Source organism: Ranitomeya imitator, chromosome 3 (assembly GCF_032444005.1).
Source record: "Ranitomeya imitator isolate aRanImi1 chromosome 3, aRanImi1.pri, whole genome shotgun sequence".
In the NCBI taxonomy this organism is placed as follows: domain Eukaryota; kingdom Metazoa; phylum Chordata; class Amphibia; order Anura; family Dendrobatidae; genus Ranitomeya; species Ranitomeya imitator.
This window is the reverse complement of record NC_091284.1, coordinates 564187922-564260010: the sequence shown is the minus strand read 5'-3', so window position 1 is coordinate 564260010 and position 72089 is coordinate 564187922. Positions and strand designations below refer to the sequence as shown.

Below are 72089 nucleotides of genomic sequence, written 5' to 3'. Positions count from 1 at the left end.
GCATCAGCGAGCAGAGGCGTGCTGATACATCTTACCATCTAAATTGATAGTCACGAAATAAAGGACTTTTCATTCAAGCTGCCATGGTGAGTGCTGCATACTTTTTTCTGAATCGTTCAAAAGTAATAGAAATACCTGTATGACAGAGGTATGTTTAGATATGTCAGTGGATTTTTGGAGGGAGCCAGTCATCAAATTTGCCACGTTGTCACCATTCTAATAATTCACCACTTACACTCACCACAGTTCGGAATACCTCAGAAAATTAACTTTGAACACTCAGTGCATGATTAGTCTGTTACGGGCCATCCCTAACCTAGACGCTTTTTATGAGCTTGCTAACCCAACCCTCTGCCTGTAACTGATGGATAACATATCTATCACACAAAGGCTGGGTTAAGACACAAAAGGTACCTTCACACATAACGATATTGTTAACGATATCGTTGCTATTTGTGACGTAGCAACGATATCGTTAATGAAATCGTTCTGTGTGACAGCGACCAACGATCAGGCCCCTGCTGGGAGATCGTTGGTCGCTGAATAAAGTCCAGAACTTTATTTCGTCGCTGGACTCCCTGGAGACATCGCTGGATCGGCGTGTGTGACACCGATCCAGCGATGTCTTCACTGGTAACCAGGGTAAACATCGGGTAACTAAGCGCAGGGCCGCGCTTAGTAACCCGATGTTTACCCTGGATACCATGCTAAAAGTTAAAAAAACAAACACTACATACTTACCTAACGCTGTCTGTCCTCCAGCGCTGTGCTCTGCACTCCTCCTGTACTGTCTGTGAGCCGGAAAGCAGAGCGGTGACGTCACCGCTCTGCTTTCCGGCTCACAGACAGTACAGGAGGAGAGCAGAGAAGCAGAGCGCAGCGCTGGAGGACAGACAGCGGTAGGTAAGTATCTAGTGTTTGTTTTTTTTAACTTTTAGCATGGTATCCAGGGTAAACATCGGGTTACTAAGCGCGGCCCTGCGCTTAGTTACCTGATGTTTACCCTGGTTACCGGCATCGTTGGTCGCTGGAGAGCTGTTTGTGTGACAGCTCTCCAGCGACCAAACAGCGACGCTGCAGCGATCCGGATCGTTGTCGGTATCGCTGCAGCGTCGCTTAATGTGAAGGGGCCTAAAGGCTACGTCCCCACGGTCAGTATTCAGCAGCACTCTGGACGCAGCACATTTCCACTCCGTCCAAAGCGCTGCCGGCTTTCCAAAGCAGGTGATTCCGCATGTGTACAGACATGCTGCAGTCTGGAAATATTCACCGCATGTCCGTCTCCGCAGGGAAGCCAAAGGCGTCCGTGCATGCATCGTGGACATGGGATTTCTTGAAATCCCATTCACTATGCTGTAACATCTGGATGCTGCGGGTTGGACGCTGCGGATGTACGCAGTATCCAACCCGCAGCGTTTAATGACCATGGGAACATACCCTTATAGTAAGTGTGCTATGCCAGGATGCATGAAAGTAGGGGAAGGTGTGGATAAGATGTTAGATAATATGAGGGCATTGGTTAAGCAGTGACAAATCTGCTGACCAACAGGCTATAGCTGAGCGGATCTGCAAAATTTGAATTGTCCTGTTCATGCAGATTTTCCCAGAAAAATCAATTCATAGAGATGTTATTCTCCACAAATTGATAATCTCTTATGCTCTGGTGTCTTTCTTACAATGTCACAAAATGCACCCTGACCTTGTGTGCCAAGACACAGAACCCTCATGGGCCTCATCTGAGCTCTCTCCATTCAGTGTGATAGAGGCTGCTGTCACACTAGCAGTATTTGGTCAGTATTTTACATCAGTATTTGTAAGCCAAAACCAGGAGTGGAACAATTAGGCCGGCGTCACACACAGCGTATGAAAATACGGTCCGTATATTACGGCCGTAATACGCTGAAAAGTCCCGAAAATAGTGGTCCGTAGCTCCTCCATAGGCAGGGTGTGTCACCGTTTTTTGCGCATGGCATCCTCCGTATGTAATCCGTATGGCAGCCGTAATGCGTGTTTTTATCGCAGGCTTGCAAAACCGAGATACGGCTATACAAGGGATCCATGTTTAAACAAAACAACATATATACTGTCTCTCTCTATCTATCTATATATATATATATGTCAGTAGATATATATATTATTATTATTATTATTTATTATTATAGCGCCATTTATTCCATGGCGCTTTACATGTGAGGAGGGGTATACATAATAAAACAAGTACAATAATCTTGAAAAATACAAGTCACAACTGGTACAGGAGGAGAGAGGACCCTGCCCGCGAGGGCTCACAATCTACAAGGGATGGGTGAGGATACAGTAGGTGAGGGTAGAGCTGGCCGTGCAGCGGTTTGGTCAATCGGTGGTTACTGCAGGTTGTAGGCTTGTCGGAAGAGGTGGGTCTTCAGGTTCTTTTTGAAGGTTTCGATGGTAGGCGAGAGTCTGATATGTTGTGGTAGAGCATTCCAGAGTAGGGGGGATGCACGAGAGAAATCTTGTATGCGATTGTGGGAAGAGGAGATAATAGGGGAGTAGAGAAGGAGATCTTGTGAGGATCGGAGGTTGCGTGCAGGAAAGTACCGGGAGACGAGGTCACAGATGTATGGAGGAGACAGGTTGTGGATGGCTTTATATGTCATGGTTAGGCTTTTGTACTGGAGTCTCTGGGTGATGGGGAGCCAGTGCAGGGATTGACAGAGGGGAGAGGCCGGGGAATAGCGGGGGGACAGGTGGATTAGTCGGGCAGCAGAGTTTAGAATAGATTGGAGGGGTGCAAGAGTGTTAGAGGGGAGGCCACAGAGCAGGAGGTTACAGTAGTCAAGGCGAGAGATGATGAGGGCATGGACTAGGGTTTTTGCAGATTCTTGGTTTAGGAATGTGCGGATCCGTGAAATATTTTTGAGTTGGAGGCGGCAGGAAGTGGAAAGGGTTTGGATATGTGGTTTAAAGGAGAGATCAGTGTCAAGGATTACCCCAAGACAGCGGGCTTGTGGGACTGGGGAGAGTGGGCAGCCGTTTACTGTAATGGATAGGTTCGTTGGGGAGATCGCGTGAGATGGGGGAAAGATGATGAATTCTGTTTTGTCCATGTTAAGTTTTAGAAATCTAGTGGAGAAGAAGGATGAAATAGCAGACAGACATTGAGGGATTCTGGTTAGTAGGGAGGTGATATCTGGTCCAGAGATGTAGATCTGTGTGTCGTCAGCATAGAGATGATACTGAAAGCCGTGAGATTCTATGAGCTGTCCCAGGCCAAAGGTGTAGATGGAGAAGAGCAGGGGTCCTAGAACTGAACCTTGCGGGACTCCGACAGATAGGGGGCGAGGTGAGGAGGTGGTGTGTGAGTGGGAGACGCTGAATGTACGGTCAGTTAGGTATGATGAGATCCAGGATAGGGCCAATTCTGTGATGCCAAGGGATGAGAGGGTCTGCAGCAGCAGGGAATGGTCCACTGTGTCAAAGGCAGAGGACAGGTCCAGGAGGAGGAGGACAGAGTAGTGTCGCTTGCTCTTGGCGGTTAATAGGTCATTGGTGACCTTAGTTAGGGCAGTTTCAGTGGAGTGGTGTGACCGGAAGCCTGATTGAAAGCGGTCGAAGAAGGAGCAGGAAGATAGATGGGAGGACAGTTCAATATGGACATGTTGTTCCAGTAGTTTTGAGGCAAAGGGGAGAAGTGATATAGGGCGATAGCTAGATACAGAGGATGGGTCAAGAGAGGGCTTTTTGAGGATAGGTGTGATTGTGGCATGTTTAAAGCTTGAGGGGAAAATGCCAGTTGTTAGTGATAGGTTAAAGAGATGGGTTAGGGTTGGGATGAAGACTGTGGTGAGGTTTGGGATGAAGTGGGATGGGAGTGGGTCAAGTGCACAGGTGGTGAGATGCGATCTTGAGAGTAGAGTGGAGAGTCCGTCTTCTGTAATGGTGGAGAAGTTGGTTTTGGAGGTGGAGGGCTGGGTAGTTCGGAGGAAGGGTTCTGGGGGTTGTTTACTAAAATTGTCTCTGATGTTCTCAATTTTCTGCTTGAAAAATGAGGCGAAGTCTTCAGCTGAGTGGGGAGGGAGGAGGTGCTGGGGGACGGAGGAGAGAGTTGAAGGTGTTGAATAACTGTTTGGGGTTGTGAGACAGGGAGGATATGAGAGATGAGAAGTAGGTTTGTTTTGCTGTGGCGAGCATGGTTTTGAAAGCAGTGAGGGACTGTTTGAATGCGATGAAGTGCTCGATGGAGTGGGATCTTTTCCATCTGCGCTCAGCAGCTCTGGAAGCTCGCCTCAGTTCTTTTGTCATGCTGGTGTGCCAGGGTTGTCTGTTGATTTTGCGAGCTTTGGTATGTGTGAGAGGAGCAAGAGATTCCAAAGCTGCAGCTATTGTGGTGTTATATAGAGTGGCAGCATCATCGGCATTGTGTAGGGAGCTTATGTCTGTGAGAGGGAGGAGGGATTCAGAGAGTGAGTGAAGATCAAGGTGTTTAAGATTTCTGCGAGGGTGTGAGAGTTTGTGGGGTGGGGGTTGTAGACAAGGAGTGGAAAGGGAAGAGAATGTAAGTAGGTTGTGGTCAGAAAGAGGAAGAGGTGAGTTTGAGAGGTTAGATAGGGAGCAGAGGCGGGTGAGAATGAGAATATATATATATATATATATATATATATATATATATATATATATATATATATATATATATATATATATATATATATATATATATATATATATATATATATATATATATATATATATATATATATATTTATATTACTTCATACAGCGCTACATAGCTTTAAAGCCGGTAATTCAATTACCGGCTTTTGCTTTCTCCTTCCTAAACCCGACATGATATGAGACATGGTTTACATACAGTAAACCATCTCATATCACCATTTTTTTTTGCATATTCCACACTACTAATGTTAGTAGTGTGTATATGCAAAATTTGGCCGTTCTAGCTAGTAAAATAAGGGGTTAAATGGCGGAAAAAATTGGCGTGAGCTCCCGCACAATTTTCTCCGCCAGAGTAGTAAAGCCAGTGACTGAGGGCAGATATTAATAGCCTGGAGAGGGTCCATGGTTATTGCCCCCTCCCCTGGCTAAAAACATCTGCCCCCAGCCACCCCAGAAAAGGCACATCTGGAAGATGCGCCTATTCTGGCACTTGGCCACTCTCTTCCCATTCCCGTGTAGCGGTGGGATATGGGGTAATGAAGGGTTAATGCCACCTTGCTATTGTAAGGTGACATTAAGCCAAATTAATAATGGAGAGGCGTCAATTATGACACCTAACCATTATTAATCCAATACTAGTAAAGGGTTAAAAAAAACACACATTATTAAAAATTAATTTATTGAAAAAATCACAAAGGCTGTTGTATTAATTTATTCTACTCTCAATCCACTCACTGAAGACCCTCGATCTGTATATTAAAAAAAAATAATAAACCAACAATATACATACCTTCCGAGGATCTGGCACGTCCAACGATGTAGATCCATCTGAAGGGGTTAAAATATTTTGCAGACACGAGCTCCGCTAATGCAGGATGCTCATTTCTGCAAAACCCCGGCGAATGAAGGTAAATATAGGTCAATGATCTATATTTAGCTTCATTTGCGGTGAGGCGCCCTCTGCCGGCTGTTCCTAGATCGTGGGAACTTTCCTAGAAAGCTCCCTGGCTCGAGTTCATATGAGGACAGCCAGCAGAGGGCGCCTCACCGCAAATGAAGCTAAATATAGATCATTGACCTATATTTAGCTTCATTCGCCGGGGTTTTGCAGAAATGAGCATCCTGCATTAGCGGAGCTCGTGTCTGCAAAATATTTTAACCCCTTCAGATGGATCTACATTGTTGGACGTGCCAGATCCTCGGAAGGTATGTATATTGTTGGTTTATTTTTTTTTTTTAATTTACAGATCGAGGGTCTTCAGTGAGTGGATTGAGAGTAGAATAAATTAATACAACAGCCTTTGTGATTTTTTCAATAAATTAATTTTTAATAATGTGTTTTTTTAACCCTTTACTAGTATTGGATTAATAATGGATAGGTGTCATAATTGACGCCTCTCCATTATTAATTTGGCTTAATGTCACCTTACAATAGCAAGGTGGCATTAACCCTTCATTACCCCATATCCCACCACTAAACGGGAATGGGAAGAGAGTGGCCAAGTGCCAGAATAGGCGCATCTTCCAAATGTGCCTTTTCTGGGGTGGCTGGGGGCAGATGTTTTTAGCAAGGGGGGGGCCAATAACCATGGACCCTCTCCAGGCTATTAATATCTGCCCTCAGTCACTGGCTTTACTACTCTGGTGGAGAAAATTGTGCGGGAGCCCACTCCAATTTTTTCCCGCCATTTAACCCCTTATTTTACTAGCTAGAACGGCCAAATTTTGCACATACACACTACTAACATTAGTAGTGTGGAATATGCAAAAAAATGGTGATATGAGATGGTTTACTGTATGTAACCATGTCTCATATCATGTCGGGTTTAGGAAGGAGAAAGCAAAAGCCGGTAATTGAATTACCGGCTTTTCTCTCTAAAAGCGCTGCGTATTCCTCGCAAGTCACACTGCTGGTCCGTGTGTAATCCGTATTTTTGGGGCTTCCATAGACTTTCATTGATGTTTTATTTGCGCAATACGGTGACAAACGCAGCATGCTGCGATTTTCTACGGCCGTAGAAAGCCGTATAATACGGATCAGTTTAATACGGCAGATCGGAGCAGGGGCATAGAGAATAATTGTGCCGTATTTTTTGCGAGTTTTACAGATGTAGTTTCTGCGCTCTTACGTCCGTAAAACTCGCAAGTGTGACGCCGGCCTTAGAGGAAAAGTATAATAGAAACATATGCACCACTTCTGCATTTATCACCCACTCCTGGTTTTGGCTTACAGATACTGATGTAAAATACTGACCAAATACTGCTAGTGTGACGGCAGCCAGACTCGGAGATTCTAGCACTCACGAGTAGTGTTGAGCATTCCGATACCGCAAGTATCGGGTATCGGAAATCCGATACCGAGATCCGATATTTTTGTGGTATCGGGTATCGGTATCGGAGGTGTAAAATAAAAGAATTAAAATAAAAAATATTGTTATATTCACCTCTCCGGCGGCCCCTGGAACATCACCGCGAGTCACCGGCGTCCGGCAGGCTTCTTTGTTCAAAATGAGCGCCTTTAGGACCTGCGGAATGACGTCGCGGATTCTGATTGGTCGCGTGCCGCCCATGTGACCGCCACGCGACCAATCGTGGGAACTTTCCTAGGAAGCTCACTGGCTCGAGATCATAAGAGGGCGCCCTCTGCTGGTTGTCCTCTTATGAACTCAAGCCTGGGAGCTTTCTAGGAAAGTTCCCACGATCTAGGAACTGCCAGCAGAGGGCGCCTCACCGCAAATGAAGCTAAATATAGGTCATTGACCTACTTTACCTTCATTCGCTGGGTTTTTTGCAGGCAGGAGAAGCGTTGCATTAGCAGAACTCCTGTCTGCAAAATATTTTAACCCCTTCAGATGGATTTACATCGTTGGACCTTACAGATCCTCGGAAGGTATGTATATTCTTGGTTTATTATTTTTTTTTTATTTACAGATCGAGGGTCTTCAGTGAGTGGATTGAGAGTAGAATAAATTAATACAACAACCTTTGTGTTTTTTTTCATTAAATTAATTTTTAATGTGTGTTTTTTTTTTTAACCCTTTACTAGTATTGGATTAATAATGGATAGGTGTCAGAATTGACGCCTCTCCATTATTAATTTGGCTTAATGTCACCTTACAATAGCAAGGTGACATTAACCCTTCATTACCCCATATCCCACCGCTACACGGGAATGGGAAGAGAGTGGCCAAGTGCCAGAATAGGCGCATCTTCCAGATGTGCCTTTTCTGGGGTGTCTGGGGGCAGGTGTTTTTAGCCAGGGGGGGGGGGCAATAACCGTGGACCCTCTCCAGGCTTTTAATATCTGCCCTCAGTCACTGGCTTTACCACTCTGGCGGAGAAAATTGTACGGGAGCCCACGCCAATTTTTTCCGCCATTTAACCCTTTAATTTAGTAGATAGAGCGGGCAAATTTTGCATATACACACTACTAACATTAGTAGTGTGGAATATGCAAAAAAAATGGTGATATGAGATGGTTTACTGTATGTAAACCAGGTCTCATATCATGTCGGGTTTAAGAAGGAGAAAACAAAAGCCGGTAATTGAATTACCGGCTTTCTGCTATATCGCACTGGATGAAATATTAATATACGGTATATACATATATGTGTCTACTGATAGAGACAGTATATATATATATATATATAATTTTTTTTTTTTTTAACACATGGATCCCTTGTATATCCGAATGTCGGTTTTGCAAGCCTGCGATAAAAACACGCAGTACGGATGACATACGGATTACATACGGAGGATGCCATGCGCAAAAAATGCTGAAACACCCTGCCTACGGAGGAGCTACGGACCACTATTTTCGGGACTTTTCAGCGTATTACGGCCGTAATATACGGACCGTATATTCATACGCTGAGTGTGAAGCCGGCCTAATAGTGGGTTTTCCAGCTTGAGGTGAGAGTTAAATTGCCATACCAGGTGCATTTTGTAGATGGGTTTTTCTGAATGTCCTTTATTTCATGAACATTAGACCTGTGAAATATTTTCATGAATATGGCATTTTTTTAAAGATATTATTTTTTAATAACTAGAGGTGGGCTTCCGTGCATGTATCCAAGTCTGGTTGTTTTAAATAGTCTAATAAAACAAGAACTTTAAAATATCCATCAGATTTAACTTTTTTGCCCAAGTGGCAATGTTCAAGCAGTAATGCTGGATCAGATCTGAATTTTCTGTTTCATTTTTATTGGACTATTATTGAGCATCAGAGTTCATTTCAGGCCACAGGCAGGGAAGGTTTTAGTCAAATTGTGGCCCTTGGCAAAATTCAAAGTGGAGTCCAAGATTCTGAAATATTGCACTAACACAGCATTACAGTCAATTAAGTGCATTTAAGTGAGTTTTGAGCTAGTAGCAACATATTTAAGCGCCAAGAAGTCAGCCAAATAATAGACAACATTTCTGTCCAAGGAGGGGACCATGCATTCCAGAATAGGGATGAGGAGGCCATGCACATCAGGATACGGATGAAGAGGCCATGCATACCAGTATAGGGATAAGGGGGCCATGCATACCAGGATGGGGATGAGTAAACCAAGCAATCCAGGATAGGGATAAGAAGGCCATGCATACCAGGATAGGGATAAGAAGGCCATGCATACCAGGATGGGGATGAGGAGGTCATGCATACCAGGATGGGAATGAGGAGGCCATGCATACCAGGATAGGGATAAGAAGGCCATGAATACCAGGATGGGGATGAGGAGACCACGCAATCCAGGATAGGAATGAGGAGGCCATGCATACCAGGATAGGGATGAGGAGGCCATGCATACCAGGATAGGGATGAGGAGGCCATGCATACCAGGATAGGGATGAGGAGGCCATCCATACCAGGATGGGGATGAGGAGGCCATCCATACCAGGATACAGATGAGGGGGCCATGCATACCAGGATAGGGATATGAAGGCCATGCATACCAGGATGGGGATGAGGAGACCAAGCAATCCAGGATAGGAATGAGGAGGCCATGCATACCAGGATGGGGATGAAGAGGCCATGCATACCAGGATGGGGATGAGGAGGCCATGCACACCAGGATGGGGATAAGGGGGGCATGCATACCAGGATGGGGATAAAAAGGCCATGCATACCAGGATGGGGATAAGAAGGCCATGCATAACAGGATGGGGATGAGGAGACCAAGCAATCCAGGATAGTAATGAGGAGGCCATGCACACCAGGATGGGGATGAGGAGGCCATGCATACCAAGATAGGGATAAGGGGGCCATGCATACCAAGATAGGGATAAGAAGGCCATGCATACCAGGATGGGGATGAGGAGACCAAGCAATCCAGGATAGGAATGAGGAGGCCATGCATACCAGGATGGGGATGAGGAGGCCATGCATACCAGTATGTGAATGAGGGGGCCATGCATACCAGTATGGGGATGAGGGGGCCATGCATACCAGGATAGGGATAAGGGGGCGATGCATACCAGTATGGGGTTTGAGGGGACCCATGCATACCAGGATCGGGATGAGGAAACCATGCAAACCAGGATAGTGATCAGGGGGCCATGCATACCAGTATAGGGATGAGGAGGCCATACATACCAGGATGGGGATGGGTGCCATGCAAACCAGGATAGGGATGAGGGGGCCATGCATACCAGAATTGGGGACACATATACCAGGATGGGGAATATTAGTAAAGAATTGACCACACTTTTTGTTTCCCTTTTTTTTCCTATTTTCCACCTCTAAAACCTACATAACTACAATATGAGGAGCTGGATGGGGACATGACTATAATAGGGGCAACTGGATATGGGGACATGACTACAATATGGAGACCTGGACATGACTAGAATATGAGGACTTGGATGTGGGGACATGGATATGGGGACCTAGATAAGTGGACATGACCAGTGGCGTAACTTGAAACTCATGGGCCCTGATGGGAAAGCTCCAACGGGGCTCCAAATATTTTAAATCTTTAATAGCAAGTCTTTTTCTATAGGCCAAATGGACTTAAGGCCCCTAGGCTCCAGGGCCCGGGTATGATTGCAACCCCTGCACCTGTTGTAGTGTCACCCCTGGACATGACTACAACATGGGGACCTGGATATGAGTACATGACTACAATATGAGGACATGGATATCGGGAAATGACTACAATATGGGGACCTGCAGGGGACATAACTACAATATGGGATCTGTGGTCGCTCACACTAGTATGCTAAAAATACACCTAAAATGATGGGACAGAGCCGACACAAAAACCAGTACAAACTGATTCCATCTGTCTCATAAGTGGATGGTTCCATTGGGGGTGTTTTGTCTGAATTGTGATTTGGGGGAATTAAAATGGAAACCCCGATGTAAGTGCTCAGTGGAGCACGCAGGATAAATATGAGCCGAGCCTTAATGTGATTTTTGGGAGGCAAAATTAGCAAATAGACAGCAGTACAACAAAAGTTCTATTTTTATTTTTGCGTGGTTCACCATGCAATATAAGTAAGAAGGCGGATTTGTTTTTCGGGTCAGTGCGATTACAGCGATACCAGATTTATACAGGTTTTTTTTTAGGTTTTGCTGCTATCACATAGTAAAAATGTTTTTTATAAAAACTTTTTTTTCTGCACCGTATTCTGAGAGCTGGAACGTAATTTTTGGCGGAAAGAGCTGTATGAGGGCTTGTTTTTCTGCAGGACGAGTTGCAGATTTTTTTTAGTACCATTTTGGGTCATGAACAAAACCCAGCGATTAACTTAGTTCTTAAGCTTTGTGCCATTCACTGTGCAGTAAGGGTATGTGCCCACGCTGCAGATTTTTCCGCAGCGGATTTGGAAAATCTGCAGTGCAAAACCACTGCGGCTTTCACTGCGGATTTTATTGCGGTTTCTTCTGCGGATTCCACTGCAGATTTTCAACTGCAGTTTCCTATTGGTGCGGTTGTAAAACTGCTGCGGAATCCGCACAAAGAATGGACATGCTGCAGAAAATAATTTGCAGCGTTTTCCGCGCGGATTTTTCCGCAGCATGTGCACAGCGTTTTTTTTTCCCATAGGTTTACATGGTACTGTAAACTTAGAGAAATCCGCTGCGGATCCGCAGCGTGTGCACATACCCTAAAAGTAATAAGACCACTTTGTCGTGTCGGTTCAATTACCACGATACCAGATCTATATAGGTTTTTTTCTGTGCTATTTTTACATTAAAAAACAATATTTTACAAAGATAAATTTGTTTTTGCAACTCCATATTCCGAAAGCTGTAAGGCTACGTTCACATTAGCGTTCCGCTAATGTGCGTCGCTGTTGCGTCGGCGACGCAGCGGCGACACGCCCCTATGTTTAACATAGGGGACGCGTGCGTTTTTTTTGGTAGCGTTTTTCGACACGTGCATCGTTTCCGACGCTAGCGTCGGACGCAGGAAAATGCAACAAGTTGCATTTTTCGTGCGTCCGATTTTCGTCAAAAAACAACGCACGCGTCGCAAAACGCAGCGTTTTTGCGCGCGTTTTTTGAGCGTCGTGCGTTGCGTCGCCGACGCACCGGCGCGCAACGCTAATGTGAACGTAGCCTAACTTATTTTTTTGCTGAATGAGCCACATTAGGGCTTGTTTTTTTGCAGGATGGTTTGACATTTATTTATACCCATTTTATCTACACATGACTGATCGCTTTTTATTCACTTTTTTGTGAGTCAGTAGAAAGAACAAGCAACTTTTTTAATTTTTCATTTATGATGTTCGCCATGTGGAATAAACAACAAACATTCTGACCAACAATGCAGTTATTAAACTGTGCTTAATCAAAGAAGTGTTGTTCCTTTTTTGATTAAAAAGCTATAACTTTATTAACACAAACATAATACATACAATTAAAATAGTGCCCTTGAACCACAAAAGTCACAATGGTGGCAGGTAAGCGCTAGCAACACGCATAAAAGAAAAGTTGCAAAACATTTGATTGTTAGTATTTATCAACTGCTACCAAAAAAAAAAATCATAGAGCATGCTAAGAAAATACCTCAATTATACCCAGTTAGCTATCCTTGATTTCATGCAAAACACTTTAATATTTATATTTATTGATTACTGAGTGAGCAACGAAGTCATAGCAACAGCAGTGAAACATCAGAGGGAGACCAGCTAGAAGCAGGCTGCCTCATTCTGAAGCGCATATCTGGTAGCCAGAACACGAGGGAGTAAAGAGCTCTATGCCGTCACTTCAGAGAATGGCAGGGCAGTTGATTCCACATTGGCTGTCCGACCCATCATACACAGGAGGCTCGGTGGCAACTTGTGGGGGCCAGGGCGTCTCAAGGGTCCCTATAAAAAGCCTCAGGCCACCGGTCATACGTGGTTCAGAGGCACTATTTTAATTGTGTGTATTATGTTTGTGTTAATAAAGTTATAGCTTTTTAGTCAAAAAAGGAACACCACTTCTTTGATTCAGCACAGTTTAATAACTGCATTGTGGGTCAGTATGTTTATATATTTAGTAGAATGTTATCCATCCCAAGTATGAGGTAATGGGTCTGGGTTATATGTTTAAAACTGGCATGTTATTTATTTAAGTATGTATAGAGCGGGTTGTTCCGGAAGCAGCAATACCAATTGTGTACTTTTTTGTTTTATCACAAATGCTGCGTATTGTGCGGCAAAATGAATTTTAGTGATTTGCGTGTGCATGTTGTGTTTTCGTATTTTATTTTTTTTTTTTTTTTTACATATTTTCTGTAACTTTTTACTTTCTTACTTCATTCCACTGTGGGTCATGTATCATTTTCAGTTTGATCACTGGTTGACTCGTGTAATGTGCATGAGACTGTCAGTGTCTTACTGACAGCCTGCGAGACCCAGCTTATGCAGGTATTTCTCACAAAATCAGAATATCATGAAAAAGTTAATTTCAGTTCTTCAATACAAAAAGTGAAACTCAGATTATATACAGGTTGGGCCATTTGGATCCAAAATGGCCGCCATGGTCACCACTCATCTTGAAAAATTTTCCCCCTCCCATATACTACAGTAATGTGCCACAAATGAAGTTGATATCACCAACCATTCCCATTTTGTTTAGAAGTATCCATATACATGGCCCACCCTGTAGAGTCATTACAAACAGAGTGATCTATTTTTAGTGTTTATTTCTGCTATTGATGATTAGGGCTTACAGCCAATGAAAACCCAAAAGTTATTATCACAGTAAATTAGTATGATTAACAAAAAACACCTGCAAATGCTTCCTAAGCATTTAAAAAGGTACTTTAGTCTGTTTCAGTAGTCTCCACAAAACAGCTGGGGCCACAGCTGACACCTGTAGGAATGGCAGCTGCAGGGCGCTACTATTCCTCAGCACCGTAAAAAAAAAAAAAAAAATCGGTGTGGAGGAATGAGGCCCGTTAACGACTGCCGTTAAAAGGTGTACCATCGGTCCTTAAGGGGTTAAGCACCTGACAATCTTGCCTAGCTTTAAGACATAGTTGCTGAAAGATCATCCCCCATTGCCTTTTCTAGGCCCCACTCTCAGCTGCCAGGCCTATTTGAGATCAGATAGAAAAATTACTGAGGCTTTTTCCAAAATTACTAGTAGACTTAATTATGAAGGATTTTTGGTTTCTTCTTAAAAGGGTTGTCTGGAATCTCCTGTGCAGGCACCGGGAATGGTTGGCCATTTGATAGCAAGTATACAATTTGCTTACTTCCCATCGCATTCTGACTAGACTTGTCCTGTCTTACTCAATACACTTGCATTGAGCAAGGCCCCACATGCCTAGTCGGCACTTCATTGCGTGTATGTAAATCACATACATGTGGTCACACAATAGTCCCTGGATAATCCTAACAGCATGCAGCGCATGCACTGTAAGGGGTCACAAGTCTGCAGTCACATCAAGTGACTGCAGACTTGTACCCTAAGGCCGGAATCATACATACGCGAGGTACGGCTGAGTCTCGCAGGTGAAAACCCAACTCTTGCGCCGACACTCTGGAGCAGAGCGTGCAGCAATACATGGAGCTGCACACTCCGCTCCCAAGTGCCGGCGCCAGAGCTGGGTTTTCACCTGCGAGACCCGGCCGTATCTCGCGTATGTGTGATCCTGGCCTAAGGCCAGACATCCCCTTTAAGATAAACAGAGAATTAGTTCATCATGCATTGCTTATATTCTTTAGTTTAAGGTTTAGTGTTCCTGCATGAGTGTCCAACCACATGAGAAAATATTAGAAAGAAGACGCAAATCACAATAATGTCCATAGGAAAAAATATTTTATTTTTTTAAGAACAAATTCAGTTTGAAACAGACGTGGAATGTGAAATTGTAGAGTTTTGTTGTCTGGTAGGGAAGGGACTGAAGGGCTAAATACAATGTGAAACTAAAGCAAAAGTTGTAAACCTAGGGAAGGCTATCTCGTTTCTTAAAAAAAGGAAACAAATATTTATAAACTCAGGCATAATACTGTGTTACTTACAAAATTGGACAAAAATTATTTTAAATAAATATTCATGGTACACAATTACGGCACATATATGCAGCAATTTGGCAACCTTTTTTTACCTTTTCTTCCTCATTACAGTGCAAAGGGAAATGACACTGCCTTTAAACAAGCGGTAGCTAAATACATAGCAAAAATTCAATTTTATACAAAACATTTTGCTTAGACTTTGTAAAAAAATCCAACATTGCTCTATGTACACAATCTAGTTAAGAAAATCCATTTTCTGTCTTTTTTTTTCCCATGTGTAATTTTCTATATTAATATTTTAAAAAGGTGAATAAGGCTACGGACACACCCCAAATCCAGATACAGTTCTTCATGTATTTACAGCATCTTCACTTTGACATAATGGTGCAAATTCCTAAGTCAGGTGACTAAGGATCATATGATCTCACAAGCAAGGCATTTACAGAAACTGAAAAAAAAAATTTCCAAACCTGAACCGACTTCTAAACAAAAGGGAACAGATTGAAGATTGTCATTCGGCGTCAGACACAAAACAGACGATAAAAGTAAAATGGTTTGACACTGTATGCAGGTTGTTGCAGTTGTGATTTCGACTTTCACAGCTTAAATTAAAAAGACGGACGTGGTCAATTTGTTAAAAAAATAAAGCGTCCTTTCTATAGCACATAGGATGACCTAAAAAAAAAAAAAAATTAAAAAAAGAAACGGCACCACAGACGGAGTAGTTCCTGTCAACGTAGTGAACCTACATAGTGACAATTCTGTGCATCACACTGAATTGCTAGAAAGGAAGATTTGTGGCATATGCCAACAAGGACTTGCCATCTTGCATTTGTTTAAATGACCACACAACTATTCCTTTGTGCCAATGTAATTTTCAGGTCCAAGAATTAAAAAAGAAAAAAAAAAAAAAAAGGATCAATCAGTCCTTTGACAGTTCTCCGTTGCAGGTGCTCCTTAGAGACTCGAGAACCTTAAAACGTTGTTACTAATTTTTTTTCTTTCCAATTCAGAGAGCAAAGTGTTACCATAGAAACAGGACTGTGTTGATGATATCTGTTTTGCATAGCACATAAATGTAGGAGAAAGAAGGAGGAAAAAAAAAAAACACAGAAAGGGAAGATGGTGACAGGGGAGAAAGGTAGAAGAAAGGAATAACTAGGTATTGCGCTCTGTAACCTGCTGAAGTCTAGAAACGTTGTTGCATTAAGGCAAAAAGGAAATTCTAATGTCGAGAATGGCTGACATAACATCTTCTCATCTTTGTTACACGTATGATGCAGTAACACTGATTTCCTGCTTTTTTGGGCTTGAACTTCCTAGTCTGCTCTTGTGTGAGACGCCTTGAGAGGGCTTTGTTATTTTCCTCTTTTTTCTCACTATTGTTATTTTTGGACTACAGTTGTTTTCCTCCCGCCACAGAAGCGGCTTCCGACTCTGTTCAGTAACGCCAACAGTTAAGCCTAAACTGGATTTCACATCTTCTGGTGGGGCAGGCTGTGCAATATTAAATTATATATTAGTAAAATATTTTTTTTTTTTTACTATATATCCCCTGTGTGCTATACACCTATTAAATAAGTCTTTTTAATTCTTTCCTGTTCTTCATACTAATAATTTATTTTATACCTAAGAACTGTAAAATGTTTGCCACATGTGCTTTTCTTTGAAATAAGAGCACCAGCGAAATGCCATGTCAGCTAAGATTCCTATGCCGCACTCCTCCGCGAAAGCATGACCACAAAGCAAAAAAAGTGTCCAATCGTTCTGTAAGAGCCAGGTAATGTGGCTTTCTCAAAAATATACCAATGAGAAAAAAGAAAAAATAATTAAAGTGGACATGTGGAATATTTGCTCTGCTATGACCTCGATGGTCAGATTTGGCTTTCGGCTATTGAAAGCTTTTCCTAGCTGAGGAATATTATGGTCAGTATAGCACCTGAGTCTGCTTCTAAATTCAGTCACAACAGACTAGGAGTTTCTTATAACATCCTCTTATTGCCTATATCTCCAACAGTCTAGCCTCATAGTCACTTACTATTGGCCTTCTCTACCTGCTTTTGCATTCGTCGTGAAGGTTTTCTGCATTCGTCATACTGCTACTACAGATAGAACTCCTTCAGCTGCAATCTTACTCCACTGCAATTCACTTGCCTCCTTAAAACAAAGATATCAAAGTGCTTTGCTGCCTCTAGGTTCCTGTTCCATGCCTTATTTCAGAGGCAGCAGCCATAGGGTTCAGCAGTTTATCCTATGGACTCCTGGGCTTGCCGACAGTCTGACTTCTTTTGCTGGAAGGCTCTGTATTAGCAAATACAATTTCCATAATATATTACCCATTCGAGTGTGACTGCGGTAGAAATGGATGGAGCACAAGTCTACAAAGGTTAATGTTCCATTAGTGATATAGGAGGTGGAGTGAAGGAAGTTTGGTGTGAAGGTTAAGAATCAACCTAGACAGAGAATATGAAACAGTGATGGACTAAAAGCAGAAAATGCGATTTTTTTTGTGTTTCCTCGTAAGTCTTACACACATGTCGCTGATAAATCCAATATGCACTGAGAAAGCTAGTCGATGTGGAATCAGAAGATTGCATTTCAAGATAAATATTCTAAAGCATCCTTAAAATGCCTAAAATTTAAAAAAAATCTGTGATTCTGTCTATATTAACCTGGTTTTGTATGCGCTTGGATGCCTGGTGCTCATGGCTTAAAAAGAGGGTGAACATGACCAGGGTATAGCTTTCAGAATGGGTATTTTGTCATAGTCTTCCAGCTCATAGAAAGCACTTTTCACAGGAACCATCAGATCCCATGCTGTGCAGCTCAAAGAGGCATTCTCTGAAGAAAGGTTTTCACTTGTGCCTGGTCCCCAATGCAAGTCCATTTTTATGCATAAGGAATCACCAAAAAAACCCCATCAGGAAGCAATGGACCTTGCTTATCCTTAATATTGTCATAAGGTACCACCACTATCCTCAGACCTTGTAGTAAATATTTGCTGGACTCTGTGGTGGCATTTCCTGCACAATGTAAACAGGATGTCCATAATCTCCGCTGACCTTTTCATAATGGGGACAGAAAACACTGTCTGCAGTCCTTAGAGGGATGATAATGTCACTTGGCTCTGAACCATTATTATTGCCACTGCGCTTTGGTGTGGCTAATGTACTAAGGGACAAAGTTGTTGTATGTTGAGGTGAATGCTTTCTGTGTCGTCTTCTGTATTTCAACAAAAGCACCACTAAAGTGATTATGATGACGATGAAGATGATGCACCCTGAAGCAATCCCTGCAAATAAGGCCACCTCGGATCCTATGATACTCGTATGTCCAGAGTTTTTGCCGTCTGTGCTAGAACCTAGGGAGAAAGAAAGCCAAACATTAAGATCCTTGAATAAATGAGTTCCTGTAGTATTTGGCTGCCATGATCATTATGAATTCTCTGCAGAATTCCTACAGTGAACTGGCTCTCATCTAAACTCTGACATTCAATTCCCATTATAGGTAGCAAAATGCAAACGTGATCAATATTAAACAAGACTTTGTGTCTCATAATCTTACTTCTATGCTGATGTTCAACCACATTGTTTCTTTTATGGACATCCATCAACCAAGACAGCCAGACTGGATGCTGTGCGTCTCTTCTAGCAATTGCTGGACGTCCTGTTACTATATTACACTACAGAAATCCCCAGAGGAGTTGCCCTAATAGTAGGAAACATTATCTTATTGTTCTTCGCTGATTAACCCATTTAGTGCCTGAGGGAGCTAAAGCTAAGTCCCTGTATCCTGATGCAAGTGACAGCATTCGCTCTAACCAAGGTCTCAAGGCAGAAGAAGCCATCTACCCTCCTGAAAACCAAAAGTTAATTTGTGCAGCACAGTAGAAATATTAATGATTCTGCTTATGTAATACACAATTAACTAAACAAATGACTACACATCTGGCAGGCAATAAAAAGTGTCACATTGAACAGTCTGATATTCTGTGCTCTCAGCACATTAGGAATTAATTAGAATAAGCACATAGAACATAATGAGCACAATAGGGGATATTATGGATGCGCACATGGTGCGCGACTCCTCCCACTTTTCACATCAGCGGGTCATGCCACACCATACCGTTACAATGGTTAGTTATAACACTTCCGTACATATGGCATCATTGAAGTCATCCTGTACTTATAATTTATATTCAAATAAAATGTAGCCATAAAATCCCTTTATTATTGCACTTAATCATTAGACAGCAACTGGGACATATTGGAAACCTTTAGGCTAATGCAGATCAAAATATAGAAGTTTATTTTTCACATGTATTAACATGAACTACTTTCTGGATCTGCTTGATCTCTAAATATAGAAATAGAGATATTCTGGGAGAGTACGATATTCCTGTCTGTACTGTCAATGTTAAAAGCTCCCAATCTCTAAAGTGATCTCTTGCTGGGATAATAGTATATAACACTAGAATACAGAAGGGTGTAACAATAAAAAAAAATTCCGTGTATTCTGACAGACATGCATGCAGAAGAATGACAATAGAAAGCTAGGTAGATAGACATGGTTAGAACAAGAGCATTTTTACATGCGGACTGAGACTTACTTGCAGGGCTGTTGACAAATGGACTAGTGGTTGAGCTTTTTCCATTTGAGCCAGCCTGTTCATCTGGACGTTTAGATGGATTTGAATTCGGATTGGAACCTGGAGAGTCAGGATCTAAAGAGATAAAAAAAAGATATATAGTTTTACTACAGAAGTATACAGAAAAACAAAGTATTTGGGCAAGAACACAAAGGAACAAGGACAAAAATTTCCCTTTAAGAAATCATGCAACGCAAGTTATTTTAGACTCAGATTGTAAGGCCATCTGCAGGAACTATAGGGATTCTCACAGTTGGCAAGCAAAGCTCAGCAAATGACATTTCAATTTAACAGAGTGAGTTGATTGACTACTAAACCAAGGTCTAATTGGAAATATTATTCATTCTTGACACTTAATCGGTTATCTATATGTGAAGTCGCAAAGACGCGTATATAGATTATGTGATAAATAATAAATCTGCTGAAACAATATTTAACGGAAGCAAAGGCATAATCATTATTAATATTCATTTATTTGGGTACACGCCTAAGGATTGGATAAAACACAACAATGTCTGAGATCTATATCTACAGGAAGGAGAAGCGGTCAGGGCACTCTACACAACACCGTTATGCCTAGAAAGAAATACATTCTCAGCTGTATACCTTTATCCGAAAATGTATATTTTTTTGGTAATTATAATTTTCAGGTCGACGGCCAACTGCCTAAAGATAGCCATTCATGAGACAGCAATCTCTCCCAACTGCCCCTAACATGTACACTGGGCTTGGTAGGGTGTTTTCAATGAGAAGAAAGCTGCTGGCACACACCTCTGGCGGCAGCTTATTGCCTATATGGACAAAACGGAAATCATTTCAGTTTAACCCCTTAGTGACCGAGCCAAATTTTTGAAATCTGACCAGTGTCATTTTATGTGGTAATAACTCTGCAACGCTTCAACAAATCCCAGTGATTTTGAGATTGTTTTTTCGTGACACATACTTTATGATAATGGTAAATTTAGTTCAACATTTTTTGTGTTTATTTATAAAAAATATAAAAAATTTGAGAAAAATGTTAAAAAATTAGCAATTTTCTAAATTTGAATGATTATCCCTTTAATCCAGATAGTCATACAACAGCAAACCATTAATAAATAACATTTCCCACATGTCGGCTTTACATCAGCACCATTTGTAAAATGTTATTTTATTTTGTTAGCATTTTAGGAGGTTTAAAAATGTAGCAGCAATTTCATTTTTTCAAAGAAATTTACCACATTTATTTTTTTAGGGACTTATCCATGTTTGAAGTGACTTTAGGGGTCCCATATATTGGGAAACCCCCAAACGTGATACCATTTTAAAAACAGCACTCCTAAACATATTGAAAACTGCTGTCAGGTAGTTTATTAACCCTTCTGGTGCTTTACAGGAATTAATGCAAAGTGACATGACAGAAATGAAAATGTGTATTTTTACCACCTAAATGTTGCTAACTTCTAAACAGATTACTATAGCCGTCAGACTTTAAGGCCGCTATTTGGTCATGAATTGCCATCGCAAACATCAGGACAACAAAATCATGATCTGAGGGCACCAATTGGGATAAAGAAGAAGCCCCCACACTCTGTTAACCATTTATAATGATGTAGTCACTATTCACAGCAGCATCTAAGGGGTTAAACAGATTTAGGAGGTGCAAATACTGATCGTGGCTGATACAGCAAGTTGTCAGCTATAGCGTACAACCAACAGATGCTGGATTGTCATCTGTACGGGGAGGCTATTCTCTTATATCTCAGGTCAGTTAAAAGACGTATTGGCGGTCATTAAGGGGTTAAATTGCTTGTGCTTTCTCTCCCCAAAACTACCTGGGGTATGGTTTAGGGCCCCTACACACATTAAAGCCGGACAAACCTGCTGGATTTCGTATAACCGGCCAACCTTCTAATGTGTATGGGAATACACATTAGAAGTTGGCTGTTTATACGAAATCCAGCAGGTTTGTCTGGCCTTAATGTGTATAGGGGCCCTAAAGAAGAATATACAACATTTATATAAAAAAAATTTGCAAGCAGGTTTTTAAACAGAAAAGTATCCCACTTAGACCAAAATAAGATGAAAGAAAAAGTTACATCAACTGCAAGTTAAAAATCATAAAAAGAATACCAAAGTGAAGTTTCTCACCTTGCCCAACTTTCATAAGGATCTTCATGGCTTTAGTTACACATACACCTCCTTGCTGGTTATTCACACCTTCTAAAGAACCATTCGATGTAGCTGCAGAGAAACAGGTAATAAAATGGTTAAAACAAATTCTGTATTGTATACATTGCACAGATGCATGGTCTGTTAGTTGTCTACAGTCCACTGCAAACTAATGACCATTTGATCCCAGAGTCACAAAACACTGTAAATTCTAATCTGGGGGAATTGAAGGCTTCCACCTGGAATCGCTGATTTAAAGTGTTTTCCCACATTTGTGCCATTTATTATATTGTGTAAATAAGATCAGGAAATTGCATGGATGGTGTAATGTATCAGGTAATTGTTGCCATTAAGAATAGTTAGCTGGCTCCTGTCAAACCAATCACAGAACATTTCATCATATGATCTTGCATTCAAAACAACATATAGGATTTTGATTAACACAATCGGTCTGATTCGTATGGCCACAAGGGCCTATGTTAGACATCAAAGGGCTTCTGGCAAACTTAAAAATGTTCTCAAGTTTCCTTTTTTTTTTAAGGGTAAAGCTGGTCACAGAAGTGCTTATTTATTTATTTTTTTTGCTATTGGCCATCAGCTCAGGATACCCCATAAACAGGTTTGGCTTTGTTTTTTCAATAAAGAGGACAAGTTTACCTGCATGGCTGGACATAATCAAATGGGTTGGCTACTAGGACAACTCACTAAATACTATATTCAACCTTGTATAATAAAACATCTTATACACCCTTCCCATGCCCACGCCGGGTCTCCCCAAGTTCGCATGATATGGTTATGCCTCGGGAGCCGTACAGCTAATCAGCTACACTCATTTCTTTCAGATGAACCTTTGACATGTCGGCGTTGCAGCACATTAGCGTCTGCTGATGTGCTGCGGGCTAAAGAGGCATAACGCAATGTGGGTCTTGGAACAACTTGGCGCCAACATCTCTGAAACGCAGCTGGAACGGCAGACGAGTATAAGAGGCTTTTATTTTACAAGGGGAATACAGTATTTAAGAAGGGGTTGTCTGATTAGTGGACAACCCCCTTAAGCATAATCCTTGCTTTCCTGAAAACTAGCCATACACGAGTCCGGCAGGGCCAGCTGATCATCCAATGGTAATGGGGGTGCCCCCCAAAGACATGTTTGGAAAGATCAGCGGCTCCCAGTATAAATTTACTAGATCTAGTCTTGCATAACCCAATCATCACTACTAGCCTATATCTCCTAGTGGCATGCCTGGTTTGTGAATAGAACTGTAATTTGTATTTTTCACACAGACAATACTTTGGCTCTAGGAAGACGCTTACTTCACATCCACTAATTGTCCAGATATTTCATTGTATGAGTACAGCATGCGTGTACCACCCATCCATCTATTGTTGACATGACGCTACCTCTCACAATGCCTATAAATGTCTCTTTACCTTGTCTATATCTGCACTTGCATGTACTACACAGTCCACATTGGCTTTGCTTTTTTCCATTAACACAGTCATTCCAATGTCTCCCTCTAAAACCCTCTCAAACTTATTATTCCAAGCCCTCCTTTAAGGAAAGAAAAAAAAGCGATAGTAATCTAATCTATGAGTACATCTGACAGCGTGACACTAGAACACAAGGCTCACAAAATAATGGAGACATCGGTTTTTTTTTTTAGCGGAAACAAAAATCAATAGCAAGCAGCAGCCCTAGACATAAATCAAATGTGTCTTTGATAAAAGTGTTTTTTTACAACCTATTTGCCGATGTACTGGCAAACAAGATAGAGGAGAAATAGGTGCACAGAAAGTAAAAGCCGTGCTGGAGCTATGCTGAAGCATTTTTTTTTTTAATTGTAAGAAAAGCTGCAGGGTGCCCTGTTCTTTGTCAGCGACAAAATGTATTTACCATTGAAAAAAAAAAAAAAAAAAAAAAAAAAAAAAAAAAAAAAAAAAAAGAGTCTTGCATCTTGTGTAAAGCGGTCAATCGTGGATTATATTGGAAGATGGTGACTGGCTTGCTAGTGTGCGGCACAGGAGGAGTTAATGCAACACAACATTTTATAACAAAATGGAACCCACCTATAGCATAGTTGATTATAGAAGCGTCAGGATCCAATTCCACCTAGGAGCCTCACGTAATAGAATGCCAACATAAATCTGACTCAAGGAAGCATTTCTCTATATCAAAAGAATTCGGCTTCAGAACTAGAAACCGCAGCTCCCGCTAAGCCGTTTTGTCATACTAGTGCATGTTACTTTAGTATTACCATTATTATTTAATTTTTAATGCAGCATTTCATAAGGGCCTTTATGTCGAGTAATTTTGCATGTCACAGTCTTTCTTGCAAGATCTTTTGGAGGTTCCGAAAATAGCTCTGGGCACTGCAAAGCTCATCCTTAAAATGAAGCGTTATCTGGTCGCATAGCAAAAGGCCAAAGCCACATTACACCCTTAATTAAAACTGACTACTTGTAACAACCTCTGTAGGGAAATTCAGAACAACAGCAGTTTGGATGAATTCCTTTGCTTCCTTTTCAAGGCACAATAAAGGCTTTTTTATTAAGCAAACACATGAAATGACTGGAAGGCCTTTCTGATATTGAAGGGGTATTCTCTGTGGCCATTTTGTATTCTAAGCAGATGACAATGACATTTAAAGCAAACGCTTTAAATCGAATAGTCAAATCACCATAGAAACCACCAAAGAGAGCAGCTATCAGGTGACCATATTTACATTTCAGACATTCTAATGTTAATAAAAGGTATCAAGAGTCACGCCGGAACATTCCAACAGGATTAGCTTTGCCTGCGGCGCTACAAAAACATTGCATTTTATTTGTGAATTATTCAGTAAAAATGTTACTTTTTCTAGCTTATTTTATTTCCTAAATCTGTCTGAAGAGGGAATGCAGGTTCATATCCCCGAGGTCTAAATGAAGTTCTAATTCAGATTAGCTTTGAAAGTGTTTGCTCACCCATTATAGGCATTATAAGATCACATCAGTTATCTTGTACCAGTCCTTGGTTACATATGGCTGCATTGTAGCAGATCTTTTATTTCCCTTACTATGGGAGCTTTTGCAATTTAATGGCACGGGTTATATACCACGTTAGACTAGACCAGTGGAATCGCTACACAACTAACTCTGTATTATATACAACTCTATACCTTAAGGCTAGGGTCACATTGCGTTAGCGCAATCCGCTAGCGCTAAACGGATTGCACTAACGCAATGTTTTCTATGGGGCTGCGGTCGGGGTCGCGGTAACGTCCCCGCTCTCGCAGATCCCCGATCTGCGAGAGCGGGGAACGGACCGCGGGCGCGCCTCGGACACTGCAAGCAGCGTCCGCGGCACGCCAGGAATCACCGGCGCGTCGCTAGCGCGTGCCGAACATGGAAGCACGTTCCCATTAGCGTGAATGGGCGCGTTAACGGCCGCGTTGCACGGCGTTAATTTCGCCGTGCAACGCTGTCCGTTTAACGCGGTCCCATAACGCAATGGGAACCCAGCCTAATGGAGTAGACCTACATACCGTATGTGTGGTTTGGGGTCAATTTGATTCACTGTGTATGCTTTATTAAGCTTTTGTCTATGTCTTACGTTATTGCAAAAAGGTGTTTTTTTTTTTTGCATATCTGCTTGTTTGTGTTATATAGGTAATCCTGCTGGTGTGAGGTATTCACAGACTGGTGCATTATATATCATGGTCACAACTATACTCCTTAGGTTGTGTTGCTTTACCCTATATTCCAATAGTGCTGTTCATGCAGACATCTTACACTGTACTATATATTATTATTAGCTATTACAGTGCGTTTGGGGAGGGATCGCATCTAGGAGGAGGGTTCTATTATGGGCCATTTGTTCATGTTTCTAGGTCCTATGTGTGACCAATTTTAAATGCTTTTAATTGTGTGCTCCATGTGGTTGTTTCCAATGTCCATGAGTGTTATTCTAATAAAATTTGTAATTTTCATACTTAATCCATTGCCTTGGGTGATCCCCTTTATGGTCTATTTCTTGTGTTTTTTCATGGCTGCATTGTAGCTCACAGCGGGACTCATATCTATTGGTTGTCATAGAAAATAGTCTACAAATGATACATCCATAAGCAGTAGGATAGATGAAGAGGTATTCCCATCTCGCTAGGGTATGCCATCAATTCATGAGCAGTCAAGAACCAACCACTGGGATTCCATGTGGATCTTACCATGGTATGCCATCACTTCATGGCTTATGAAGATCAAACCACTGAGATCCTAGAAGATCCTGCCAGGATATGCTATCACATCATGGTTAGTGGAAATTCATTCCCTTCAAGGATGTTGGAGATACAACCACTGATATTCCAGCAGATCTAGAAAATAATGGTGCTGCATGATGTCTGCAGAGCTTTCAGTCCTAGGACTGGTAGAGATTCCAGTGTATCTCACCAGGATATGCCCTCACATGGTTGGTAGAGATCCAACCACAGGGAACCCAGGGGATCTCATCAGGATATGTCCTCACATCATGGTTGGTGGGGCTCACCAGGATGTTGCATGACTTCATAGTTGTTGGAAGAGCCAAACACTGGGATCTCGGCAGATCTAAATAATAACAGTGCTACAAGATCACTGAAGAGCCTTCAGTCCGAGGATCGCTGGAGATCCCAGAAGTTGAATAGGCATCAAACTATAATGTAACGTCATACGCTAGTGACGGGATACCTTTTTAATTATATCACTTTATGAAAATATTAAAAAGGATGCAACACCAACCAACACAACCAAGTAGATGAGATTCAGCTGCTAACCTTCTACCTCCTAGCGTCAGGTTTGTGAATTTTAAGAAATATTTGTTTGAATTGTTTAGAAACCGTTTTGCATGATCTTATAGTGAACATTTATTGGATTTTGTTACAATTTAGATGTTTGAAAAGTGTACACATTTTTTCAGAAACCACATTTAAAGCTGAAATGAATTAGTCATTTGCATTGATGCAGCAGCCTTCACTTAGAAATGTCAGACTTAAATGGATCTTGAAAATACCCATATTAATTCTTCAATGACGGATATATCACAGTGCACGCTCAATAGCTTTTACCTCATTCAAAGAAAGAAAAGAAAAAAAAAAAAAATGAAGAAAGCTCTAATAACTCAACACATTATGAACAGATTTGCCCAATTTGTGCTATGGTTTTAGTGGATTGGGTTTTTGTCTCCATAATAAAATCACAACATTAATTTCCTGCCATTTAAAAGGGAATTAATAATCCCGACCTCTTGTTTTTACAAATGCAATAGCCAAAAAAAACTTAAAGAGTGGAGGCAAAATGTAATGTGCAATTTCTAGTGCCCGAGGCTGAAAGCTGTTCCTACTTTAAGAGCATTTGCTCCAATTATTTTATCATTTGCTCTTGGATTTTGTTGTCCTAGGAACAAAGTGCTACTGAATTTTTAATTTATGATGCATGGTGTGAATGTTAACATAAGAAATGTAAGATCTCCTTCTTAATTAAGATAATGATGCCTAATGTTCTCATTAAGTTTATTTTTAAGGGCCATATGAAGGTGTGAATATAGCATAGATGTGTGATATGTCTTTTCCCAGTTGAGAACTATTGTATGTATAGTTTAGTCTCTGTTTCTGGACAGTAATGTTCTATAGAAAGTCTAAATAAATTATCTGATTGCACTTAAGACGTTGAACTTGCTGGCAATTACTTAGTGTGTTGCTCAGCCAGTCACAGACTGGTTACCAGTTCTACAACAGGTGCATTGCTCCTGATAACATATGGCACAGCTTGGCTACTTGGCATATATACCCCCCACTGACAATGAGAAGGTGAGTGCTTCACTGTTTTCTGTACATTTGGCACATCAGCTTTGATGCCAATACCATTTGTCCCCAGCATGACATGGTAAGCAACAGATTGAACTAGAATAAGACACCAGTTATTTGTTGGTTCAATGTGGAGTCAGAGTCGTGGAGTTGGAGTCAGTGTCCATTTTGGTGGAGTCAGTAAAAAAAATGGACAGACAGCCTCCTAAAATATATAATAAATTGGGTACATTAGTTTAATGCAGAATGTGATGTACATTTTTTTCCTAAGAATTTGGGAAAGTTATAAAATGTCCTATAATTGTCTGTTCTTGATCAAAGGATCTCGGCTTCGGAGATGAATCTGTGCTGCACTTTATGTGCATGCTCAGCGGTGAGGCAGTGCTGTGGAGTCAGAGTCGGAAGTCAGGGAAATTGAGGAATCGCAGGTTTGGCTTATCGACTCCACAGCCCTGCCTATATGTCTTGGGCAGGAGTGGTAAGGTTTGTCTATACATTACTGCAATATGAGTAGAAATATATGTAACTTTGTTGAAGGATTGCAAGTACCGTTAGTAGACTTCCATATTTCCTCTGTTTGGTTTCCCCTAGGCTCAAAAAAAATTATATGGCATCTCTAAATTTGAGGCACCAGAATACTTCACTTATGAAAATTGTTAGCTGGCTATATTTTATTTGTAAGCTTTGGCTTGAAAAAAAAGGCTTTTACTTGGTGAAACGTTGCCACATCTTGTTGCTATGTATTTTTAAAGGATGGAACACAAGCTAAGTTTTTCCATGAAAGTGATGTAGTCTGGTGCTGCAGATTTCTTGAGATACAATATGTTAAGGCTACGTTCACATTAGCGTTTTGCGTGTTTGCGTCGGGCGACGCAGCGGCGACGCATGCGCCATGCGCCCCTATATTTAACATGGGGGACGCATGGACATGCGTTGTGCGACGCATGCGGGGTTTTTTTGCCGCAAGCGGCGGGCGTAGAAAACGCAACAAGTTGCATTTTTCTTGCGTCCAAATTTCGGCAAAAAACGACGCATGCGTCGCAAAACGCAGCGTTTTTGCATGCGTTTTGGTGCGTTTTTATTTGCGTTGTGTCGCCAACGCAGCGGCGCACAACGCAAATGTGAACGTAGCCTTAGTTATTTTCTTGGAAACAGTCTACAACTTCTTAAGAAAATGTGACACCAAACGGAATCATGACTCCAAGCAAATACTCAAAGCTTATTCAACCAATATGCCTCTGGAATACTAAAGCTGTCTATAGAGATTCTCAGAATAGGTTTGTCCACACATCAGTATCTGACCCACAAAACAAAGCATCTGTTCGGTTGATCAATGTCTTTGGTTTGATTAAAGGGGATATCCTTCATGCCATTAGGCATATCATTGCTAGGTGGATGAACAATGGCATTGAAAACAATGGATGCCAACCTGCTACATTGTTAGCTCTGCTGTTTGGAACACATGGCTCATGTCTGTTCGACTATTTACTGTATCTATATATCCGTTTCCTTTAGTGTTAGAAATGCTAACTCAAATTGAAAAGCTATTGAATCAGCAGCTAAAACAGAAGCAGCAGGCACAATCTGTTTCTGGCTAGGATTTTTATACAGTCCCCATGGAAGGGAAGTAATATTACATTTTAATATGTCTTCATTTGATCGTTATTACCCTGCCTCCCAGGAGACTAAGCTGCTGCATAGATCTTGGCTGATTTTGGCCTATCAAGACAGTAACACTGCACTAATCACATAGAGCTCTGAGCTGGCTGCCTTTTTACTTCTACATACATTCTCACTGACGTGGGTTGAAGAAAATGCAGCAATAACAGCCAAACCCCATCCCCGGCAGCAGACTATTGTATCAGATAGCTGAAGACAGAGTATCTGTTTTCTAATTACGTCTAGAGTGTAGTTTTTCCTTCATTCTGCGCGCGCTATGTGGTAATTTAATCATAGTGTGCGATGAATAACCTGAGAGTTTTTAAAGCCTAGTTAAACGAATATTCATTTCTCTAGTCATATCCATTTGAGTTTTGCAAGAGAAGGAGGTAAGTAATAAACATCCCTCGTCTCGGTAAAGAAAAAAAAAAATCTATTCTACGCAGTAAAAAAAAAAAAAAAAAAAAAACTGAAAAAAAGGGGAGAGAAAGCCTTTAGAATTGCACATTATTAGGAAGCAATCCTTATTGCGAGCTGTACCTGATCTAATGTCCGCTTCACAGGATTATCAAGCTCATAGCTCTTATCAGAAAATACTTTGGCGGCAGGACCACGCTCTGCCTCCTCTCGATTGTCTGCTTGCCTTACAGTGCATTCTGCTGGACTGTCTTTGCAGCCTGTCTATTACTCTATACCATGTGACCAGCTGACATCAGGAGTTAATGCAGTGTCACGGTGTCATCAATTTGATAATCCACTAGTAATCCTTGTCTCTATATTTATATCTTTTTATATCTACAGCAGCAACCAGAAGCCTTCGTTCCCCGGGAGTCAGACTTTGCACAGGGTCTACAGTGTTTTAAAGGCAAGATCCGAAAATATTAAAAAGAAGCAGAGCACATGATCCCTCGCTGGGAAGGAATTATTCTAAGGTGCCTTAGCCAAGGCTGACAAACAAGTCATAGTGGTCAAAGTAATGTTAGAAAGCAGAAATGTAAAAGCACAGTAAGATCACAGAGAACTTGGTGCCAGGGTAAGTTACTGTATACTATAACTAAACAGACAAGTAGGGGCTCGGAAAGTGCAGCAATAGCGCATTCATTGGGATTCCCAGAATAGAGAACATCATGATTACTTCACCATTTAGTTAATTTTCATTTTTAACAATTGATCTATAAATGTGTACGTGAAAAAAATGGTACCGCTGTTATTTTGCATCAGTATGTCATTCGAGTGTCCATCAGCGTACTGTCTGTGTCAGTGGTGTAATCATTTAATCAGTGTACGGTTTTTGTGTCAGTTTTTATCATTAGTGTGCCAGTGTACAGTCAGGGTGTGCTTTTTTTACCATCAGTGTAATGTCTGTATTTCATTTTTACCATCAGTGTTTTTCACAAACAAATAAAATTAGAAAGCTTCTGTTATCCTTTTCAATGTTTAATATAGACTGATGCCAAACATGTGTTACACGTACTTTTCACGGACCCATAGACTTGTACAGGACTTTTTCATCTGTGTTACCGTGAAAACGTGGACATTCCTCCATGTGTTTTGCATACACACACGGTCCGTGTAAACACAGACAAGAGAATAGCACCATAGATTATAATGGATACTTGTGGTATCCAAGAAAAAAAACAGATGCAACATGTAAGTTGGAAGTGCAAAACACAGATGTCTAAATGGGGCCTTACGTAAATATGAGCAAACTGACTTGCACTGTCCTAGTCTGGCATTCTAGTCCTAGTCACTAGGATAGATATAGATTATATATATATATATATATATATATATATATATATATATATATATATATATATATATATATATATATATATATATTCACACTGCTCAAAAACCTGCTCAAAAAAAATAAGGGGAACACTTAGATGGCAGACTATAACTCCAAATAAATCAAACTTCTGTGAAATCAAACTGTCCACTTAAGGTACCGTCACACATAGCGACGCTGCAGCGATACCGACAACGATCCGGATCGCTGCAGCGTCGCTGTTTGCTCGCTGGAGAGCTGTCACACAGACAGCTCTCCAGCGACCAACGATCCCGAGGTCCCCGGTAACCAGGGTAAACATCGGGTAACTAAGCGCAGGGCCGCGCTTAGTAACCCGATGTTTACCCTGGTTACCATCCTAAAAAGTAAAAAAAAAAACAAACACTACATACTTACCTACCGCTGTCTGTCCTCGGCGCTCTGCTTTTCTGGTCTGGCTGTGAGCGCCGGGCAGCCAGAAAGCAGAGCGGTGACGTCACCTCTCTGCTTTCCGGCTGACCGACGCTCACAGCCAGTACAGGAGGAGTGCAGAGCACAGCGCTGGAGGACAGACGGCTGTAGGTAAGTATGTAGTGTTTGTTTTTTTACTTTTAGGATGGTAACCAGGGTAAACATCGGGTTACTAAGCGCGGCCCTGCGCTTAGTTACCCGATGTTTACCCTGGTTACCAGCAAAGACATCGCTGAATCGGTGTCACACACGCCGATTCAGCGATGTCTACGGGGAGTCCAGCGACGAAATAAAGTTCTGGACTTTCTTCCCCGACCAGCGATCTCCCAGCAGGGGCCTGATCGCTGCTGCCTGTCACACTGGACGATATCGCTAGCGAGGACGCTGCAACGTCACGGATCGCTAGCGATATCGTCTAGTGTGACAGTACCTTTAGGAAGCAGCACTATATGACAATCAATTTCACATGCTGCTGTGCAAATGGAATAGACAACAGATGGAAATTGGCAATTAACAAGTAACTCAATAAAGGAGTGGTTCTACAGGTGGGGACCACAGACCACATCTCAGTACCAATGCTTCGTGGCTGATGTTTTGGTCCCTTGAATGTTGGTTGTGCTTTCACACTTGTGGTAGCACCTAAAAGTGATAGGAAGGAAAGCATGCCATTGGTCACTAAAATATCCGGTACCATATCCTGGCAGGTGGTGCCCCGACAAAATTACATACCCCACTTGTCTCTCCTATCTTAACCCCACAGTGTCGGACACTGTTTTATCAGAGACTGACTCCTTACCACAAATGGGGTATATAATTTTGTCGGGGCACCACCTGCCAGGATATGGTACCAGATATTTTAGTGACCAATGGCATGCTTTCCTTCCTATGATTTTTAGGTTGTTAACCCTATGTGACCCACAAAACCTATAAGCTCTTAAGTGAGGGTAGGTTTCTATTTTCTTTTCCTGATTTGTGTTTTTACACGTTTAACAGTCACGATGGCTAGACTCACCACACTGTTGAACATTCCACCCTGGTTACATCTAATTCCCTCACTAGGATTTGTATATAATTGTCTGTACATTACGGCCATACCTAATGCAATTCTTTGCTATTCTCATGTTCCGTATCGAGCTAATTTATGCTGTTATTCAATTACCGGAATACTGTTTGACCTAATATTAAGTATCCTTTTTGTATATACCGTACTTTATTTTACTTGGTTTATTTTCTTTTGTTTAGTACATTGATGAAGGTCTAATTTGACCAAAATGTCTACTGTATGTACTATACTTTATTACATTTTCACTGCATCTCACGACGTGTGTGCCAAGTTTATCCTTAACCCCTCTGTGACCTTAGACGTACTATCCCGTCGAGGTGCCCTGGGCTTATCTGACCCTGGACGGGATAGTACGTCATAGCCGATCGGCCGCGCTCACGGGGGGAGCGCGGCCGAGTGTCAGCTGCTTATCGCAGCTGACATCCGGCACTATGTGCCAGGAGCGGTCACGGACCGCCCCCGGCACATTAACCCCTGGCACACCGCGATCAAAGATGATCGCGATGTGCCGGCGGTGCAGGGAAGCACCGCGCAGGGAGGGGGCTCCCTGCGGGCTTCCCTGAGACCCCCGGAGCAACGCGATGTGATCGCGTTGCTGCGAGGGTCTCACCTCCCTCCCTGCTCCCTCCAGCCCCGGATCCAAGATGGCCGCGGATCCGGGTCCTGCAGGGAGGGAGGTGGCTTCACAGAGCCTGCTCAGAGCAGGCACTGTGAAGCCTGCAGCGCTGCATGTCAGATCAGTGATCTGACAGAGTGCTGTGCAAACTGTCAGATCACTGATCTGTGATGTCCCCCCCTGGGACAAAGTAAAAAAGTTAAAAAAAAAATTTCCAAATGTGTAAAAAAAAAATAAAAAAAAATATTCCAAAATAATGAAAAAAAAAAAAAAATATTATTCCCACAAATACATTTCTTCATCTAAATAAAAAAAACAAACAATAAAAGTACACATATTTAGTATCGCCGCGTCCGTAACGACCCGACCTATAAAACTGTACCACTAGTTAACACCTTCAGTAAACACCGTAAGAAAAAAAAAAAAAAACGAGGCAAAAAACAACGCTTTATTATCATACCGCCGAACAAAAAGTGGAATAACACGCGATCAAAAGGACAGATATAAATAACCATGGTACCGCTGAAAGCGTCATTGTCCCGCAAAAAAAGAGCCGCCATACAGCATCATCAGCAAAAAAATAAAAAAGTTATAGTCCTGAGAATAAAGCGATGCAAAATTAATTATTTTTTCTGTAAAATAGTTTTTATCGTATAAAAGCGCCAAACCATAAAAAAATGATATAAATGAGGTATCGCTGTAATCGTACTGACCCGAAGAATAAAACTGATTTATCAATTTTACCAAACGCGGAACGGTATAAACGCCTCCCCCAATAGAAATTCATGAATAGCTGGCTTTTCGTCATTCTTCCTCACAAAAATCGGAATAAAAAGCGATCAAAAAATGTCACGTGCCCAAAAATGTTTTCAATAAAAACGTCAACTTGTCCCGCAAAAAACAAGACCTCACATGACTCTGGACCAAAATATGGAAAAATTATAGCTCTCAAAATGTGGTATTGCAAAAAATATTTTTTGCAATAAAAAGGGTCTTTCAGTGTGTGACGGCTGCCAATCATAAAAATCCGCTAAAAAACTCGCTATAAAAGTAAATCAAACCCCCCTTCATCACCCCCTTAGTTAGGGAAAAATAAAAAAAAAATGTATTTATTTCCATTTTCCCATTAGGGCTAGGGTTAGGGCTAGGGTTAGGGCTAGGGTTGGGGCTACAGTTAGGGTTGGGGCTAAAGTTAGGGTTAGGGTTTAGATTACATTTACAGTTGGGAATAGGGTTGGGATTAGGGTTAGGGGTGTGTCAGGGTTAGAGGTGTGGTTAGGGTTACCGTTGGAATTAGGGTTAGGGGTGTGTTTAGATTAGGGTTTCAGTTATAATTGGGGGGTTTCCACTGTTTCGGCACATTAGGGGCTCTCCAAATACGACATGGCGTCCGATCTCAATTCCAGCCAATTCTGCGTTGAAAAAGTAAAACAGTGCTCCTTCCCTTCCGAGCTCTCCTGTGTGCCCAAACAGGGGTTTACCCCAACATATGGGGTATCAGCGTACTCAGGACAAATTGGACAACAACTTTTGTGGACCAATTTCTCCTGTTACCCTTGGGAAAATACAAAACTGGGGGCTAAAAAATAATTTTTGTGGGAAAACAAAAAGATTTTTTATTTGCATGGCTCTGCGTTATAAACTGTAGTGAAATACTTGGGGGTTCAAAGCTCTCACAACACATCAAGATGAGTTCCTTAGGGGGTCTACTTTCCAAAATGGTGTCACTTGTGGGGGGTTTCTACTGTTTAGGTACATTAGGGGCTCTGCAAACGCAATGTGACGCCTGCAGACCATTCCATCTAAGTCTGCATTCCAAATGGCGCTCCTTCCCTTCCGAACCCTCCCATGCGCCCAAACGGTGGTTCCCCCCCACATATGGGGTATCAGCGTACTCAGGACAAATTGGACAACAACTTTTGGGGTCCAATTTCTCCTGTTACCCTAGGGAAAATACAAAACTGGGGGCTAAAAAATAATTTTTGTGGGAAAAAAAAATGTTGTTTTATTTTTATGGCTCTGCATTATAAACTTCTGTCAAGCCCTTGGTGGGTCAAAGTGCTCACCACACATCCAGATAAGTTCCTTAGGGGGTCTACTTTCCAAAATGGTGTCACTTGTGGGGGGTTTCAATGTTTAGGCACATCAGTGGCTCTCCAAACGCAACATGGCGTCCCATCTCAATTCCTGTCAATTTTGCATTGAAAAGTCAAATAGCGCTCCTTCCCTTCCGAGCTCTCCCATGCGCCCAAACAGTGGTTTACTGCCACATATGGGGTATCAGCGTACTCAGGACAAATTGGACAACAACTTTTTGGGTCCATTTTCTCCTGTTACCCTTGGTAAAATAAAACAAATTGGAGCTGAAGTAAATTTTTTGTGAAAAAAAGTTAAATATTCATTTTTATTTAAACATTCCAAAAATTCCTATTAAACACCTGAAGGGTTAATAAACTTCTTGAATGTGGTTTTGAGCACCTTGAGGGGTGCAGTTTTTAGAATGGTGTCACACTTGGGCATTTTCTATCATATAGACCCCTCAAAATGACTTCAAATGAGACGTGGTCCCTAAAAAAAAAATGGTGTTGTAAAAATGAGAAATTGCTGGTCAACTTTTAACCCTTATAACTCCCTAACAAAAAAAAAAATTGGTTCCAAAATTATGCTGATGTAAAGGAGACATGTGGGAAATGTTACTTATTAAGTATTGTGTGACATATCTCTGTGATTTAATTGCATAAAAATTCAAAGTTTGAAAATTGCGAAATTTTCTAAATTTTCGCCAAATTTCCGTTTTTTTCACAAATAAACGCAGGTACTATCAAAGAAATTTTACCACTATCATGAAGTACAATATGTCACGAGAAAACAATGTCAGAATCACCAGGATCCGTTGAAGCGTTTCGGAGTTATAACCTCATAAAGGGACAGTGGTCAGAATTGTAAAAATTGGCCTGGTCATTGACGTGCAAACCACCCTTGGGGGTAAAGGGGTTAATAGCGTAGTGTCCAGAGGCTGGAGGCACTACCAGGAGACAGGCCAGTACACCAGGAGATGTGGATGAGGCCGAAGGAGGGCAACAACCCAGCAGTAGGACCGCTACCTCAGCCTTGGTGCAAGGAGGAACAGGAGGAGCACTGCCAGAGCCCTGAAAAATGACCTCCAGTAGGCCACAAATGTGCATGTGTCTGCACAAACAGTTAGAAACCGACTCCATGAGGATGATCTGAGTGCCCAACGTCCATAGATGGGGGTTGTGCTCACAGCCCAACACTGCAGGATGCTTGGCATTGGCCACAGAACACCAGGATTGGCAAATTCACCACTGGCGCCCTGTGCTCTTCACAGATGAAAGCAGATTCACACTGAGCACATGTGACAGATGTGACAGTCTGGAGATGCCGTGGAGAGCGATCTGCTGTCTGCAACATCCTTCAGCATAATTGGTTTGGCAGTGAGTTAGTAATGGTGTGGGGTGGCATTTCTTTGGAGGGCTGTACAGCCCTCCATGTGCTTGCCAGAGGTAGCGTGACTGCAATTAGGTACCGAGATGAGATCCTCAGACCCCTTGTAAGACCATATGCTTGTGCGGTTGGCCCTGGGTTCCTCCTAATGCAGGACAAAGTCAGACCTCATGTGGCTGGAGTGTGTCAGCAGTTTCTGCAAGATGAAGGCATTGAAGCTATGGACTGGCCCGCCCGTTCCCCAGACCTGAATCCGACTGAACACATCTGGGACATCATGTCTCCCACCATCCACCAATGTCACGTTGCACCACAGACTGTCCAGGAGTTGGTGGATGCTTTAGTCCAGGTTTGGTAGAAGGTCCCTCAGGAGACCATCCGCCGCCTCATCTGGAGCATGCACAGGCATTGTAGGGAGGTCATACATGCACGTGGAGGTCAGACACTACTGAGCATCATTTCCTTGTCTTGAGGCATTTCCACTGAAGTTGGATCAGCCTGTAACTTCATTTTCCACTTTGATTTTGAGCATCATTCCAAATCCAGACCTCTGTGGGATTACTTGTGATTTACATTGATAATTTGTAGGTTTTATTGTTCTCAACACATTCCACTATGTAATGAATAAAGATTTACAACTGGAAAATATCTAGGATGTGGGATTTTAGTGTTCCCTTTTTTTTTTTTGATCAGTATAGACACCCACTTGTTCAGTAGACTGTCATCACTCCCAATTCCCCCAAACACCTTTATTTCTATAAGGCCCGAGTCGCACTAGTGATGAATACGGATGAGTGCTATGCGATAAAACATCACATAGCACTCGGACCAGTATTCATCTATGGGGCAGCTAACAGCTTTTTTACTCAGCCATTTTCAATGTGCGAGTGAAATCACAGCATGCTGCGATTCGGCCGAGTCTCGGCTCACTCACACCCATATAAACCTATGGGTGCGAGAAAGACAATGCACATCACTCGGATATTATCCGGGTGATGGGCAATATACGTTGAACCCAGCAATGGAGGAGATTGAGAAATTCATTTTTCCAACTCCTCCGCAGCTGTGCTCTGATCCTCTGTACGAGATGCTCGGAGCACAGACACATGACACTCGGCTCCCGCTCGCAGCAGAGCAGGAGCCGAGGGTCATTAGCATATTGCATCCAATGCTCTCGCATCGGATGCCATACGCTAGTCTGACCCCAGCCTAAGAAGAGGAGAACACACATATTCCTCAATTATCCACTCAAGCATGCCAGATACTTCTTTTCCTGGAAATCTGGAGCAATGAGGGCCAAGTACACATTAAAATAATGTCGGCTCATTCAGTCCACATTGGCTAACTATCAACTAATGCGAATGACAAATTGAGTAGCAGAGGAAAAAATAAATAAATAAATCAACGGCTCATATTTTAGGGAAATGGCAAAATAGAAAACCCTCTGCATTATTGTGATTCTTTAAAAAGAGAAATAATAAATATATACCGAACATTACACATAAGGAGGCCACTGTTCTGTACAGTGATTTAATTGTAATTATGTATGGGCTTTAGGAGCCATGATGAGGAAGGCCGACATTTATTTTGCATTAGTACCAAATGCCATCAGTTTATATCTATAGGTCATAACCCAACAAGCAAGAACACATTGTAGTATGTGAGCTTTTCTTGAGAGAAATGTCCCTTTCAACGCAAAGTGCACTGAAATCCCGTTCAATTAGGCAAATAAATGTAATAGTACAGAATCATGAAAGGAAAGCCTACGCTGGTAATCATATGGAGGGAATGTATTACTGCAGTAACGCAGATAAACATTAGCCAAGTCATAATGCACCTGCATATAGAATATATACATGGAGTACTAGAAGAAATTATATGATCTGCAGCAGACTAATGATTTCCACAATCAGCTCATCTACGCTTTACCATGGGATAACAAAACATTCACTTTAAAGATACTGCCCTGCATTCCTCACTGCTTCAAAGCTTGCGCAAAGTTTGATTTGGTGATCTGCATTGTATACAAAGTTTGGCTGAGTTCACACAGCCATATTAAAAGTTGTGCCGATCACAACCGCAAATTAAAGCTCCATGTGTTTGTCCACACTGCGGACGTGTACCAGAGCGGCCTTCTATTGTATGCATGGTTCTGGTCCATGAAAGACCAAAGTAGTGCATAACAGTTTTTTTATGCAGACCATGGAAAAATTGGCCATATGCACTAGCACACTAGCTATAATAGGTCCACGTGTGGTTCGTGGTGCACACTGACCACTTATGCAGTCACCTGAACGAGCCCTTTTAACAAGCACTCTAGTACTGTACTACATTTTGAAACATAATGGAAACCATAATATTTTATATGTAACCTGTAAAATGGTATGGAAAAGTGATAAAGCTTTTAAGAAAAGTTAAGGAACTGGAACAAATATTTATCACCAATCCACAGTAGGCGATAATTGTATAATCGTTAGGGGTCACACTGTAGGGATTTCCACTGATCACAAAAAAATGGAGTTCATGTGTACCTCGCCTGAATGGAGAGGCGGTCAATTCGACGACTATAGGACTGGCAGACATTGACAAGTGTAGAGTTTGGTTTTGTCCCACAGACAATAAATGGAACAATTCTGTGCATGCAAGTACATGGTACTCTTGTGATCTGTAGGTCCCGAGAACAGACAGATTGTAGTACAATCCACATGCTTGACCATTGGGGCAAACATGCTTCAGGACTTCCTGGCAGGCTTCTTTGATTTTTTTTTTCCCCCTCAAGCTTTAATCAATCCATTGGAATCACAGGCAAGAAAGTAGAAGTTAATTTTTAATACTCTAAATGATACTGATACAAATACTCATCTTTGATACTGACTTTATGAGTAGTAAAATCTAGCTTCTCAATTTTAACATGGATAAAAGAACATCTTCAACCCCTTCACCCCCAAGCGATTTTCTGTTTTGTTTTTTCCTTCCCATCTTCCAAGGGCAATAACTTTTTTATTTTTCCATGTATATTGCCGTATGAGGGCTTGTGTTTTGTGGGATGAGATGTGTTTATTAACCATGTTCAATACATGGTAAAACTAACCTGGTAATAAGATTCACCATGTCAGTATGAGTAAGCAGATGCCATACATGTATATATATATATTTTTTTACTTAAGTGGTAGAAAAAAAAATCAGAAATTTGCACACAAAAAAACCCAAACATTTTTGTTGCCATATTCTGAGACCTCACATATGTGTTTTTTTGCACTTTTTTCGGGGTGCAGTTGGGCCACATCTGTCTTGTAAACTGTGGTGTCTTCATATGGGATGCATTTGGATAGCACTGGGCAGCCCGCCTGAGCTAATAGAAGGGTGGCACTACTAGGCTGTTAATGGAGATGCACAGCATCCAGGTTATGTGAACAGCGCCACATACAAGTCTTTTATGTGCAGTAATATGCCAGGCAGCTGCCCCCTCCATTAGTTTGGTAGGTTGTGAGTGGTTGCCTCATCGGTATTTCTATTTTTGTTTGGAGGCCTAGGCAGTAAACATCTCTGCCTTTTTGCTGTTTTCCATATTCTGAGACCCACAAAATTCTTCATTTTTTGGAATCTGGGGTTGGGTAAGGGTTTATTTTTTTTCCCCCTGAGCTGATGTTTTGTTTTTCATTGATACCATTTTGGGGTACAATGTTTTGATCGCCTCTTAACCCCTTCCTGACCTCGGACGGGATAGTACGTCCGAGGTCAGAAGCCTCGCTTTGATGCGGGCTCCGGCGGTGAGCCCGCATCAAAGCTGAGACCTGTCAGCTGTTTTGAACAGCTGACATGTGCCCGCAATAGCGGCGGGTGAAATCGCGATTCACCCGCCGCTTTTAACTAGTTAAATGCTGCTATCAAATGCCGACAGCGGCATTTAACTATCGGTCGGAAATGCGCGCATCGCCGACCCCGTCACATGATCGGAGGTCAGCAATGCTTCTGCATTGTAACCATAGAGGTCCTTGAGACCTCTATGGCTACTGATCCCCAATAGCTGTGAGCGCCACCCTGTGGTCGGGGCTCATAGCACACCTGCATTTCTGCTGCATAGCAGTGATCTGATGATCGCTGCTATGTAGCAGAGCCGATCGAGTTGTGCCAGCTTCTAGCCTCCCATGGAGGCTATTGAAGCATGGCAAAAGTTAAAAAAAAAAAAAAAATGTAAAACAAAAAAGTGGAAAAAAAAATATATAAATAGTTTAAATCCCCTTACGCCCCATTCAAAATAAAAAATAAATCAAACCTACACATTTGGTATTGCCGCGTTCAGAATCACCCGATATAAAAGCATTAACCTGATCGCTAAACGGCGTAGCGAAAAAATAGAAATGCCAGAATTACGTTTTTTGGTCGCCGCGACATTGCATTAAAGCGCAATAACGGGCGATCAAAAGAATGTATCTGCACAAAAGTGGTATCAATAAAAACATCAGCTTGGAACGCAAAAAATAAGCCCTCAACCAACCCCAGACCATGAAAAATGGAGACGCTACGGGTATCGGAAAATGGCGCAATTTTTTTTTTTTAGCAAAGTTTGGAATTTTTTTCACTGCTTAGATAAAAAGTAACCTAGTCATGTTCGGTATCTATGAACTCGTAATGAAGAGAATCATAATATCAGGTCAGTTTTACGATTTAGTGAACCTAGCAAAAAAGCCAAACAAAACAAGTGTGGGATTGCACTTTTTTGCAATTTCACCACACTTGAAAACGGGAAACAAATTCCTAGTACACGACATGCTAAAACCAATAATGTTGTTCAAAAGTACAACTCGCCCTGCAAAAAATAAGCCCTCACATGGCCATATTGACAGAAAAATGAAAAAGTTATGGCTCTGGGAAGGAGGGGAGCAAAAAATGAACACGGAAAAACGGAAAATCCCAAGGTCATGAAGGGGTTAAATCATTTTATTGCAATGTTGCGGCTGTTTAATTTTTTTCACTTTATGAAGTTTACCGATAAGATTGATTTATTTTATATTTTGATAGATCTGAGACTTCTGAAAGTAGACATACCAAATATGTGTGTTTTTACATTATTTTATTTTTAATGGGCAAAAGGGGGGTGATCTGAACTCATGGTTTTTTTCAGATTTTTATTATTTAAAACTTGTTTTCAATGTTTACTGTGTTCAACCCCTTAGCGACCGCCGATACGCCTTTTAACGGCGGCCGCTAAGGGTACTTAAACCACAGCGCCGTTAATTAACGGCGCTGTGGAAAAAGTCCATAGCGCCCCCCAGAGGCCGATTTTCTCCGGGGTCTCGGCTGCCGAGGGTAGCCGAGACCCCAGAGAACATGATTCGGGGGTTTTTTAACCCACCCCGCATTTGCGATCGCCGGTAATTAACCGTTTACCGGCGATCGCAAAAAAAAAAAAAAAAAAAGCGATCTCTTTAATTTCTCTGTCCTCCGATGTGATCGCACATCGGAGGACAGAGAAAAGGGGTCCCAGGTGGCCCCCCAATACTCACCTAGCTCCCCCGATGCTCCTCGTGTCTCCCGGTGGGCGCCGCCATCTTCAAAATGGCGGGCGCATGTGCAGTGCGCCCGCCGGCCGGCACCGGGAGAATCTTTGGGGTCTCGGCTGCCGGGGGGTAGCCGAGACCCCAAAGAGCACGATCGGGGTCTGTATTACCGACCCCTGTTTTGCGATCGCCGGTAGTTAACTGTTTACCGGCGACCGCAAAAAAAAAAATAAAAGTAAAGTGTAATTCTCTGTCCTCTGATGTGATCGCACATCAGAGGACAGAGAAATAGGGATTCGGGGACCCTAGCATACTCACCTAGGTCCCTGGATCCTCTTGCTGCTCCTCCTGGCCGCCGGCAGCAGAACATGGCGGACGCATGCCCAGTGCGCCCGCCATCTGTCTCCATCTGCCGGCCGGCAGGAGAACAGCAGTTGGGGCTAAAATTAGGGGTAGGGTTAGGGGTAGGGTTAGGGGTAGGGTTGGGGCTAAATTTAGGGTTAGGGTTGGGGCTAAACTTAGGGTTAGGCTTCTTTCACACTTACGTCGGTACGGGGCCGTCGCAATGCGTCGGCCCAACATACCGACGCACGTTGTGAAAATTGTGCACAACGTGGGCAGCAGCTGTAGTTTTTCAACACATCCGCTGCCCAATCTATGTCCTGGGGAGGAGGGGGCGGAGTTACGGCCACGCATGCGCGGTCAGAAATGGCGGATGCGACGTACAAAAAACGTTTCTTTGAACGTTTTTTTGTGCCGACGCTCCGCCAAAACACAACTGATCCAGTGCACGACGGACGCGACGTGTGGCCATCCGTCACGATCCGTCGGCAATACAAGTCTATGGGCAAAAAACGCATCCTGCGGGCACATTTGCAGGATCCGTTTCTTGTCCAAAACGACGGATTGCGACGGAATGCCAAACGACGCAAGTGTGAAAGTAGCCTTAGGGTTAGGGCTAAAGTTAGGGCTAGGGTTGGGGCTAAAGTTAGGGTTAGAGCTGGGATTAGGGTTAGGGTTTGGATTAGGGTTGGTATTAGGGTTAGGGTTGGCATTAGGGTTACGCTTGGGATTAGGGTTAGGTTTGGGATTAGGGTTAAGGTTAGGGTTGTGATTAGGGGTGTATTGGGATTAGGGTTAGGTTTGAGGTTCGGGTTGAGATTAGGATTAGGGGTGTGTTGGATTTAGGGTTTTGATTAGGGTTATGGTTAGGGTTGACATTAGGGTTGTTTTGGGGTAAGGGTTGTGATTATGGTTAGGGTTAGTGATTAGGATTATGGATGAGGTTGGGATTAGGGTTAGGGGTGTGTTGGGGTTAGGGTTGGAGCTAGAATTGGGGGGTTTCCACTGTTTAGGTACATCAGGGGGTCTCCAAACACGACAGCCAATTTTGCGCTCAAAAAGTCAAATGGTGCTCCCTCCCTTCTGAGCTCTGCCGTGCGCCCAAACAGTGGGTTACCCCCACATATGGGGCATCAGCGTACTCGGGATAAATTGGACAACAACTTCTGGGGTCCAATTTCTCTTGTTACCCTTGTGAAAATAAAAACTTGGGGGCTACAATATCTTTTTTGTGAAAAAAAAAATATTTTTTATTTTCACGACTCTGCATTCTAAACTTCTGTGAAGCACTTGGGCATTCAAAGTTCTCACCACACATCTAGATAAGTTCCTTGGGGGGTCTAGTTTCCAAAATGGGGTCACTTGTGGGGGGTTACTACAGTTTAGGTACATCAGGGGCTCTGCAATCGCAACATAATGCCCACAGACCATTCTATCAAAGTCTGCATTCCAAAAAGGCGCTCCTTCCCTTCCGAGCTCTGCCGTGCGCCCAAACAGTGGTTTACCCCCACATATGGGGTACCAGCATACTCAGGACAAATTGGACAACAACTTTTGGGGTCCAATTTCTCTTGTTACCCTTGTGAAAATAAAAATTTGGTGGCTAAAATATCTTTTTTGTGGAAAAAAAAATATTTTTTATTTTCACGGCTCTGCATTATAAACTTCTGTGAAGCACTTGGGCATTCAAGGTTCTCACCACACAGCTAGATAAGTTCCATGGGGGGTCTAGTTTCCAAAATGGGGTCACTTGTGGGGGATTTCTACTGTTTAGGCACATCAGGGGCTCTCCAAACGCAACATGGCGTCCGATCTCAATTCCAGCCAATTCTACATTGAAAAAGTAAAATGGCACTCTTTCTCTTCCAAGCTCTGCGGTGCGCCCAAACAGTGGTTTACCCCCACATATTGGGTATCGACGTACTCAGGAGAAATTGCACAACAACTTTAGTGATCTAATTTCTCCTGTTACCCTTGTGAAAATAAAAATTTGTGGGCAAAAAGATCATTTTTGTGTAAACAAAAGCGATTTTTTATTTTCACGGCTCTACGTTATAAACTTCTGTGAAGCACTTGGGGGTTCCAAGTGCTCACCACACATCTAGATAAGTTCCTTAAGGGGTCTAGTTTCCAAAATGGTGTCACTTGTGGGGAGTTTCCACTGTTTAGGTACATCAGGGGCTCTCTAAATGTGACATGGTGTCCGATCTCAATTCCAGCCAATTCTGCATTGAAAAAGTCAAACGGCGCTCCTTCACTTCTAAGTTCTGCGGTGCGCCCTAACAGTGGTTTACCCCCACATATGGGGTATTGGCGTATTCAGGAGAAATTGCATAACAAAATTTATGGTTACATTTCTGTTTTTACACTTGTGAAAATAAAAAAAATGGTTCTGAATTAAGATGTTTGCAAAAAAAAGTTAAATGTTCATTTTTTCCTTCCACATTGTTTCAGTTCCTGTGAAGCACGTAAAGGGTTAATAAACTTCTTGAATGTGGTTTTGAGAACCTTGAGGGGTGTAGTTTTTAGAATGGTGTCACACTTCATTATTTTCTATCATATAGACCCCTCAAAATGACTTCAAATGTGATGTGGTCCCTAAAAAAAAAAAAATGGTGTTGTAAAAATGAGAAATTGCTGGTCAACTTTTAACCCTTATAACTCCCTAACAAAAAAAAATTTTGTTTCCAAAATTGTGCTGATGTAAAGTAGACATGTGGGAAATGTTATTTATTAACTATTTTTCATGACATATCTCTCTGATTTAAGGGCATAAAAATACAAAGTTTGAAAATTGCAAAATTTTAAAAATTTTCGCCATATTTCCGTTTTTTTCATAAATAATCGCAAGTAATATCGAAGAAATGTTACCACTAACATGAAGTACAATATGTCACGAAAAAACAATCTCAGAATCAGCGGGATACGTTGAAGCGTTCCAGAGTTATAACCTCATAAAGTGACAGTGGTCAGAATTGCAAAAATTGGCCTGGTCATTAAGTACCAAATTGGCTCTGTCACTAAGGGGTTAATAGTCCCCTTGAGAGACTTGACGCTGCGATCGTCTGATCGCCTGTGCTATACATAGCAGTGTTTCACACAGGCTGGTGTTGACAAGAGGATTGTGACAACAGACCCCTCCGCTGTCTTGACAACCCATTGGCACCACGCCGATGGGCGGGATCAATGATGTGCTTCCTGTCTGCGCGAGCTTGCATGGGTTTCCTCTGGGTACACTGGCTTCCTCCCCCATTCTAAAAACATACTGATAGTGAATTTGGATTTTAAGCCCCCATAGGGACAGTGACAATATCTAATGCGCTGTGAATGTAAGAATAATACACAAGTGCTGTCCTTACAGAATGTTTGTGGAAAGGACAATGAATAGTTGAAGTATATGAATAGGCCTTACTCCAGGAGATATTGGGTGACTATAGGCTTGATCTAAAACATTTTCACAAGAATAATAAATGGTTTCAGAAAATTGTTGCTCCACCTATGTCCACTATAAAGATTTCTACGGGCTGTGTTATAATTCTGTCTCATGTCCTGGCCTTTCAATTGCTACTAGAAACACTTTAAAACCTGAGTGTCTTGAATTAATGAGCGCAGATTTCACAGGCCACAGCTGTCTTTGTGAAGCACAGTTCATTGCCATCCTTGCCGATAGCAAAGAAAAAGAGAGTGACAAGGACACAAGTACCTTCTCAGGCCAGAGCCCAGTATGCCTGCATTTTCTCAAGAAGATCAAATAGTTCTGGCAGTAATAAATGGTCTCTTCTTTTGTACCCTCCTGGCAGATGAGGGGGGCGTTTTCTTTATGTATACAGTAATGAGATTGGAAACTTGGGAGAGGAGGGTCCTATTGCCACAGATCTGTCCTTATTTATTCTTCTATCATATTTATCATTTTAATCTCTTTAATAAGTCTGAATTGTGCAGTATATTTAATTTAAGTGAGCAAAGCAATGGCAGGAAAACGTACATTTTGAAAGTAGGCCTTAGATCGTAGCCAAATTAGAGCGAAAATATTTTTTTATTTCCCAATTACAAGCTAATTGTCTCTCCCCGACTTCAAACTGATTGACTCCGAAGGGCATTTTCAGTGATACAGGATGAACTGCATTAGAATTTATATTTACTTTATGTCTTTGGCCTTTCTAATGTGAGACTAGAGGGCTGGCATTAAAATGATGGTATGAGAGATAAAAAAGAGCAATTAACAGTTATTTGCAAAAGCAGGAACATCCGGGGGGGCTGTAGACAATAAGAGATGTGAGGGACAATATGGTAAAAAGCATGGAGGACTACAGTGCAGGAGATTTAACCCATCTCATGCCTCACTTAACACTTCCATTCCTGTAATTATACCACATATACTGTGCAGTAAAATAAAACCACACTATTAGATGTCAGTTTGAGCGGATCAGCTGAATTCCCTGGCCAACAAAGGGTCATGGTACAGGGAAGACACACACGCTTGCTCTACTGGCACTAATTGCATGCAATGATATTAATGACCCAGTAATTGCGTTACAAGTGGCACTGAAGTGGAAAACATCATTTTGAGGCAGAGTTCATCTCTTGGTGGGGAGATTTTACCACTGACTGAGTTAATGCCAACTGACAGTTTCGAATATAACACTCTAGATGAGAAAACACTGCACTCTCGTCGTAGAAAGGCTCGGATGGATGTGACGCCATTTCCAGCCTAGTGGTAACCCAATAAACGGCATGGTTAGACTTTGCCCTCGCGCTGAACCTTATTCCTTAGTGGAGATCTGCTCTGTACAATAGACAATCTGGTGCAATTTTCTACATGCTTGGGTTAATAAATGTCCCTCGTGCTTTTACATCAAAGAACTGGAAAATGTGGATTACAGGAAAGACAGACGATGGTTCCATCTCTAGGAAAAGATTTTCAAAGAAAATGTGGCTCCTACTGAACCGGAGACTAAATATGGTAGACAAAACAAGCAACAAAATGGCTGCCCCTTCTGCTGTAAAGTGACATGCTGCAAAACTGTAAGCCTAGTATAAAGAGGCTTTTTTATTGTTTAGTGTTTCTTGTTTCCCATTCACATCACCAACATTACAAATGTTCATAGTGAATTTCAACTTGAGCTATCAATGGCTGCAAATTATATGTCATTTTTCTAAGGAACTCTAAAAAGAATGGGTGCAATTGTGTGATGCATAAGAGCTGCTTTCTCACTCAGGAGCGATCATTTTCACTCGGGAGCAGCAGCGGTAGCTTCCATTCTGTGCCTGCACTTAAGACATTGTTTTGGAGATCTGTAGAGGCAAATGGAAACTATGAGAACTGGCCAATACACTACAATGCAGTCTAGGGGAGATTACGAGACACTCACAACGCTCATAATGGCATTGCAGGAAAACTTTCCTTGCCTACAATCAGCTAGGTTAAGTGTGTTCATAATTCTCAGCTATATTTTATTCTCGCACAACACCTTTAAGTGACTGAAGCTGAATGTTGCAGGCTAGGAGACAATAACTAGGTTTAGAAATCCCAAAATAACAAAGTGGTGATATTAGTTAATGGGCTTATCAAGTACCCATTTTAAAATAAAAGCTCTGCATCCTTATCTGCCAGACTGATGCCATTCCTCTGATGGCAGGCCTTTGTCGACTGGCGGTCATGTGGTAATCTGGCGATTATGGTTATGCCATGTGACTGCTGGAGGAACAGTGCAGTTTCAGGCGGCAGATATGCAATGTTTTTATTTTATGATCGTGCCAATATAGGGATGTCAAGTATGGAAAAAACATTTAAGGTCACCAAACACTGGCCAAGTTTCTACTGTGTATGGGGTGTCCCATGTATGACTACAGATGTAAGCAGAAAGATTGCTTCAGGTGTTTGCCCAATCCTGATGCAAGCAAAGTGAGAGAAACATGAAGCGTCATGTACACATTGAGCATTTTGGACTTGCAGATTTGGTGCAGAAAATAAACTACAGCATGTCAATTCTCTGGGCATTTTTTGCCAGCATTTTTCACAATTGACCTCACTCAAAATCATTAAAAAAGTAGGCAAAAACACATCATAACATGCATTTTCACAGCTGTGTTTTTCCTGCCAAGGGATGCAAAAATTATGCAGGAATTTCTGCATCCATTTACTCAATGTGTGCACATAGCCTTAGGGTACCGTCACACTATACGATTTACCAACGATCACGACCAGCGATACGACCTGGCCGTGATCGTTGGTAAGTCGTCGTGTGGTCGCTGGAGAGCTGTCACACAGACAGCTCTCCAGCGACCAACGATGCCGAGGTCCCCGGGTAACCAGGGTAAACATCGGGTTACTAAGCGCAGGGCCACACTTAGTAACCCGAAGTTTACCCTGGTTACCAGCGTAAAAAACAAACAAACAGTACATACTTACATTCCGGTGTCTGTCCCTTGCCATCTGCTTCCCGCACTCACTGACTGCCGGCCGTAAAGTGAAAGCACCGGTGACGTCACCGCTGTGCTCTGCTTTCACTTCACGGCCGGCAGTCAGTGAGTGCGGGAAGCAGACGGCAAGGGACAGACACCGGAATGTAAGTATGTACAGTTTGTTTGTTTTTTACGCTGGTAACCAGGGTAAACTTCGGGTTACTAAGCGCGGTCCTGCGCTTACTAACCCGATGTTTACCCTGGTTACAAGCGAACGCATCGCTAGATCGGTGTCACACACACACACCGATCTAGCGATGACAGCGGGAGATCCAGCGACGAAAGAGTGTTCCAAACGATCTGCTACGACGTACGATTCTCAGCAGGATCCCTGATCGCTGCTGCGTGTCAGACACAGCGATATCGTAACGATATCACTGGAACGTCACGAATCGTACCGTCATAGCGATCAAAATGGCACTGTGTGACGGTACCCTTAGATATCAACCTGCCTAATCACTCCACCATAGGTGTCTGGCAGTGCCTTATTCCCCTCTTCTTCTTGACCGGATTGTACAGAGGTCAGAATAGCTGCTGGCCAAACAAGTTCCAAGTCAAGAAATACAGAAGGTGTATAGAGCGTGTTTAACTGATGGGAGCAAAAGGTAATTATTAAATAATTATGCCATGTTTGTATAGGTGGGATATAAGGACCCTTGGGAACTTCCCAACTACCAGATCCAGTTGCATTGCCTGATTTATCATTCTCCAGCTGCTTTTTAGTACTATAAAGGTAGCGACTTACCATTCTAAACGGTACAGACAAACCTGCCACAGAAACGGGGCCTATTTTTAATAGAGGCAAACATGGGCTTTTATAAAAACTAATCAGGAAATTTTTTAAGAAAGAAAAAAACGAATTTACACTGACTGCATTTTACTTCATCATCTCATGAAACTGGTTAAAGAATGAGATAGCTTGCATTGAAGCAAGAGGCCAATTAATTAATGTTAGTTGGAATTGGAAGAGAAAAAAAAAAAAAAAAAAAAAAAAGAATGAGGACAAAACATTTAGGGAACCCTACATATTTGAGTTTGTGCATGTCAGAATAAATGATCGTCTGACTGTAAGCTGAACTAATGAGGTCCGCATGCAAGCTGGAGGTTTTCAGGCGAATGTTTCCCGAGGCACTTCTTTACCAACTTCACAGGTCATAAAAGATGTTAGGAAGCCGAAAAATGATTATATTTCATGATAGTCTGGGCAGTACTTTCTAAAAGGTTAGTAACTGGGCTTTGAGGGCTGAGGCAATGAAAGTGTTTCTTGCTTTACCGGCTTTGATCAGCTCTCGGCCTCCAAACCCATTTAATGCAGCTAAAAAGCAGGAGACATTATGTATATTTCATAGCATTAGATGCTATTCATTTCTCCGCTACTTCAAGCTCCTGGAGGAAATTCTGATACCCCGCTCTTACAGAACAGATCCAGTAGCTTTTATTCCCTCTGCTTGCCGTGGGACCTAAATGATAATCTATTTTCAATATGAAACCACTCTTGATTTCTAGAAAGGGGATTATGCTGATATATTCTTAGCCCGTCTCTGATCAAGTTACCAGCAGACAGTAAAAGATTTGTTACATGCTACACTTTTTTTTAACAAAAATTAAAACTGGGTATGACAAATAAATACACTGCAGCAAACCATACGTACATATGATGTAGTAGTCCCTGTTCCTCTGGAATTCCAGTCCCCAGAGATTTGGGCTGAACTCTTGAAATTTGATTGTAAATTTCACATCCTGGTCTGGTTTAGCACAGTTCAGCAAAGGCGTTCTGTCTTTTATAGTGCAGCTTTCCGCCTGCTCCTTATCCACTAGGTAGACTTTGTAATACTCGTATTGGGCAGTAGATTTAGAGTCCACTTTGGGGCAAATAATGTCCAGTTTATCTCCAATTTGCGGATACAATACCAGCCCTTGGCCTGGGAGGAATCTATTGAAAAAAATAAAACAGAATTAGTGACAAAAATATATCAACAACATTTTTTTGCTATAATATATATTTACTCAAGTTGAAGCACCAATGAGATATGTAAGCTAGGCAACAAGCCGTAAATAATTAAATGTAAAATTCCTCCAATCTTGAGAACAGAAAAGTTTAATAAGTAAATCGCAAAGTTTCATTTAAAAACTATCAATTCAATAAGATGTAACAAGCATTGATGCTCAGCTTGTGCTGATCCCTAGACAGAAAACCACCTCTGATTTGCATCAAAACAAATATATTCTGTCGACCACTGAGGAACTAGGAACTAGACTGATTTTCCACTGTATGAGAAAGCAGGGATACCGGCCACCTCAGTACAGCAGTTCAGGTCAGTAGTACAACCATGCCACCAGTCTGAACGGTCAATCAAGAGCACACATCCCTCTGGCAAGAAGCTGGGGAATGGCGTGCTCCTAACTAGAGATGGGCGAACTCGAACAGAGATGTTTGGCGTTCGTACGGGGCAGTGACTGTTCAGACCTGAACACCGATCACGGACTTTCTACTGAAGTTCGGTGGAAAGAGACGGACAGACGAGAGACAGATTTTTTTCCATTCTTTTTTAAATGGGTTCAGGTTCTGGTGGAAGTTTGGGAACTGTTCTGGTGCCCGAAGCAAACTTTCCAAAAAGTTTGGATCAGGTACCAGAATCTGAACTTCCACCGATCCGCCCATCCTTACTCCTAGCAAAATTTCACAATTAGTCCATGTTCAGTATTTGGACAGAATTTTACATCAGTACTTGAAAAAAAAAAAAAAAAAAAAAAAACGGGAAAAGTAGAAACAGATCATCACTTCTGCATTTTTCACCCTCCTTGTCTTGACCTACCAATACTGATATAAAATACTGACCAAATACTGAACATGTGAACATGGCCTTAGGGTTGGGCAGAGTTATTAATTTATAGTTCACTAGATGGCAGCCCGATTCTAAAGAATCGGGAGTCTAGAATCCATATATACTTGAAATTCGGCAGGAGCTTGAAGAGCAACGTCACTGGGCCCGCCTCCACGCAGTAGAAACTTGCTGTGAGGTAAAAATTCAAAAGTCACACCAAAATGGCGGGCGGAGTGTGTCACAGTACGGCACGTTTCTGATTGGTCGCTCGCAGCAGGCGGCAACCAATCAGACACTGGACACTGTTGACGTCACTTATCTCCGGACATTAGCTCCGGACGGAAGTTGGCACAAATTGCAGGAAGTAGTATTCTAGGCAATTATATAGTTCACTAGATGGCAGCCCGATTCTAAAGAATCGGGAGTCTAGAATCCATATATACTTTATTTATTCAAATGTAAGAATAATACAATTAATAAATAATAGTAAGAAAGAACAAAAAATGGCTGCACTCACCAGCTCTTGACAATTCTTGTTAGCTCTGTGTCATTAGTATCCTTACTATTAGAGCTCATGTTGGCTAAGCTAAACAGCTTTAAGCGTGGTGGTGGCAAACAACAGGTTAATAAGAGGCAGTGTCAGGTAGTAGGAAAATAGCCAGTTAATAGGCAATAGTTCTTTGCAGGAATGCAGATATTAATAAATAGGCAGTTTATATTGCAGAGAAACTGCTGGGCAATAATGGACAATGTCCTTATGTGGCAAATAATAGAGCAATATACCCAATGTGGCAAAGAAGAGGTTAATAAACGGCAGTCTCTCAGTATAACAGTCAGTGAATAATAGGCAGTATATGGAGAAAACACCAAACAAAAGTTCAAAATTGGTGTGAAAATGTCACTGAACCACTTCACAACTAAATATATATAGTTTTGGTAAATGGTATTATCATTTTTTTGACGAAATTCGGCAGGAGCTTGAAGAGCAACGTCACTGGGCCCGCCTCCACGCAGTAGAAACTTGCTGTGAGGTAAAAATTCAAAAATCACACCAAAATGGCGGGCGGAGTGTGTCACAGTACGGCACGTTTCTGATTGGTCGCTCGCAGCAGGCGGCAACCAATCAGACACTGGACACTGTTGACGTCACTTATCTCCGGACATTAGCTCCGGACATTAGCTCCGGACAGGAAGTTGGCACAAATTGCAGGAAGTAGTATTCTAGGCAATTATATATTAGATAAGTCCCAATGCAAAATCTTTGATGGGGTTCTTCATTTCTAGCACTGGAGCACAGCGACCTTTTATAAGCTCTTAAGTTCCAGGACCTAGCTGCCACTAATAGTTATGCCCCTTTAAATGAATTACTGGGAGATTACATTTTTTAAGGCATTATAAAAATGTTGCTTTTTTAAAATAGCAACCTATTACTCATCGAGACATTAGTCAAGCAAACGCATCTAATATACAATTATATTTGTGTATAAAAAGTCATGCTATAAGCATTTCTCACCTTCACAGGCCTATTTTTACCCTGGCTGAGAATGACTCAGTATTCATGTGTCTACTTCCATGCTATATAATCATGTCCTTAACGCATGGACTGCCATTATCAGCAAAACTGTACACGACAGCAGTCTAAGAAAATCCTGACACTATATCTCCACAGCCACCAAGGAATGCCTTTATGTCTAGTCAATGTGACCTGATCAGTCTGAAGTTGTTCTAATGTCATAAGCCTAATGCAACTAATAGCAGTGCAGGAGACAAAAATCCAAAATGGAAACAATCTCAACAGATTGGATTCTTGCTTTTTCCTTCACAATGTTGTGAAATATCGTCGATGCACAGTATGCTGGCCGAAGCCATTCAAATGAAGAGTGAGCAAATACTTGGACACAGTATGCCACAGAACAGCATCCACGCTTGTAGCTTAGCCTCTTCATGTATTGCTTGCGGCAGAAAGCCTGTGGGAAATTGAAACAAGAGCTTTCTAATCAACATCCTTTGCGGAGCAGAAACATTAAACACCACACTTAGAAATCCCCACTCGTTTGTAAGCAGCTAAGCCCGCAGGCTCATTAAAATATGAAACACTGAGAACAAAGATTTTAGCCAGGAATCCCTCCATAGTGAAGCTCGAGAAGGCCACCAGGTAAGTTTTATTCATTGCTAAATCAATTCTCCTGTCAGCTGACAGACACCATGTTTGGCCTAGCAACCAAGTGTCAGGCTCCAGCGTATTTGATCTTCTAACGTTATAGTTATGGCTTTTGTTGGTTAACATTATGGGTAATCAAAGCAGAGAAAGAGCATTGCTTATTTCCCTGCAGCTATTATGTGCAATCACACAGCAGCTAGCAGAACGCTTATCTTAGTGTTAGGAGTAATATGATGCTGCAGCCCCGTCACTCAGGGGGATACGGAATATCACGCCACGTTTTTAGATTATAAAATCTTTAAAGGGGCCTCTGAATTTAAGGTTCAACCCTTATGCAAACTGTTCAAGTGCATGTAAATGTTAATAGAAATATTTACAAATCAGGGATCATGGGGACAGACATTTTTCACTGTTACTATACCAAAAAATAGCTTAAAACTAGGTGCAATATCACCTGAACCATGGAGACAAAAGATCTGAAGTACCCCGTTCTGGCGTCCATGGCAGCCAGACCAAGGCACTGTTCACTTGTGCACCAGCAATACTCTGCTCAGTGCCGACCTCCGTGACATCATGATCTCATGTGAGGCCTACTCAAGGCCTCAAGTAATATGATGAGGTGTGTTGTGCTACAGGCAGAGATAGTAGGAGTAGAAGTGAGCACAGCCACGGTCCAAATAACATAGAGGGTTTACTGGATGTTGGATCAGGGTAGTTCGAACCTTTTACTTGCTCATTTCTAGTCTTGGGTAATAAAAAAAATGTAATATGTCGGATCCCAAATGATTATACCATTTATTGCGAATTGTAATAAACTTCTGTAGTAAGTCGTTGAGTGGTAATTAAAAAGGAAAAATCACTTGCAGTACAGTCTGGGAGACTTACCTATTAAACAAAAAAAAAAATCAAGTGAGTCTATGAAAATCTATTATAGAAAAATGAAAAATGCAGAGAATAGGCAATGTATGAAATGTAAAGCGTACACTGTACTTGTACAGCACTTGTACAAGTGCTGTGCAAGTATTCAGAAATAATGTAATAGACAGGCAAAGGTGAAATTGATGTTTGTGCTTGAAAACCAGTTATTAAAAAGAAGGAAGAAAGGAAGAAAACAATTGTAAAGTCTACCGGACGAATGCACTATCTGGGACTGAACAAGGTCTGCATGCGCTGTAATTAGCTGCTTTTGCTCGTTACTCTTGATAAATGATGCTTTCTGGTCTGGATAAGGGCCAGCTCTTGACCCATGACATAGCTACACACCAGTACTTCAGATGGGCATCCCTCTCTCTGAAGAGGCTGGCAATCATGTTCCCACACTATAGGCATGGACCTTTTGTTCTATTCAGCGTGCACAAATGTATGAGGATAATATTTTTTTCCTGAACGGTAACGAAAAGGACTCTGGAGGTACTCATTCATAAAAAGGTAGCGAACATAACAAAGTTAGTTCACATGAGAGCTTTTCTGCAGTCGGCTGTTGAACATTATTCTAGGACAATAGATCCGAAGCCACAAGGGCCTTGTAGCATGCAGCAATCACATGTGACCATTAGTGCCATCTAGTAATATTAGGGCTCATGCTCACTTGCGCGAGACTCTGATGAGTCTCGCACGACAATACCGGACACTGCACCTTGCACAGAGGAGCGGAGTGTGCGGCTGCATGTATTCCTATGTGGCCGCACGCTCCAATCTGAGTGCCGGCAGCAGCGCCGGGTATTGCCATGCGAGACTCAGTCTCGCGCAAGTGAGTATGAGCCCTTAGACTCTTTGCTAGCGCCTAGTGGGTGTGTAACAATTCAATAACCTAATCTTTGTTTCCACTGCTGTGTTGTGGATTGGGCAGCCATAAACTGATAAGTGGCATCACAAACTCGTGCCCGCCCATTACAAAAAGTATTTCCTCAGTGTGTTCAGTCAAATGGAGGGAATAAAGGTTTCCATACACATTGGAGATAAAGTCGGTCATTATTTCAGCGGGTTAACTATGTTACTAGTATAGAGACCTATCAAGTCTCCACTACCTGTGCATGTATGGAGAAAAAAAATAAATAAAATAAGGATCGAGCATGCTCATCTCAAATCCTTTTCTAAAGAGATAACTCTTACATCTCTGTCAATGGAAATACATGCCGACCATGTCAAACGAAGCCAAGGTCAGATATTGGGCAACATGAGGACAGATCTGGTAGTGGCTTATCTCCTGGAGAACAAATGAATTGGCTGTCGGGATGTTGTCTGGGGGAATCGAGAGGACCTCATACATAAGACTTTTGGACTTTCGCTTCATGTGACATATCTCTAATGTGTATGGGGGCCTTTATTATTTGAATAGGATGCACATACACAGAATTAATTACATGTGCTTTGCCTACAATAAGCTTTATGGACCAAGCTAGTTATTCAATGCTTTTTTAACAGACATTTTCACCAGGGCTGTAAATAAGTTCTTTACAGACTCTAACCACAAGGACTACACAGTGTTACTTTATATCTAGCTGGGGAATAAAGTGTTTCTAATGTAAATTCTTGGATATACGTTATGATAACAGTATGTGATTTAGGATGAAAACTGTAGGCACTTGTAAGAAATCTTTTACTACGGAGCTGAAAGTGTTAGAAATGGAACCAGTTGAGCGAGTATTTGCTAGGCGTGTTTCAGCATATTTCTGTATGGCAGCACAATCGAACGCTTTCTTATTTAGTAAATAGTAATTTATACTGACATAGCTAGAGGGGGCAGTTCTTACCCTCCGTGACCTCATGTTCTACTTAACAAAGAACCTGTGTGGCTGGGTATAGTTTTACTCAATTCTTAATCAATTTCCCACCTCTGTCTCACAATTGCTATTGATGTAACAATAATATTATATTTCACAGTCCACATCTGCACAATTTACTCTTAGCATTGGATTCCTTTTAATAGTCTATTCCATTCATCAGGCTCTGTAATGTATCCGCTAGTGTTTACACTTATAGTATTCCATTGGATTGTTAGTATGCATACATTACTAAACCATAGAAATAGTAGGATATATGACGTTGTTTTCAGTGCTCTGACACTGCTAGGCCGAGACCTTTGTTCAGATGTAAAATGTACACAAATGGTCTTATCCATTAGAAAGTAATAATTCTCAGAATTCAGTAAGAACGTGCACGCCTCTTAATGAATCAAATGGGTCTTAAAGGGAACCTGTCACCCCCCCAGGCTTTTGTAACTAAAAGAGCCAACTTGTGCAGCACTAATGCTGCATTCTGACAAGGTGGCTCTTTTAGTTATGATGCCTGTACACGCTGAAATAAACGTTTATAAAATGTGCCCCCTCATACCCTGAAATCGCCAGGGAGGCGGGACTTTCCTTCCTAATTAGACGCAGCACAGCCGTCACTACGGGCCTGTGCGCGCCAGGCGCTGCCTCCTCTTGCAGTATTGTCGTCCCCGGTGCCTGCGCATTAAGTTTTTTTCAGGCATGCGCAGTTGAACTGCCCTTTGTACTTACAGCGTAAGCGCCGGGGACAAAAATGCAGCAAGAGGCGGCGCCCACAGGCCAGGAGTGACGGCTGTGCTGCGCCTGCATCTGCGTCTGCTACACAAGGTGGCTCTTTTAGTTACAAACGCCTGAGGGGGTGACAGGTTCCCTTTAACAGTGGTGGGTGAAATAGCATGCCTTCCATAAATCTTACTCCAGTGAGGGACTGGAGTAAGGTACACCACGGCTCGTCATGAATTGGAGGAGCTGTAGGATCACACCCACTCCACGCATTTTGGTGGAGCTGGATTATTATTATTATTATTTATATAGCCCATTAATTCCATGGTGCTGTACATGAGAAGGGGTTACATCAAAACACAAATATCACTCACAGTAAACAAAACTAACAATGGCAGACTGGTACAGAGGGGAGAGGACTCTGTCCTTGCGGGCTTACATTCTACAGGATGGTGGGGAAGGAGACAGTATCAATGCCCAAATATTTGTCAGGACCATTAATTATCATAAAGTTGGATGACAACCACTTAGAAGCCTGAACTGGTAATTGCATTGGTTGTCACATAGTTTAAGCTATTTTTTTCTGAGAAAACTTGCAGCTTAAAAGACAACAATTTAGGTCTCATATTATATGTTTTTTTTTCCGCTAAAAAGCAGCTTTTTGTGGCCTGAACCAATTATTAGGATCAAGAAATGATACTGTGATCGGTCCCTATTAGCAGCTAGGTTGCATCCAAAGCCTAGGCATAAAGTGCCTACTTGAAGATAACACAGGATGTCTATAACCGCAAACACATCTTCAGTGAAGAAAAGGACTTCAGCCACTGCTGCCACTTACAGAACATACTGGAAGACTTCCTGGATTTCTACTGGCACCTGTTAAACAACTGGCTCTACATGAGAGCCATAAATTAGCTGATAAGACAGGGCAGAACATTTGGCTGCAATAAGCTGCATAATCATGTATCCCCAACATAGGAAAGTTTATAGCCTATCATTTCAATCTGCAGGTAATTCACACCTGTACAGTCAGATTCCCAGAAGCAAGTCTCCAAACCACAGACTGCAATGGAGGGTGGGGTCTGTCGTGCTATGTGCAGGCGAGGCGTTAGATAAATAATGACAGAAGCTTGGAGAATAATTCATGCCAAATGCAAATTCTGAATGATGTCATTTATTTTTCAAAACTGTTTTTTTGAAAAAGCAAATAACAGATCTGGATTATGCCAGTAAATAAAGGAATATATATCTACCATTTTCTGAGGGTGACATTATATGGCAGTTAGACGTGCACACAAGATTTTCAATTAGCAAGTTGAATGCCGATGAGTACACGTTAATTACCCCCTAGATCTTTTAACCCCTCTATATCAATGTGATACAAGATTTTCCTTTTTTCCTTGGACTTTCACAAATTTCATATTGATTTGATCTCACTTAAAAAAATTAAAATAAAAAAAAATTGTAATGACTACAAGAACACCACTTGTTCATTTACATACCGTGCAACCAGACCCGAGAGAACTGGAAGCATTACTTGCCCAAGGACGCATTGGATATAATCAAGCAGCACTGTCCCTGTAGCTCAGAATATTTATAATATAAAGTACTCTTATATAGCAACTTTACTAAAAAGGTCTTCATTAAATATTCTAGATGTATAAATCGGCTATGACATTCATGTACCATGCTTTAGCTTCATATGTTGTCCTGAATGCCTTGTACACACTGGCATTCGGCCTGAAAGAAGAAATGGAATAAAAAAATAAAAAAAAAACCACACGTTTTTCCCAGTCCTCTACTTTTTCCACATACAACAGCTTGCAGCCAAATGTTGAATTATGCCTGGTCTTTCCAGTGCATAGCGGTTGTTGGTTGGGCTCCAGGCTTTTCTAATTGCCTTCAGGACTGAAGGTGGTAATATTGGCTCCCAATGTAAGTTTCTAGTAGGGGGGTCTTGAAATTCAACTTGACTATGTTCACCAGTTACCAATAATCTCCAAGAAGGAATACCCTTTATACCTTTATCGTTTACTGGGTAAGGCTTCACAAAAGGGCACAGACATTATATATATATATATATATATATACACACACACTAGATTGTGGCCCGATTCTAACGCATCGGGTATTCTAGAATATGCATGTCCCCGTAGTATATGGACAATGATGATTCCAGAATTCGCGGCAGACTGTGCCCGTCGCTGATTGGTCGAGGCAACCTTTATGACATCATCGTCGCCATGGCAACCATTATGACATCTACGTCGATACTGTGCCCCTCCCTGAATCAGAAACGTGGGATTTCTACGTCCTTTATGACATCGTCACTGTGCCCATCGCTATATATATTAGGCAAAAGCAATTAAAATCAGATGAAAATCATATTTTGCATAAAGCTTAACAAAACCTGTCAAATACACAGGCAAACTGCGATACGAATTCCAGAAAGTGGAGGAAGAGGGCTGCCATATTGGCTACATTTCTAGCCTTGGATCCTGGAAAATGTCCAACATACCCTACAATTAAGAGGCATTTTATTGTGGACGGAAGCTTAAAAAGAAAAATCTATCAATTCTCTTCCTAGTTGAGTTGCACGCTTTATCCTAAACTAGGCTGACGCCTGACATCACTGCCCGGGCTATCTGTAGTGGGACCTCTCAGTGAGACATCATTTCTACCGCTATTACATATTCAATCACCAGATTTGTAAGCTTCTACGTTGGCTGCAATGCCGTGTGCCAAGAATGGGCTCTTTTTTCCATTCTTACTTAGTGTCACTTTCAATATAATATATTCTTGCAATATGCAGGTTCACAGTGCTCCTCTATTCCCTTGAATTTTCCAATTCTGCTCTGCTGCTAGATTTGTTTGACTACCCGTCTCCTCCATAATATCCCCTCCAGACTGTGATGTGAGTTGTCTGGCTTGGTACTCTGCTCCTGACATTTAGGACAAAATATATCTACGGTAGTTTGAGATTTCTCAAAATTAAAAGGCAGAATTTTTTTTTTTTTTTTTTTTTCACCAAGTGAACACAGACTGAAATATACGACTCAGTAGCCTGGGAACTCTGTTAAAAGCTTGGGTAGAAAGAACTTTTAATATTTATACCATGCTCTAAATCATCGACTTTGTAATTAACAGCCATATCCTGCAATGAAACACTGGGTGTTGGCTGGTCACAGGGAAAGAGAAAAATGCCTTGCCCATTGAAACTGTATTTGTTTGGAAAGGAAATCTGATGACTAGCATATATAATAATGCTAATATTATCTAAAGATTACTCGGCTTTCAGTTTGCACAGTATTTTCCAAATGAATGATAAGGAACAAGAAGAATGTGGTTGGGATGGCAATTAACTGAGTCAGTGCGTGAGTCATGCCATCCTATCTGGTAATGCTGGGCACTGTATGCTGAATAGCAGATGTCACCACAATGTTGAGAAAAATGCCAGCAAGACTAAAACTAGGATTCACACGGGCCGGTTGCTCTGCAGTTTGTTATGCCCTCATTAGGCGTGCACCCATGAAAATGCATGATTTGTACCAGTCTCATTATGCGTATCAATCTCTAATTTGCCGCACAGGCTGATTGCCATTACACATTATGTTCTCACATTGTTGGATTTTATTTAATGCTTAGACTTTTGCTATACAAGCTGCCAAACGCTGTGGATTGTCAGGATGTAGAAATGAATGCAGAGAAGTAAATAGCATTGGAAGTGCCGGCCTCCTCTATTCCGCAGGGAAGACATAAATAGGAATACCAGGTACCTAATGGCTGAAATACAATTCACCCTGCTTGGCCAGTGTCACGTTAAGGCATTTATGGGTGGCACGTAACATTTATGATATGGCACATGCCAGATGTGAAAAGCATACTGTTCAGTAGTTGGAAGGAAATGAGACACAGACAGGCCCTGCTTTACATCAGCACTATAGCCTTTCCTTTATACAAATAAGCAGTAGGCCAGAGCCATTCACTTTTCTTCTTTTGTCATCTGAATGCCATAAATATGCACCAGTTTCCAGCTGGAAAAGGCAGTAAGTCTGCTGGACACAGACAAAATGTTACAGTCTCTTACACCATATATATTCAACTTAATGGCCCCTCATTGAACACCATCAGGCAGCAAAAAGTCTGTAACTCCTCTTTAAATTAACTGCTTAATTCAAAATTTGTCACAGTGAACATTACAGGAAATTATTACCGATCAACTTTAGCTTATTCACTGGTGGGGATGCTCAGTATTGGGAGATTCACCCTAAGGATTATCGTCTGTACCCGCCATGGGAGAAATTCCCTGTAGAACTTTACAAGATGTAAAGGGCATAGTCACTAAAGAACCCTTTAAAAAATTGTGGAGAACCTTTATTCATTCCATATTATGCATGGATATTTTCCTAAATTCTGAAAAAGAAATCCCCAATTCACAGATTGAGAAGCTGACCATTAGAAAAATAGATGGATAGATAAGCTGAGCTTATAAAAGGAGCAAAGTTTGTCACCATTAGCTAAACAGGTTTTCCCCAAACCTATCGACTTCCTCAGTGAGTTATCGCAATGCACATAACAGTGTCTTTGTGACAAGTTCACGTTTGCTGCATCTGTAAATTCTTCATAAATGTATCGCTTCCCTGGCTTCATGTTTCCTATTAACGTTTTATCTCACAACTATTTTTTACCTTTATCTGTCAAACAGCCGACACCATGTAAACTTAAGGTATATGCTCTTAAATTTCCTGCAACAAAGAAAGATGTAAAATCCTGGAAACTTCTCTAAACCGCTCTGCCAAGAAACATGATTTAATGAAATCATCTGAGACGCACTTAATCAAAAAAGTGTGTTTAGGATTATTTGTGCAGACAGAACAGTTACTGTTAGCTTCTGTGTTTTCTCCCAGCCTTGACTATTCTTCCATCATAAAGAACAGCCATTTGGGCTATAAAACACACATTGCCCCCTCTCTCGCACCTGTACTACCACATCTCAGCATGGAGTTTAGTGTCACTCCTCAGTGGATCTTGTGTCTGTAGTGACAAAATGCAGGGGAAAACAAAAGTGAAAGAGTCTTTTCTTTCTTGCTTTTAAAGGGCTGTTTTCAGCTGGAGAGCAGAAGTCAGGAAATCATCTTTCCTTTTACTGCTTTACTGCATAACAAAGAGCAAAGGCTTTAAACAAAGACGAGCCTGATGCATTTAATGTGACATTCTGCACTGCTCTTAAACAACCAGGTCCCCCCCCCCCCCACCTTCACCCCTCCTTATTTCAGCAGCCAAAAATCCTACTAGAGCAGGAGATGATGTGTTCCAGGAATAGGAGCACAGATTAATAAATATGTATCAGAAATGTAACATGACATGTGTGTATAAATACCTCCTCTAAATACGTTACATTTACTGAAAACCCATAGCTCCTGCTACTAAAATGCACCTATAAATAAGATAGGCTACGCTCACATGTCCAGTAATCAGTTAACAAAAAAGTTGTGAAGACAACTTTTGTCAAGCTAAATACAAAATTATTTCAACTGGACCCAGTTTATTAACATTTAAGTCTATGGAAAACAGATCCGTTAGTTAGCCATCCGTTTTGTTCCATTTTAAACCGGTCCACTAAGCGAAAACCGGATCCTGTTCAAATGAAAGAAAAACTGATCGCTAATTAATGGATTCATTATCCACAGCCTTGAATGTTAAAAAAACAGATCCAGCTGAAATCAGTATATTTTTAGATTGCTGCTGGATCTGGTCTAACTAATAATTACTGGACATGTGAACATGGCCTGGTCAAGATCAGCCTAAGGCTAAGTCAATTTTACCAACTATGCAACCATACGTTTGCCCTGAGGAAATTGTAAAAGCTATAATAGTCAATAGTCATGTAGTACAGAAAAAAAAAATCCAATAGTTAAGTACTAGGAGTTGCATTACTACATTAGTCCCAACTAGTTGTCACCTAACCACAAATAAGTAGGACCCATCTTAGTCAACGTTTCATTCATGCTTCCAAGTTGTGTGCACGCTAGAAATAATACCCAATGGCCCCATGCAAGGCATTCAGTCTAACAACCCTTTCAGATACGCGTCAGCTCTTACATCTAGTTAATCTACGTGTTGCCATGGTTGCACCCTTTATTTGCCTTTACGTTTTGTAAGAATATATGAAATACAGGAAAAATGGTGGTTCTACTGTCGTTCAATCAGATAACTGCTGTTCGTTCCTCCGTGCCTTTCTTCCACACTTCAATCAAAAGGGATCAGTTTCTTTAGAGGTTGTTCTGGATTTAACTCACTTCTGTATAGATCTAGCCCAAGTCCTTGTAATCCCCTTATTAACTATGACCACGGATTGATTTGCTTAAAAATAAAAGCAAATTGTTTCGGCTTTGTTTTTAAATCAAAGTTACAAAATGGATTAGGAGAGAGAAAAATCAGCAGATTTCACACAGCCAGGATGGTACTGAATTTCCAATGAGAATTAAACTAGTTAAACAGGAAAGCTGTGTGAATGGTTTACATTTTTCTTTATGAGACAGGACCTGCAATGCTCACGTCTTTTGTCTTCTTGGCCTTTGAGGAAACAATGAATCTGCAGGAGCTCTTCCAAGCTATTCTAATACTAACCATTTGCCTTCATATACCATACGGATAAAAATAATTTGTAGAGAAGAAAACTGGACAGAAGCTTTGGCTCTCGAGCAGAGTCCAAATATTTTAAACATTTGAGCACGCCCGTTTTAATCACCAGAATGTGACACATACAGTCTATGAAAATGTCTGATAGGTGACTAGAAAAACAAGTTTTTTACTTATGTCATCTTGTACAGAAGCAAAAGGCTAAGCTCATACCTACACTCTTAACAACTGACCTGTCTGCCACGTCTTGAGTTGACATTTGCGTGCTGCTGAAAGTCTAGCTGGCCAGGGAGATTAAGATTTTTTTGATAATGAAGTCTGCAGTGAAACCATTTTGGAACTTGCATGATAATTGGTATGACCTAGAAATTGAGGGATTAACCAAAAACTAGAGACATTAAAACTATGAGCTAGAACCTGACCTAGAAATGCCTAGATATTTTCCAGTGGCATAAATTTATTTATTTTACCCATTTATATAGCACCATTAATTCCACAGCACTTTAAGGACACATCACCATCGCTGTCCACATTGGGGCTCACAAGTGTGGGAGGAAACCCACGCAAACACGGGGAGAACATAGAAACTCCTTGCAGATATTGGCCTTGGTGGGATTTGAACCCAGGACGCCAGCTAACCACTGTGCCACCATGCTGCCCATGTCCTACATATGTACACCTTGTATTAAAATATAAACTATAAAATAACGATGTTACTGGAATATGAAGTACTCTGGGCTAAACTATTAAAGGATATTTGCCTAGCAAATATAAGTGCCACTATCTTTAACTTAGAAGCTGAAATAGATGGCAGTTAGGCCTCATTCACAAGTCAGTTTTTCACGTTAGAGTGCTAATCCATTTTTTTCTTCATGGATAACACTCGTCTATAGGGTTGTTTTCCATGATTGTTTTCATATCCATACAAAATAGTGAAGACATGTCTGCTATTGATCCGAGTGATGGATTAAAGTATGTGAAAATAAGCAGACAGCACTCAGTTTCACTGACCGATATGAGAAGATGGAGAAACTTTTTTTTAACCAGTTTTAAAAAAAATTAAAAATGTTGAAACCAAACACTGATGAAAATCAGATTTTCTAGTACAGTACGTCAGAAAACTGACGTATAAATGAGGCCTTTGGATTCAGGCAGCTCAAATTTGTCTGCTTGCCTATAAATAATTCCGATTATATAATAATAAAAAAAAAAAAATCTATTGAACTATATGTTGAAGGACTTAATGTGCCTATACCATCAAGCTAAGGTCACAGTATTCTACGGCCTACATTTTACAGTGCAACAACGTAAATAGGCAGTAACATTGCCAGCCATTTCACAAACACATGCTTGATCTCCATACTGGTATGCACACTACTTGCAACCTGACAATACAGCTCTTTGATTATTTGCAGGGTGATCATGACGTCATGTGTACCCAAACAGAAAGCATAAGCATTTTATAGGCCTGTAATCAAAGCTCGCCATAAAATGCAAAATCATCTTAACACGTTCCCCAAGACAAACTACAGCTGAGCCGTGACTGCCCTTTGAGCTCTCTATAAAGTGTGTCTTGTAATAAATAACACGTCAATGAATTCTGTCCAGATAATGTAATAATAAATGAGGACTTCTCGCTGATGTATGTGCTGTTTACAAACGCACATTAGGAGCAATCATTTTATTTTACAACATGCTTTCAGGCCTCATTTTCTAGAGTGCTTTTCAAGCTGTAATGACTAGGGGTATAGGGTGGGAAAGTAAAACTTAGCTCTTTTATGTCTATGCTATGATCTTTTTCTCAATTTGTTTCTCAAGCTCCAAAAATGCATTTCTGGGAATTAAAGGAAGAATCAATATTTATGACTTTAAACAGGAGGGAAAAAAAAATGCAACACCTCAAAGTGACAAAGTGCATAATTCCGTTGTGTCCGGCTGAAAATATCTGGCAGAGTTCTGACATTGAAAGTCTTTAGGGAAGACAGATGAGCCGACGGTAATACCTTCAATAAAATGCTTCAACAAACAGATAAGCGAAAAGTCCAGATACACTGTTATTTGGTTTTCTAGTTACGCATAAATTACAGTATCCATTTAGGAAACTATTTTGTGCAAGTGTCTTCCTTTGGCTTACAGGCATCTGACCTTCCATACATGTCTCAAGGTAAACCCCAATGTGAGCACTGCCTGAAGATGGGAGATTATAGGCTGTCAGGTATTTCATTAATCTCCCAGGTAATTGATATTTCCCTTTTCTTTATGAATCCAGCAATACGTTAAAGTGTCCTCCCTGATTAATAGTCTTCAGCTTCACATCAAAACGAAACATACTTTTCTGCTTGTTATTAAAAAGGGCCCGGAAAAAATGCGCCTGAAAGTAAATACATTTCATTGTTCCCTACTTGCAGTGACAATCTAAAGACAATTACGGAGGCAAACAAAGTGCTTTACCTGAGCTAGCTTTATAGATAAGAGTCTTGGAGATAATTACAGGAGATAATGTAACAATTAAACCCCAGCTGAACCATAGAAGAAAGATAAAAGGGAATCAGTATATCTAAATCTCAGCCTTTTCTGGGTCTAGTGGATGTCAGTAATTTACCTGAGCCAAGATGGTATGCAGGTGGCAGAGCAATGGGAAAGGATAATGAAATAAAGATGTTTGCATTAGTCCTCCAAGTGTCTTCAGCAAAACTTTGGGTGACAGGAGCTTTAGAGGTAAGTGCTACACTAACCATTTTATCCAGAGCTTTTGTTTCTTCAGCTTGAAACCATAATTGGGAAGGTTAAAAAGGGCCATCCCAGGGGAAAGGATTCCTACATAAATTCTTGTCTACAGCAGTTTAGCAGAGACTGAGATATGGTTTCAGCGGGCACTTTGTTTGAGGGCCGGCTCAGTTGTCCCTTGGAACAAGGACCATTGCCTCCAGTTTATCATGCTGACAAAATGTGAGGAATGTGCATATAAAAAGCAGCAACCATTCCACCCCTGGTGCGTTCTCCTTTCTTCCCATTCTATATTAAAACTGACATGATTAACCTAAATGCAAAGCAAGGGCCGCAGTTCAAGGGGGTATTCACACAGCACTGAATGTGCACTTGCTTACCCATAGACCTCTACATTGCCCATTCAATGATTAGGTGTCCATTTCAGGTAATATACCTTCAATGGTGTATGCCTACATGGTGCAAATAAGTAGGTAGTAAGCAAGCATCGCATTGTGACAAAAACTACCATTTTTTTTCCTTTTCCAGTTTTGGTTGAAAGCTGAAAAGAACTAGAGGCGATCTAGTACTGTTCTCTTATATAATCTCAGAAAATTCATCCAAGCATAAACAAAGGCAGCAGCCTGACATATGCAGAAATGTACATTTTGTTGCCGCTGCTAGGTTTTCTCCAGCTCTTACATTCCCAACTATAAAAGATGTTTTTCCGAACAGTATCAGTTGTGACAGCCGACAAACTATGAAAAATGTATTTATATCTCATGCGTTTAATCAAGCGCAACCCTGTTTATCCATGAGAATAATACAGATCTATAATACTGGTTAAAAGGGCCATAGCATTACAGCAGCAGAGAGGAGGCCCTGTCATCATAGGCGAGACTGAGAATATGTCTTTTTTAAAACTAGTAATGAAAGTTTTCTTCCCTTCATATCCCCCACAGTCATATTTATATATTTAATGTGCTGCAAGAAATCGCTGGACCAAACGAACATCTCATCTGGAAAGAGCGACATTCATATTTAATAGGCTGATCCCCAAAGAGCGAAATGACATGCATTATTTAATGATAACATCCGTCTGATGCAAATATAGGACTGTGTTTATTTCCCTATAAGGGACATTAACAGTAGATCACTGTATGGGGAAGGAAACTATTCTGCAGCATGGAAACAGACAGGTGAGGTAAAAACTAGACCGGTTTTGTGCCCCAGGAGGAATAGGTGACGTTAAGGCTATGTTCACACTTTGCGGATTCCACTGCGGATTTTTCCGCAGCAGAATTCCAAAATCCGCAGTGAAAACCCGTCGCGGTTTTTACTGCGGATTTATCGCGGTTTTACTGCGGTTTCTTCTGCGGATTTTCATCTGCAGTTTCCTATTGGAGCAGGTGAAAATCCGCAGAAAAGAAGTGACATGCTGCGGAATGTAATCCGCAGCGTTTCTGCGCGGTTTTTTCCGCAGCATGTGCACTGCGTTTTTTTGTTTCCCATAGGTTTACATTGGACTGTAAACTCATGGGAAACTGCTGCGGATCCGCAGCGGTCAAATCCGCTGCGGATCCGCAGCAAAATCCGCAAAGTGTGAACATAGCCTTAATGTCAATTCAGAATCACTGATTGATAGGCTACGCTATGTCAAACACTATATAATTCACAGAAAAATAACGCACATTGCAGCCATTTGTACTGGGATAAGTGGAAAGCAAAACAAAGTATAGAATATACTGGACTGGCTTCATTTATATGGTGCCGTACACAACAGAACAGGATTCTTACATAACTGCAATTAGATTGGAATCTAAAATGTGCAGGAATCCAACAATGTCAAATTCAAAAAAAAATATATAAATGTGACGAGGAGATGAAATGGTGGGCTTACAGTGAGGAGTCTGCAGCGAGAGCCGCATTTAGCATTGGAAGAGTGACCTCTGTAGGACTGACTTGATCACTGGTTTTCTAATGTATCTTTAATATAACAAGTGAACCTTTTAGGAAAGTAAAATATTGGGAGGGATGGGATAAGTTCAGGTTTGCCAGCTCACTAATATACTGATATATACAATGACACGACACACAAATGGCCTAGTTGAAAACTTGCCTTGAAAGCTCCAGACAGTGCTACATTAATGGCAGCTCCTCTGCCACAGGGGAAGATTGTGTTAACAATGTGCTTGCGCCTAACCCTATAAATGCTGTGCATTGTAAGGTTATATCACTGCCACTAGGATATCCAAAAACCCTAATTGATCAATGCAGTCTATGGAAAGAAAGGTCCCCGCATATACATGCCGCTGCATAGTTGTAAAGTTGGCGTTATATAAATATTATTATAAGCTGTAGCCAAGACCTAAGCTATAGACTAAAGGGAATCTATGACTAGGAGTTAGTATACGGTTGTCTTAGAATAATATCCATTAATACATAAGAGAATGCACATTATCCGCTTCCTCTATAGACTTTTAAAGGACCCTTGAAGTGTAAGCGCCCCCGCTACTGACCGGGCCAGCAACTGAGTGCAGACCCCTACCCTGTAAAATCTGGACTGAGCCAGCAGCACATGCAGAGGAGTGACCTCATCACAGGCAGACAGCACCTTGTAAAGGTTCCTTGTGTCTTTGATTTGGCTTTGTCCAGTCTACATCAGTGTAGGACATAATCTACCTGTGCAGGACAAGCTTCATGATTCAGCAATATAAGTAGGTGTGAAGCATTTCAGACAATATATAAAACGCACTGTATACATGATTACAATGAGGTGTATATATAATTATAGATGGGCGGAGCTGAGCACACTGGAGCTAGCCTGTATTCTGGGGGTCCAGGCTGCACTGCCTGCTCAGGAGAAGTCCCAGCACCCAGCTGACTAATGGCCTCACCAGCAGAAGCCCAACAGCCAGAGCTAGCACTTGCCATTCAGGGAAGATGATCACTGGCCAGCGGACAGAGCCCAGAAAACAAGTGGCTGCAGAGCCTAGAAATACATCGGGTCCTTAGTAAAAGGGCATTAGCTGCACCACACTTTAGGCACGTACATCTCCATGTTAGGCGAATACAGTGTGGATACATTAACCGCAAGACCTGAAATTTGTTACCTCTGTGCATGCGGCTCAAGCCCTTGTTCCGACACTACCTGGAGATCGGCAATTCTCGATGATGGTAAGAAGTCGCAACCAAACAGCGCAGAGGCGCACACAGCGCCCGCAGGGGGCAATCACCATCCATGCAGCAGCACACAGTACACTGGGAGCACGAGAGTGGCCCAGGAACCCATCACTATACACCGAAGGAGACACTAGCCATACAGTCCTCCGGGACTAGCCTGCAGTAGGCTGCCCATCACTAACTATACAGGAAGGCACAGGCTAGTCCTACACCTACAGTCTTCCAATAGCCCATCACTATACACCACAAGAGACTAGCTACTCAAACAGTCCTCCAGGACTAACCTCCAGTAGCCCATCACCATACAGCAAAGGAGAAGACTAGTCAAGTCATCCAGTAGCCCATCACCATACAGCAAAGGAGAAGACTAGTCAAGTCATCCAGTAGCCCATCACCATACAGCAAAGGAGAAGACTAGTCATACAGTCCTCCAGTAGGCCATCACCATACAGCAAAGAGGAAGATTAGTCATAAAGTACTCCAGGACTAGCCGACAGTAGCCCATTACTTTACCCCAAAGGCACAGGCTAGCCATACAGAACTAGCCTCCAGTAGCCCAGTACTATACCCCATAGGCACGCACAGGCTAGCTATTCAGAACTCCAGGACTAGCCTTCAGTAGCCCATTACTTTACCCCAAAGTAAACAGGCTAGCCATACAGAACTCCAGGACTAGCCTCCAGCAGCCCCTCACTAGAAACCATTTCACCTTAAGAACCCCACAGTACTCCAGCACTAACAGTATAGGATCTCAGTACTCCAAGACCCTCCAGAAGATAGTAACGACCTTTTCACTAGCTAAGCAATCTAGTCGAATATACCCACCACAATCTTAGGTCACTTAAGTACGCCAGCAATACCATTTAGTCGAAATGTAAAAAGCCTCAATGTGTCCCACACTTCCTACAACAATAGCCTACAGCCATACAGCACAGAACCTAGTAGCCAAACACATACCTTCAGAAGCCCATCACACTCCTACAGTACAACCTCCAGTAGCCCAGCACAACCCTCCGTAAGCCCACAGTAGCCCAGCACAACCCTCCGTAAGCCTCCAGTAGCCCAGCACAACCCTCCAGTAGCCCAGCACAACCCTCCAGTAGCCCAGCACAACCCTCCAGTAGCCCAGCACAGACAGGTGAGAGGAGAGCAGCCACTTACTTGGGGTTGGAGGAATTCCAGTAAATTGGGTCTAACACTAGCGATCTGGAAATAGCAGTCCTGATCAACAGGATCCACACTCCCAGGCTGTACTTCCACACGGAGTCCCTGCCGCCTGCCATAGTACTGTCACCCGAGCCAACGCGGGATCCTCTCCAAGAACCTGCCGCCTCCACTCCAGGAGCTCCAGGCAGGAGCTGCAGCGCGAGTCCAGCGACAAATCAGCGTTGTATCCAACCAGATCGCCCGACAAGGTCAGTCCTCACTCCGAGAAGTAGAAGCGGTAAAAGAATCAACTCCACACTGAGAACTCCAGCTGGGGTACACGGAATCCTAAGGCATCACATACGGGCACATGAAATACACGGGAGCCCAGCATCCGCTCTTTGTGCCCGCCTGGCACCACTGATCCTCGGGGAACCAGCCCACAGTGATGGCAATGATTATCCAGCTATATGCGGGGAGTCCATATATTCCAATCCCCGGGAGAACGGCTGCTGGTAAATCCCTGGACCGGTCCTGTGCCAGTGGCTGGAGATGGCAGTCTGTGCCAGGAATGCCACTCTGCTGTGTGATGTCTGCTCCTCCAGCCACACTCATCCAAAGTAACCGCGGACAGCGGCGAGCAGTGTGACTATAAACCGCGCCCGCCCCCTCCGTCCGCCCTGCTCATTGGCTGCTGAGCACAGCGCCAGGCGCCATTGGCCGCGCTGCACGTCAATCACGGCAGAGTCTGTGCTCCGGAGAGGAGTATTGTGTGTGACAGGTACAGACCTCCCATACAATGTACGGCATGAACTCATCTGCATCCCGAGCGCGGCTCATTAATATTCATGACGAGCCCCTCACATCGCCCACC

General features: G+C 41.9%; 1 protein-coding gene across 1 annotated transcript; it reads right to left on the bottom strand.

The window, feature by feature from the left end:
- Nucleotides 1-14876: 14876 nt before the first annotated feature.
- EFNB2 (ephrin B2) lies at nt 14877-71841 on the bottom strand. The gene is made up of 5 exons (XM_069757942.1): nt 71231-71841; nt 50711-50991; nt 21869-21961; nt 19700-19813; nt 14877-18451 (listed from the first exon to the last, which is right to left on the bottom strand). The coding sequence occupies exons 1-5, from the start codon at nt 71350-71352 to the stop codon at nt 18069-18071; spliced, it is 993 nt and encodes a 330-aa protein (XP_069614043.1). The 5' UTR covers nt 71353-71841; the 3' UTR covers nt 14877-18068.
- Between the last annotated feature and the right edge of the window lie 248 nt (nt 71842-72089).

Bases quoted from the DNA above. Each gene is read 5' to 3' on its own strand.
- EFNB2 (XM_069757942.1), bottom strand. From the start codon at position 71,352: ATGGCAGGCGGCAGGGACTCCGTGTGGAAGTACAGCCTGGGAGTGTGG. The intron at 50,992-71,230 runs GTAAGTGGCTGC...TTTTTTCAATAG, and splicing joins TGGAATTCCTCCAACCCCAA to ATTCCTCCCAGGCCAAGGGC. The intron at 21,962-50,710 runs GTACGTATGGTT...GTTTCTCTGCAG, and splicing joins CAGGGACTACTACATCATAT to CTACATCGAATGGTTCTTTA.